The sequence below is a fragment of the Mesoplodon mirus genome (genome assembly GCF_964341445.2).
Source record: "Mesoplodon mirus genome assembly, chromosome: 19".
NCBI classification, from domain to species: domain Eukaryota; kingdom Metazoa; phylum Chordata; class Mammalia; order Artiodactyla; family Ziphiidae; genus Mesoplodon; species Mesoplodon mirus.
In genome coordinates, this window is record NC_138995.1 from 63,337,154 (window position 1) to 63,409,242 (window position 72,089).

Genomic DNA, 72,089 nt, shown 5'->3' on the forward strand with positions numbered 1-72,089 from the left:
TTAAGAAGACTCCCAACACAGTCATAGAAAGATCTGACTTCAACGCCTTTCTTAAGGTCAGCATTTCAAGTGGCTGGGCCTCCCTGGTGGCGCAGTGGTTGAGAGTCCGCCTGCCGATGCAGGGGATATGGGTTCGTGCCCCGGTCTGGGAGGATCCCATATGCCGCGGAGCGGCTGGGCCCATGAGCCATGGCCGCTGGGCCTGCGCATCCGGGGCCTGTGCTCCGCAACGGGAGAGGCCACAACAGTGAGAGGCCCGCATACCGCAAAAAAAAAAAAAAAAAAAAAAAAAAAAAGAATTTCAAGTGGCTTTCACTTTTAATTATCTAATTTCATCGTAAACAAGCACCACACTTACTTTTGGAGCTAGCATTGCTCACCACCTTTAGTTTTTGGTAAGAGCTATCCAGCCCCTTGTGTGCAATGGGCTTATGATCCTGCTACATCATGACTATCCTTTCCTAACACAACACAGGATTACAAGCTTCTCTTTTAACCTATCTCTTTCAATCAGCCCTTAATATTCTGCTTCTCTGTAGTCTGAGAATCATCCTCTAGTACCAATTTCTATATGAGAATAAAAGATGACTCCAGCTTAGAAGTTAAATATTGAAAGGATACCAGATACCTTGAAGATTTAAAGAACCGAACAAAACTAGGATGTGAGGATGCAGGAATCATTTTAATGGATCAGACAGGTAGAGATGCAGAAATCTTTAGGCTGCTGCCAAAGGATAACTCAATTCCACCTATTTGCAGTCCAGGAGTGATGTTCCATATCTTTATAATAGCTGTTACAACAAGTGGCCCAACCAATCAAAAGGAATACTGACTAAAAGAAAACATCCCTTATGGCCCATACATAAAGCCTAATATTTGCCCCGTGTCTCTGGTCAAAATACAAAGAATTAAAAACCTGACTGGCTTAATTAGAGCCATGTGTGACTGGCAGTCCAACAGAACAATACAGAATGAAGGCAAAGTGCCAACAAAGAGTTAGGAAAAGCATGTGTTAAAGACAAAAACAGATTTCAACATATATACTGAAAAAATATATATATATAGACACACACACACACATATACACGCACATATATTCAATATTAATTTTGATTCTATGACTACAAGATTATTTTACACATAAAGTTCTGCAAATCACATATTGCATTTAATATATTGTGGACAGACAATACTCCATAGGAGCACATGTAGAGCTTAATCTCTTTCTAACTGGACAATACTGTATTGAATAATCACAATTTAATCAATCTGCTTGGCAGGATACTGAAATCCTATTTGTTGTAATTAAAAAGATTTTGCAATCAACATTTGTATCTATATATTTATTCCACTGGGATGAAACTCCTAGATCTAGAATTACTGTTTCAAAAGGAATGCATATTTATAGTGTGGATAGGTCATGCCATATTGCCACCCCAAACAGGAGGAGACAAATCTACACTGGTAATGATGAACAGCCTCCTGTTTTCCCACAATAACTAGTATGGGAAATTAACTGCACTTTAGATTTTAATCCATCTGCGAGTCAAGAAGATTCGTTTTAAATCTGTAATTTTCTGAGCAACGAGGTTAAGAACCTAACAAATTTTCTTTATTCGAGTTTTTCCACTGTGACACGCCTGTTGGTAAGCACTGCCTAGTTCCCCGACTGCTTTGTGTCATAGCACTGTTCTTAAATGACATATTTTTTCATTTGCATTGTATTTTCTGCCAGTTGTCTCTTACATCTTTTTTGACACCTTTCACCATATCGAACTTTATTTAAATCTTTGTATAGGCCAGCTTACTCTCTTCATGTCTTCCAGGGCTCCATGTCCTACTCAGTAAAGCCTTCCTCCTTTCTGTGTTCGCCTCTAACATATTATTTCATAATTAGAGGCGATAAATACAACTGTATTATATTTCTCTGTAAGGTCTAGGTATGCTCCTCTTTTTGGAGAGTGGATAATCAATTTTTACAACATCATTTCCCCAATAACGAAACACTAATCTTATTATATACCAAAACATTTTTTCAATGATTCTTTTTTTTTTTTTTTCTGGCCGCACCACGTGGCATGCGGGATGTTAGCTCCCCCACCAGGGATCGAACCTGCACCCCCTGCGGTGGAAGCACAGAGTCCTAACCACTGGACCGCCAGGGAAGTCCCACCAAAACATTTTTTAAATGTCCTGCTATGTTTGACAAATCATCTTTCCTTGTGTGGATTTCAACTGTCAGAGCAAACATATCCTACTGGGACTCCGTTGGGAGTGACAATTTACAAACATTTTAACGGTATTACTTCATCTAGAAAAATATAGTATTTCTTTTTATTGACATTTCCTATTGTTCAACAGTTTAATAACATTCTCACCTCTATTCATAAGTTCCTTTATAGTTTTTCTTGCTTTTGATGGGAGAGTTGTATTATCCTCATAGAAATAATTAGAACCTTTTGTGTATTTTTCTCTGCACTGGAGCAGGAGTCGGCACGCTTTCTCTGCACAAGGACAGAGTAAATATTTGAAGTTTTGCAGGCAATACTGTCTCTGTTGCAGCTACTCAGGTCTGCTATTGTAGAGTGAAAGCAGCCCTAGGCAGTATGTAAACCAATGAGCATGGCTGTGAGCCAATAAGACTATTTACAGACACTGAAATTTAAATTTCATATAATTTTCATGTTGTCTTAAGCTATTATTCTTTTCACTTGTTCCTCCATTAAAATAATTTTAAAAAATCAGATCATGGGCCGTACAAAACAGTCAGTGAGGCTCTGGCCATGAGTCATAGTCAAGATTAGTCTGCCTCAAGGTTAGTGGTTCTTTGAAACTTTAATGGAATTCACGCATAAGCCCAGGTGACTTTTTTCTTTTTTTTTTTTCTGTATGCGGGCCTCTCACTGTTGTGGCCTCTCCCGTTGTGGAGCACAGGCTCCGGACGCGCAGGCTCAGCGGCCATGGCTCACGGGCCCAGCCACTCTGCGGCATGTGGGATCTTCCCGGACTAGGGCACAAACCCGTGTCCCCTGCATCAGCAGGTGGACTCTCAACCACTGCGCCACCAGGGAAGCCCTACCCAGGTGACTTTAAATGATCAAATCTTGCCAAATTTTCTAATACATGTCAGAAGGTTTAACTGTACGCAGGTGAGCCTTGTCTTCTCCTCTGATTGTTTCAGTTCTTTTCTTCCAGGTGGCCTCCTCACCCATGTTCTCTACACACTTTCTAAGACTGTTGTGAGATGTAATTTTCTCACCAACAAGGTCACAGCACCTTACACTTTATGCAGATAAATGAAAAGCTATAATACTAACTCAACATTATGGAATCAAGTTTTAAACCAGAACAGGCAAAGCCTCACTGACTGTCTTGAAACGCCTGTTCCTGATCTAATGTCTGGCTTCTCTTAGCTTCATTCTATGCATCATTTTCAGTCAGAGTTGCCTATGGTAACTTTTCAATGTCTGAAAACAATGTTTTTAAAAGAGCTACCATTACTGAACGCTTAGTATGGACCAGCCGTTGTGCTACACACATCTTATGCATTAATCAATATGAAGGATCTCAACATAGGTATTTACATGGGGAGTAAATGAATTCTATTTTCACTTAAAACAAAAATCTTCACGTTCTAACTGCAAAAACGTGAAGAACAAACTTGTACAGGACAAGAACAGAATAGACAGAAAGGAGAGAGAGAACAGGTTTTAAGCTGCTGGAGTGGTCTGAGTCACAATGTCTCGGGACTATAGTGATGGGAGTGAGGGTGGATTCCAGAGAAACTTGGGTAACAGATCCACAGGATTTGATGTAGCAGGTAAAGAGGGGCGTGCAGGTGGTTCTCCAGTGTGGATTCTCTGATGTGCAAAGTGTGTGCTCTGCCTGAAGACTTTTCTGCTTCTCTTATGGTTGTGGGGTCTCTCTCCCGTGTGCACTCTTTTGTGCTGATTGAGGTGTCCGATTTGGATGAAGGTTTTCCTGCATTCCTTGCATTCATACGGTTTCTTTCCAGAGTGAATCCTCTGATGGACGCTAAGGGACTGCCGATGGCTGAAGGCTTTGCCACACACGCTACATTCGTAAGGTTTCTCCCCAGTGTGACTTCTGCGATGACAGATGAGGGACGACTTTGTCTTGAAGGCCTTCCCACATTCAATACATTCGTAGGGCCTTTGGCCAGTGTGAAGCCTCTGGTGCTGAGTGCAGGAGGAGTTGTCGCCAAAGGCCTTCCCACATTCCATGCACTTATAGGGTTTCTCTCCCGTGTGAACTCGCTGGTGTTGAATAAGGTGTGTGGTCTGGCTGAAGGCCTTCCCGCACTCCTTACACTCATAGGGTTTCTCTCCTGTGTGAGTTTTCTGATGCTGCGCCAGGTGAGCCTTCTGGGTGAAAGCTTTGCTGCAGACCTTACAAGCGTAGGGCTTCTCTCCGGTATGAATTCTCTGATGGGTGGCCAGCTGGGAACTGATGCTAAAGGACTTACCACATTCCCCACATTCGAAGGGCTTCTCGCCAGTATGAATCCTCAGATGGCTAGCAAGGTGTATATTCTGCCTAAAGGCTTTCCCACATTCTTTACATGTAAAAGGCTTCTCTCCAGAATGCACCCTTTGGTGCTGAGTGAGTGAGGCATGATGGCTAAAGGCTTTTCTACACACCTCACATTCGTACGGTTTCTCTCCTGTGTGAATTCTCTGATGGACAGTCAGGGATGAGCCATACCTAAAGGCTTTGTCACACACATCACATTTGTAGGGCTTCTCTCCAGTATGAATTCTCCTGTGCTGATTGAGTCCAATGTGATCACTGAAGGCTTTCCCACAGTCGATGCAGTCAAAGGGTTTCTCCCCGGTGTGATAATACCTCCAGTGACGGATAAGGGATGTGTTCTGTATGAAGGCTTTCCCACATTCCATACATTCGTAGGGCTTCTTGCCGGTGTGACATCTCTGATGTCGGGCAAAGGATGAGCCGTCACTGAAGGCCTTTCCACATTCCTTACATTTATAGGGCTTCTCTCCAGTATGAATTCTCTGATGCACGGTGAGGGATGAGCTCTGGGTAAAGGTTTTCTTACATTCATTACATTTGAAAAGTTTTTTTCCTGCATAGATTCCTGTATGTTTTATTACCACTGAACTTGCGGGGAAAGTTTTCTTAACTGAATCACAGTGGTGAACTCTCTCTTCTGAAATGTCCAAGTGGAACCATCTTCCAGATTTGTTATACGGACACTCTCTTTCCTTAGAGAGGGTTTTGCTGTGAGTGACTGCCTCCTGCCTGAATTGTGTCTTCTGACCTGCCAGCTTCCTTTCACACAGACCCTCGGCATCCCAGCTTCCTCTGAGAGTGGAACTCTCCAGGTTAGGGTTTGAAGTTCTGTCCGTTACCACTTCAGCAAATGGATCCTGCTTCAGAAATAACTCCTGGGTCTCACGTACAGACTGCTGGCCTGAAAGATATCAAGAAAATAAACAAGAAACAAACATTTCTTTTATCATAGGCTGGGAGAAAAGGAATCTACTAAAAGGAAAACTGTGAAGAAACTCACTAATTGGTGAATTAAACCCTAATTAAACCACATAAATTGTGCACCTCTAAAACATGTGAACATGCAGTGTACAATGTATGTAAGATGACCCCAGACTGGATTCATACGGGAACCCAAGAGAGGTGAATAGAGAAAAAGTTAAATGTATGTGGAATCAGTCACACATCAGAAGCGTCAGGAGTCAGAAAAATGTTCTGCAATCACATCACCTAAAAATACAGTCTATGACAGTCGTTCTCTTCACCCTTTCTCACCCCTGGCTATGCAGCTTTGATGCCAGGGCAGTCATCATGTCACCAAAGTTGTTCCAAGAAGCACACCAAACACAAAAGGACAGTGTGTTCTATAACGTTCATTAAGAGGCCTGAAAGCCCAATAACCCCCCTACAACCAGAAATGGTGTTTCTGTTAACTGTATCTTATTCGACTGATTTCAACAGAACCTATGGTGCCAACTGATGGCTAAAGTTCAGTGGTCACATAGAGATCATTTTTACACTAAACTGCTTGCTTCTGCAAGCCTGAAAAAATCCTCACTTCTTCTCTGGCCATTTAGTAATGGAATTTCTCATTCTGGAGAGACTCTTTTTATAAAAATAGTGAGTGCTGATATTATATTTAATTACATCATACACACCACTGATCAGGTATATGGCTTACCTCAGACTACAAGCTTGCAGGGAGGAATGATTATGTCTGAAATCCCTTTGCTAAATCACTTAGCATGTACCAAAAACTTGTGCAAGTAGAGCCATATCACAATAAATGTACAGAGATCAAAGTGGTGTTGGGGAGAGAGATGATGCAGAGAGTCAGATGTTTGGGAAAAGATGATCTTTAAAAAAGGAAAATGAAGTATTTTTTTTTTAATGGCATCTAAACACTGAAAGCTTTCCTTCTTAGGTCAATAACAAGACAAAGATACCTGGGAAGTTCCAGCCAGAGCAATTAGAAATAGAAATAAAAGGCATCCAAATTAGAAAGGAAAAAAAAAAACTGTACTTGCTGATGATATCATCCCATATATAGAAAACCCTAAACAATCCACAAGAAAGGTATTAGAGCTAATACATCAAGTAATCAAAACTGCAGTATACAAGATCAACACACAAAAATCAGCTGTATTTCCATACGCTAGGAATGAACAATCTGAAAAGGAAATTATGAAAATAATTCCATGAAAAATAGCAGTGAAGGAATAAGTTATTGAGGAATAAAGTTACCTTAAAGGGTACAAGACTGTACACTGAAAACTACAAACATTGCTTAATAAAATTAAGAGCTAGATAAATGGAAGGACATCCTGTGTTCATGGATAGGAAGACTTAATAATGTATTCATGGAGAGAAACAAGGAAGAATTAAATAAGCAACAGAAACAAGACCAAACTAATTTGTTGTACAGTACAAATGGGAGTAACGTATCTATTAACAGAAACAAAAAACCATGAATGAAACAAAAATCAAAGCTAAAGCTTCTATAAATGAAGCTACCACACAATCTAAAATACTGGATAGCAAGAAACACCACATGCAACCTTTCAAGCCACAGGAAATTGGGGGAAAAAATATCACATTTATAAAACAGGATTTACATTCATGCTATATACAGGCAAGGAAATATGACCCAGCAGAAATGTGGGCAATGGGCATGAAGACATCACTAACAGAGTATAAAAACCCTGAATGGATTTAAACACATGTATTCACAACCTCACAAGTAGTCTGCAAAATAAAAATTAAACAAAAACTCAATTTTCACCCCACAGCTTGGAAAATATAAAAAAAAAAAAACCCGAAATACTATTAGTGAAGATGTATGGAAACAGGCATTCTCATATATTGTTTACCAATGGTATTATAGCCTGTTATTATGTTCATGAAACTTAAAAGACATGTATACTTTGATCATGCAAAGAGATATGAACAAACTGGACCACAGTTTATTACAGGTGAAAACCAGAAAAAACCTAAAGGTTCAAATATCCTCAACAGTAAATTAGTTAAGTAAATTATGGTATTTCCATATATTGTAATACTAGACAGCCTCTTAGACGAAGTTTCTGTCTACTTTCTAAGGATACAAACAGAAGGAGAAATCATAAAAGTAGTAATATATTGGACTATATAAAATTTTTTTTAATTTTATGTACAATTTAAAAAATTCTAGTGAAAAGAAAAATACTTATTACCATATGTGAAAGATAGTTTGAGACAATACATTAAAAAAATAATGTTTACATTAAAAAAAAACCACTGGGACTGGACTGGCGGTGCAGTGGTTAAGACTGCACTTCCACTGCAGGGGGCACGGGTTTGATCCCTGGTTGGGGAAATAAGATGCCACATGCTGTGCAGCACAGCCAAAAAAGAAAAAAAAAAACCCAAAAAACAAAAAAATAGGGACTTCCTTGGTGGTCCAGTAGTAAAGAATCTGCCTTCCAATGCAGGGCTTGTGGGTTTGAACCCTGGTCAGGGAACTAAATTCCACATGCTGCATGGTCATAACTACTGGGCCCGTGCACCTCAACTAGAAAGCCCATGTGCTGCAAACTGCAGAGCCCACATGCTCTGGAGCCCATGCGCCACAGTTAGAGAGAGAAAACCCACACGCCACAACTAGAGAGAAGCCCGCACGCCGCAATGAAAGATCCTGCATGCCACAACTAAGACTGGACACAGCCAAGTATTAAAAAAAAAAATCAAAAACAAAAAAAGCTTAAGACACAAATAGAGAAATGGATATAAATGAGGGACATTTTACAAAAGGATAAAGACAATAACAAAATTTGGGGAAAGTATTCAACTCATTTTCATAATAAAAAAATAACCTTAGGCTATAATCTTTCACCAAATAAGAAGCTAAACATTTTCACCAAACTACCCAATGCTACGAAGATGCAATTAAACCCATACATCTAGTCATCTGGTCATTGCTAGAGTCACTAGAACAGAAAACTCTCAGAGCCCAGCAGATTTTCACTTCCAGGGATACAGGCATCCCCCAAATGTACAGCCTTCACTAACATAAAGGTGCCTATTATAAGTATATTTTTAACACCAAGAAACGTGACGCAACCTAATTGAGCAGTGGCACACGGAACATGGAACTCACGTGAAAACATCGGTACGCAGGACGGAATGCAAACTCTATTTCTACCACGTAAAACAACATATGTGTTCATCAGGGCTTGAAGGGCATAAAGTTGTCTTGTTAACATATTGTGATTACGGGTTATGATTTTCTATTCCTTTCCCAGACAGGTGACAGGATTACACTTTCTGAAAACCATTATTTTCAAAAGTTTCTTTTCCTTCCTTGTGTATCGAAGAAATGGCCCTCCGCCCACGTCTTCTTGCAATCCATCTGCCCACCCTCTCCGACCCAGACAAGGATTCTCTGGGGGGAACCCTCTCCTTTGCCTCTGTAAGGCCATGTTGGGAACTTCGCAAGCTCTGGTTTATGCAAGTCATCCATGCACATGTCATCCCCTCCATGGGAGTAAATATTTGATGGCTGAGGACAGAAGTGTAAGTTCCCTCGTTCTCCAATCGCCTGCCAATGTCAAGCCGAGTGGCTCCCTCCTTCAATTTGTGGTTCTTACAGGAATGGATGCATCACGAAGTGAGTGGCCATCTGACCATGAACATCAGACCTTTGCAAGACAGCTCCAGAAACCCTCGGGGTCTGGAAGAGATCATTTAAGGAACCAAGTGGCTGATCCATGTCTGAGTGGCCAAGGACAGGAGCAGAGCTACAGGGAGGAGTTATCAACCAAGAGAAGGTGGGGTGGGGGGCAAGGAGGAGGGGAGGAAGGAGGAGGAGGAGGAGGAGGGGAGGGGAGGGGAGGGGGAGGGGAGGAGGAGGAGGAGGGGAGGGGAGGGGGAGGGGGAGGGGAGGGGAGAGGGGGAGGGGAGGGGGAGGGGAAGGAAGGGAAGGGGAGGGGGAGGGGAGGGGAGGGGAAGGGGAGGGGAAGGGGGAGGGGAGGGGAGGGGAAGGGGGAGGGGAGGGGGAGGGGGAGGGGGAGGAGAGAACAGTGTAATTTTCAAAGCTCGGATCTCAATCTTCTTTCCAGACCCGAGGACGTGGTGGGCTTTCTCTGTACGTTAGGGAGCACCTGGCCTCTCTGGTGAGAACTACACTCTGGCTTGCAGTGGCGTTTCCACCCCAGGCCTCCCGCGCTCACCTGGGGACGGGTCTCTTGCCAGCTCTCCTTTCACCACCCAGGGTTCCTTCCCAAGGTCCAGCAAAGAGACCAAGTCTAGCTCAGACACACAACATCCTGCACATGGGAAAAGACAGGGGTTTCGGTCATACCTTGGCATTCTTAAATGGACAACCAATTCCTTGGCTTTGAAGGAAGAGCGCTTTATTACAGGAAGGACCAGGAAGAAAAGTGAAGAGTATTTTAAGGATATTGAAGTTGATGCTTCAAGTATGACAAAGATACTAACTTTCAACTCTACAAACATCACACTCTTAAGAACTGCGAGTAAAAATTCAACCCAGTGCTTTGGAAGACAACCCCGTCACCCCACCCCACCCCCAAACACACATACAATTCAAAACTGAGGAACAAAAATGGGGGCTCCTGAAGATTCAGATTTGGGAGAGGAACATCCTTACCTACTGCCCTCAGATTGTGGTCCTCCCACATGACATTCTTACAGAAACTCTTCCGAGTTGGGTCTGGCCGCTGGGAGACATCTACGGCCATGTTCGTGATGGTCACCAAGCCCTGAAATAGTACAAACACGTTTCTCATCAAACCGTGCTCGTGAACCCATGATGGCTCTGTGGGGTGGGCTGCATCCACATGCTGTGAGAGGCACTCTGTACCAAGAATTTTCACTAGGTTCTGAGTGATACTGGTCACATGATGACTGAGCTAGTTATGTCGTATATGTTTAGGCGGAAAGAAAAGAAAAATAGGGGAAACTGTTTGTGCCATGGAGAATCTGTAATTTCTGGAGGAGAATGACAGTACAGAGGGTATGGATTTCCTGAAGTTCACTGGAGGCTTCCTGACAGTCAACACACGTTGTTCAGTGAAGTCTGCAGAGGGTTGTTCTCTCATATGAAATCCCTGATGAAAAGGAAGGGTTGAGAGCCTATTCAAAGTTTTCTCACATCCATTACAAGTCAAACATTTCTGATTTAAACAGACTTGTTTACGACTGGCTGTGACCCACTGTCCCCCCTCGTGTGTATCAAGACTGCAGGTACTCCCTCTTCTGGGGGGACACTCTGTCGGTAAGCAGCCCTGGATTCCAACGGAAGCTTCTCCCACACTTACTGCAGACAAGATCGCTGTCCTAAGGACGGGTTTCTTTGTGAGGGACACAAGGAAGCTCCTGGGAGTCATCAGCGTTGCCTCTCTAAGTGCCTTACTAGGAATCTCGCCGAGTCTACCTCATGCAACTTATCCGTAAGCGTGCCTCCCCCTCCATGTACACCCTGACTCACCAGATGCCTCTCCAACACAGCACTGTAACCCCAGTCTTCCCCTAGAACGGAGCACTCCAGACTGTAGGTCGTGGGCCTCTCCATGAGCACCGCCTGGGAGGACGTTTCTTCACAGAAGCTCTTCTTTGAAGATAACTCCTTAGTCTTTGGCAGAGCCCGTGAGTCTAAAAGATATTTTTAAGAAGGTAAATATCTCTTCGATGACATATTAGTATGAAGACATCTTCCAAAATGTAATCAGATGGGAAGAAATCCTCAGAAAAGTATACTGTTTTGAAAGCTGTTTTGTATGACCAACTGGCCTTCCATTCCCAAATCTGCGTAGCTTTAATCCTGAAGGACACAATGTGAGTTTTCACACCTAGATGTTGACCAAGTAGTGCATGGTACGGTTTTAGCAGGAGACTGGGGAAAGAGATCGAAGTGCAGGAGGTGAGAGAGTTCACAGAGATTTAAATCTAATATGAAATGTGGCCAAAACAGACAAAGAGGCGGTACAGCCTATTGAAGGAAACGCTAGATGATCCTTATCTCAGCGCTATTACGGAAGTCTCACTTTGACTCTTTCTCCATTTTATTTAGCAAAAATTTCTTCTTTCTTAAAAAAATAACATCTCTTTTTTTTTTTTATTACAATGCTAACTAACCAATGTTCAGATCCTGGCCTTAAAAGTACAAGTCTTCAAAATCAACTACAGTCTCAGCAAGAGAGGAAGGGTCAACAGAAGGGAAAAAAACAGTCCTGCCTCAGAAAACTAGCTCAGAGAATGCGATTTAGTACCATGATAAATGGAAAACTTTCCCCCAAAACACCACTCCAGTTCTCCTGGGCCATACGATGACCCACGTGAGTCGTCAGAGTTTGTAAACTGTCCTGTTGATACAAACTTTGCCGCCAAAGTACGGTTTGAACAAAGAGGTCTTACAAGATTCTCAATTCTCTAGAAACGGTAGTCATTTCCTATTACAGGAACCTCCAAAAGAAATCTGTAATTCTGATTCCTTGTCTTACTTGGTTAACTTGCTATTCCAGAAATAGTGTTGTGGTTGAAATCTCTGTACTCCCAAGTGGTATAAATATGATGATATCTGCATCACAACATCTGCAAGAACATTCCATCAAATCAGAATCAGTGTCCCTTCCTTCTGAGAGCCAGTCGCCCACCTGTGTGCAGCCTGTTTGCACGGGGGAAGTCCGCCTGGGCCCCAGACGGATCACGGCCCAACACAAATCCTCTCCTGAACTACCAAGCTCTTTCTTCTCGTTCTCACCTTTCTGCTCAAGGCTCTACCCTTGTGCCTCGTTTCCCTGGCTTGAAACCGGGAATAACTTTTTTCTTCCTCTTAGGTACCTATTTACACTAATCATATGTAGGACAGCACTTTCTACTGCACTTACGTGTACAGAAATGTCTTGTCGCCCCTAAGGGATGGTTAGTTTTCTAACGGCTTACGCTCATCTTCCCAGCCAGCACCTGGTGGGCTCACTCAAAGCTGACGCGCAGTAACAATCAGTTAAAAGAAGTCTGTAAATGAAAGTCATTTCATCAAAGAGAAATAAGATAGTAAAACCTACATCAGAATCAGCCGAAGATTTTTAAAGAAAGTGACGATTGTGTTAGTGTGAAAGGCAAAAGAGTAAGATGGGTGCTGGGAAAACATGAGATCCAGAGGAGAAGACAAGAGTTACCAGAGTTGTAACACGACTTCCCTGGTGGTCCAAGGGTTAGGACCCTGCCTTCCACTGCAGGGGGGTGCGGGTTCAATCCCTGGTTGTGGAACTAAGATCCCAGAGGCTGCGTGGCGTGGCCACAAAAACAAACAAACAAAAAAGTTACACTTAGTTGGGGGGGGGGGAAGCAGAGGTGGAGAGAAGAGATGGGGAGAAGGAGAATTTGCAAAGCCCAGGCCTTGATTTTCCCTCCAGGCCAGGGGCTCAAGTCTGCTGATGATCCCAGGTGCCTGAGGGCTCAGAGCTGCGACCGCCACGGCCTCACCCCACCTGGGTCTCCCACGCTCACCTGGACATCCGCCTCCTATCAACGTTCTCTTCGCCGCCCAGGGCTCCTTCCTCTGTTCCAATGAGGAGATCATTTTGGGCTTAGAAACACAAAGTCCTAAATATGTAAGAAGAAACGGGACGTGGTCATGCTGTGGGTCTGTCCTTGGCTTGAAGGAAGAGGATGGTGCAGGGTGTGGTGATGAGGAGGGAGGGAGGGGCCTTTACCCAGCGAGACCAGGCTCCTGTAGTTTTCCAGCATCACACTCCTGTACAGACTCCTCTGAGCAGAGTCCAGCCACTCCCACTCTTCTGGGGAGAACTCTACAGCCACATCCCCAAATGTCACCAAGCTCTGAAACGGCAAAACCACATTCTTGCTGGACCAGTGCTCAGGCCCTGCCCCCCAAATGCACATGTCGAAGTCCCAACGCCCCGTACCCAGAAGGTGACTGTATTTGGAGACGGGGCCTTCAAAGAGGTGACTAAAAGTTAAATGAAGTCACATGGTTGGGCCCTGATCCAATCTGACTGGTATTCTTGTAAGAGGAGGAAGAAATCAGGGATGGGTGAGTGCAGAGGGAGGACCATGTGACAACAGAGCGAGACGGCGACTGCCTGCAAGTCAACGAGAGAGGCCTCAGGGGAAACTAACTCCGCTCACCCCTTGGTCTTAAACTTCTGTCCTCCAGAACGGTATACGGTTTGCTGTTTTAGCTGCCCAGCCTGTGGTGTTCTCCTTATGGCAGTCCTTGCAAGTTAATATAGGGGCCTAAGGGTTACCTCCTCTTCATTTTAGGTAGGAGATTATACAGGTGAGGGAAAATACCCAGTGATGTGGAAATCTAGCTAATTACTGGACAGCGGGCCTCATTACATCGTAAACTTCAGAGAAAAGGGAAAAATAGACAGCCTCTACCCTTGGAGAACTGGCAATTTTGTGCTAGTGACAGGAGGTACACACAAGAGAAATATGTGACATTAATTAGAAACAATAAATAACGGAGGCTAAATTGTTCCACGCACAACAGGTACCAGAGCGTTTTTTACCATGAGGACAGTCAAGTGCCCTGGATCAGCACAAGAATGGGGAACTAGGAGACATTGCTTTGGGAAAGATCCCCAGTGTTCTGAGCACTTCCTGCAAGTAATGATAAATCCTTCTTTCTCCCGGGGGAAAAAAAAAAAAGAATGGGGAAATAAACCTGGAGGTGAACATCACATGACTAAACCCCAAACTGTGTTCTAAGGATTTCTATTTGCTTTTAGTGCTCACCCCATGTTGAATGTTCATTTAAAACAAACAAACTAACTGAATTCTTTTTTTCTGAAATAAAGATGAGTGTATAATTAGAATGAAAAATACGATAAAGCTTTTCATTAATAAGATGCCTTTGAGAATCAAGGTGTATTGTACACCACAGGGAATACAGCCAACATTTTATAATAGTTATAAGTGGAGTATAACCTTTAAAAATTGTGAATCACTATGTTGTCAACTACACCACAATTACAAAAAAAGAATCAAGGTGCCATCTCAGAGAAGCAGTAAGTATCGAGGAGGCATTGCAAGCCCGTTTATGACTGGGTCTGCTACTCACGTACTGCTGGTGGAATTTTATGTAGCATAATTTTATGATTTCAGGGTACAATGCTGATACATCCTAATGTATTTCAAACATTTATTCAATTCAAACTGACCTCCAGAATCTGAGGCTAACAGAAGGTATATTTAAATATCTGGCAGCCTTGGGATTTTCAAAGCATAGACTCAAGTCAGGAAGCAAAAAAGTCCAACTACCCCGAAGGCTGTCCGTTCACCGGCTCTGAAACCTCGGCTAGTTACTTAACCCCTCTACGTCTCAGTTGCCCATGTTTAAGAGGGAAACATCAACAAAACCAACCTCACAGACCGTGACGTGGGTTAAAAAGGATGGCACAAGCACGGCGCTCAGAATGTGAGGTGCCTTGTAAACGCCAAATGAACATTCACTGTGCTGACTTTGACCCACGGCTCAACCTTTCCATTTAAATTCTACCAGCAACGAAAGCCCCTTGGAGATTTGTTATCTGTTGAATAATATATAATACTATCACACATTCTTTAACTTGCACCAACTTTGAAGATTTTTAACTGAACTGTGTAAAGGGTTCTGTGAGTGGTATCTTGCTTTGTGTGGAGATGGTGAATTCCCGATGCAGGGCTCTCCTAAGCGGGAGATGCCAAGGCCCCATAAAACACGGAAAACACCTGGTAACACCTGCGGGAAACAGCCGGGAACTGCTTAGTCAGCCCTGAGCAAAGCCCTGCTCAAATGCAGGCCAGCTCACAGCAGCAAGTCCTCAAGTCAGTGCACCCAGCCTCAAAGGCAGAGGAACGGATTTGCTGGCCGGCCGAGTGGCTGGCAGGAGCGCTTACCTCGCTAGGCAGGCTTGGCTCTCATTCCCTGGGTTGTTCACCCTGATCTGTTACTGATCTGCATTTTGCACCAGCGGTTCCTTAAATTCTTTCAAGTTTTGAAAATTGCACAAGCCTCAGCAGTGGAAAATCTTTAGGTATATGAAAACCCAAACATTTCGAAGCATATGCTAAGTGACATAAGCCAGAGAGAAGGACAAAAACTGCATGATTGATCTCACCTATATGTGGAATCTAAAATAGTCCCAACTCTTAGAAACAGAGAGTAGTATGGTGGCTTCCAGGGGCCAGTGGAGGGGGAAATGGAGAGGTGATGATCAAAGAGTACAAAGTTTCAGTAATGCAGGATGAGTAAGTTCTGGAGTTCTAATGTACAGCACAGTGCCTATAGCTAAAAATACTGCACTGTATTCTTTTCTTTTTTGGCCACACCCCACAGCTTGTGGGATCTTAGTTCCCCAACCAGGGATTGAATCTGGGCCCTCAGCAGTGAAAGCACGGAGTCCTAACCACTGGACCGGCAGGGAATTCCCTGCACTGCATTCTTAAAGTCGGCCAAGAAGGTAGGTCTTATGCTAAGTGCTTGCACTGCCAAAAAAGTAAGAATACTAAAGAGGGAAGGGAGGAAACTTCGGGAGCTGATAGATAAGTCTATGGCCTTGATGGGGTTGCTGGTTTCATGAGTATATATTTATCCTCAAACTCAGCGAGTTGTACATATTAAAAATGTGCAGCTTTCTATGTGTCAATCTTGCCTCAACAAAGTGGTTTAAAAGCAAACAAAACATTTCAATGCAGATTTTTTTTTTGGCAAACATTTTCAATTGCGTTCAAAGACATAGGTGCTGAGACAGAGGCTACTTTTCTGCTTCTTTTCTGACCTAATTCTAAAAGATGGGTTTTTGGGACTTCCCTGGTGGTCCAGTGGGTAAGACTCCGTGCTCCCAATGCAGGGGCCCGGGTTCAATTCCACATGCATGCCACAACTAAGAGTTCGCATGCCGCAACAAAGATCCCACGTGCGGCAACTGAGACCTGGCACAGCATGAATAAATGAATGAATGAATGATGCGTTTTTGCAGGTTCCAATCTTACAATTCTAACTGCCTGCTCCTTGGCTGGGAAGTCTTGCACTTATTTTTTTCAGATATTCAAATAGCTTTCAGATATTCCTTACTAAATGAAACAAGATATACACATTATATGTAGTATATAAATTGTATACAAATTACAGTATCTTTTAAAATATCTTCACAGGATCTTTACAGTAACTTTATAAGTCTGTTGGAGCCAGAGAATATGTTGCCTATTTTTCTAGCATTTGTTCCTACTTTGTTATTGGTAAAACTGGAATTTGGGGGCCCTTAAAGAGAAGAATACAAGTTCAAATATTTTCTTATACTGGCAACTGGGTTTTTTGGTTTTGATTTTTCTTCTTAATAAGAAACATCCCCTTCCCCATCTCTCCAATCCCATGTTCCAGAGGGACCCCAAAGTAACAGTACGTGCATAACCTTTTAAGACATTTTCCCAGTTTATACAGATTGCTCCTTACATACAGAATCAATGACTTTTGTTAGCTCTTTGTCTGAAAGTTTGTGTCCCCCTAAACTTCCTATGTTGACATCCTAATGCCCTGTGCAATGGTATTTGGAGGTGGGGGCCTCTGGGAGGCCCACCCTCATGAATGGGATTGGTGTCCTTACAGATGAGGCCCCAGAGACCTCCCCAGCCCCTTCCACCATGTGAGGACACAGCGAGAATGTGCAGGTCCTGGTCTTATTCCTGTTGCCATCATACAGATGTGTAGACTTTCAAGTGGGTTTCACAGGGTCATACTACACCACAGAGGAAACACACAGGTACAGAATCTGTACTGATAATATGAAATTGATCTGGTGCTTTAACTCTCAATCATATAAAGACGAGATAAACTTTAAAAACAAATAAAAACCAAAAAGCAACTTTATCCTTACAGAAAAATACTTTGTGTTAACTTTTTACAGGAAAAAACGAGTAAAAAGTATTTTACAGGAGGGACTTCTCTGGTGGTCCAGCAGTTAGTACTCCATGCTCCCAATGCAGGGGGCCCGGGTTCGATCCCTGGTCGGGGAATTAGATCCTACGTGACGCAACTAAAGATCACACACACCGCAACTAAGACCTGGTGCAGCCAAACAAATGAATAAAAATTAAAGCAAACAAACTAGTTTAAAAAAAAAAAAGTATTTTACAGGCAAAAAAAATGCATCAAAGGGTTTTTTTTTGGTTCAATTCAATTCAGTTAATTTTTAAAATACACAAATGAAAAGTCTGTAATAATTTTTTTGAGGGGGGTAAAGTTTACTTTTTTTTAAAGTAAAAAAGTAAAATCTAGAATTCTAGCTTTTGAGACCCTACTGCTGTTCCATCCACATATAATTTTTAAAGTATTTTGCTTTCATGTAACTTTGGTAAACTTTAATCCACAAGGAATGAAAAACTTCTGGGAATATACTCATAGAAAGTAATCAGAGATAATGCACATTTTCAGGTATAAAAAGTATCATTGTAATGCTATATTAAATAGTGAAACATTGGCTCCAGGAGAACTTTAAGACTACATTCACACATTCATCCACCACATATTTTCCATATCAGGCGCTGGGGCAACAGAATCCAAAAGCCCTGCCTGTGTCAAATGTACTTTGTGGTACAAGAGAATCAGACAAGAGAAAACCAGATAAACTAAGTACATAGTATGTTAAAAAGTGCTAAGAGTCTTAAAAAGTAAAGCAAGGAAGAGGGATGTGAGGAATTTGGGTGGGAGGCTCTGAAATTTTAGACACAGTGACTAGGAAAACGAGAAGGCAACTTTTGAGAAAGCAAAGTGAGTGATGGGGGAGTGTGGTAGCACACGTCAGAGTTCAGGGGCCTGGGTCACTCGGGGCCCTGTCAGTCACATTAAGGATCTGGCCTTCATTTGGTAAAGCCACTGGGGCGTTTGAGCAGAGAGTGACAGAACAGACTCCTCTGGCTGCTGCACTGGGAAGCGACCACGGGGAGCATGAGCAGAAAGGGCCAACGGTAAGATAATGAGGACCGAGGCGGTGGTGGCAGTGGTGATAACTGTCAGATTCTGGGTACAACATGAAAACAGTGCTGACAGGATTTGCAAATGGACCAAACGTGGGAGGTGAGGGCAAGAGAGGAGACAAGAATGAGAGCAGAGCTTGTGGCCTGAGTAACGCAGAGCATGAAACTGCCAGAGAGACAGAGGCGATGGTCGGGGGAACCCCAGGAACCTGGGTCTGGACGTGCTAGGCTTGTGTCACCTATTTGACATTCACGTGGAGGAGTCCAGTTGGACACAGAGGCCTGGAGCTCAGAGGAGAGCTTTGGGCTGGAAAGGCGGATTGGGAGAAGCCAGTGCTTGGCTGGTCTGTGCAGACAAGAACGGGCTGACCTCTCCAAGGAAAGTGCTGCAGACAGACAAGAGGAGAGAGCCAAGTACAGAGCCCAGAGGCACAGGGACAGCTGTAGGTCAGGAGGATGAGGAGGAACCAGCAGTGAAAGCTGAGAAGTCAGGAAGGTGGGAGGGCCAGGTTGAGCTCTTTTAGGGGGTGGCAGTTACCTGTTTTTGTAAGTAAAATTTTATTGGAACGCAACCCCACCCAATCACTTACATATTGTCTGTGGCTGCTTTAGCTCTAGAAGGCAGAGAGAAGTAGCTGCAGCAGAGACCTCACAGCCTGCAAAGCCTAAAATACTTACTACCTGGCCCTATACAGTGAAAGCCTGCCAACCCCTGAATTATTTCAAACGCCAACGGTCGTCAAGCGCCAAAGGTAATCAAGAAAGACGAAGAACTGAGTACTGCCTTTGGTAATGTGGATGGAGATCACTGGTAATCTATGCAGTCTAGGCAACTGGAACCCAGCTCATACGTTTATGAGCTGGCGATCACATATTTAGGAGACACAGCTGACAGAAACAAAGAATTTATTAGCATTCTAAAAAGCAACGCAATCAAGTGAGGAAAAGACAGCCATCCATGTTGCACCAGGGCTGCCCTTTCCTCTTCTGTCTGCCAAACTTCTCCTCTCCCCTCCCTTCAAAACATGGGGCTCAGAAATCACCTCCTTACTCTTCCCCGACAGGCAGCTAGGAGCCAAGAGTTCCTCCCGCCTACTCTCACAGTACCCGGTCCTAAAACTCACACTCAGAACCTTGTATGCTTCCATGACTTTCCACCCACAGGCTGTGAGCTCCTTGGGAGCAGGGGCTGGGGCTTAGCCATCTGTCTCTCCAGGGGCTGGCACAAAGAGAATACCAAACACACCAGGTACAATACAAGGGGCTGTCCTGTTTGCGCTAAAGAGTACCTTTCTGCTCCGTCAGAGGCCCTCTGAGAAAAGCTGCAAAGGGAGGGGCTGAATCGTTTCTTCGATGAAGAACGAACTCTGAGTGGGATGAAGAGGAAGCAGGGAGGGAGGCCCTGGGCTGTCCCTGTAGCCCATCGCTCACCAGAACGTGAGGAAATGGGAACCAGCTCCCCTGACAGGTCTCTTAGATTGAAAACTTTTAAAAGAAAATAAATATTATTAAGTCCTGAAAAGCAAGCTTGCATTTCAGAGAGGAGAGAGGAAATGCCAACTCACCTGGGAGGTGGCTTGCCGTTCAATTCCTGTCCCTGCCGCCTCCTGCTTGTGTCTCCTCACCTGGACAAAGGCCGTGTCGCTGGAAGGCAGAGCTGGGGGAAGAGAGAGAAGTAGCTACAGGCCAGATCTACACCACGCTCCCCTCCTGCTGAGTCTTAAACGACAGCTGTAAATCTGAAACGGATTCAACAAGTGGAGCGTCAAATGCTCGAGCATGAGTAGGATGGGACCAGTTTTGAAGGGTCACCTGGGATGTGGTCGCTACTCTACTAGGGGCTGTCACGGGTAGGGAGGGGGGGTGTCTTCTCTCTAGGAGCCCTGAAGTAGGGAGGAGGCCGGTTAGAGTGATCCTGTACCGCGGACTGATGCTCTCGGGTTGAATTTCCAGGACTTTGGATGCCCCCATCCAACAGCCCCGGGGCCCAGGGACGCCATTCACCAGCACTTGGGCCCCGAGAAGCCTCCTGTCCCAGACCCCACCCTCCCCTCACCCTGAGGGGATGAATTCGTCCCCGTCCACCCGCCGGGCCACCTGTCACACTCACCTCTGTTCTCAGGCCCCGTGGTCGCCGCTCCCCGCTGGCCCCTGAATGTGAGACCACTCCTTGCGCGCGGCCTTCCCCGGGCAGGGCAAGGGAAAGCAACCGGGGTCCCCGCGCTCCGGCCGCGGCCCGCTCCGGGCTTTGTGCGCGGGACGCCTCGTTGCGGCGGGGATCCCAGGCCGCGGGCCCGCGCGCTCGCCGCCCCCCGCATGTCACCACCGTGCGTGCACACGCCCCCGGGGTCGCGCAAACACACCCTGCCCGCCCGGGCACGCCGGGCACCCAGCGGGCCCTGCCCGGCCGGCCGCCCAGCCAGCCACCCTGGCTGGCCAGCTGGAACCCAGGTGGCGGGCCGCCGCCGGAAGTGGGCGTGTCCGTCAGCCGCGGCGCCCTCTGGGAAACAGAGTCCCGGCCTGCGTCCCGGCGGCGCCAAGAAGAGCGCGGGCGGGGAGGAGAGGGCCCGTCTGGGCCTACACAGCGTCCGTCGACTCGGCCCCAAGTCAGCGGCTCCTGGCCGTTCCGGACCGCGGCTGCCCAGGTGGTTGTCCACACAGGAACCGAGTCTGGCCGGAACTACAGGCCGCGCCGCTAAACAGGACAGCGCCCCAAGGGCTTATGGGAGTCGCTCCCGGCTAGGAGCGCGCGGGAGCTGTTGCAAGCCGGGGCGGGGCTTATGGAGAGGGGCGGGGCCGCGGGGGACATTGACGATGTCTCTGGGCGGGGCAGGTGGTGTGGTCCTTGGAGTTCGTTTCTCCCAGGTGTCAGCCAACAGAACTGGGGGATGTGCGGTGGGGGAAGGGCAGGGTCCAGAATGTGATTGTGATGGGGGGTGTGTGAGCACAGTGTGTCTTCCTTGTGTCCGGTCTGCAGCCCACCTTTCACCTCAGGTGGGTCCCCTCTGCTGATGCAGGGACCTCCCCCACCTATCCTCCAAATGCCAGGCTTCAGGGACCACCAGGAATGAGCAGTCTTCCCCCAAACTTTCCCCTGGGCTGGCTCCTTTTTGCTATTAGCCTCTCATCTCCTGGGAGAGAGCTGCGCAGCCCCGCAAATGCCACCAACCCCTTGTCAATGAAAATAATCAATAAATATATAATAAAAATAGAAAAGAGTTTTATTTGAGCCAAACTGAGGACTATAGTCCAGAAGACAGCCTCCCAGATTATTCTGAGAAATTTCTGCAGAGAAGCATGGTTTTCAGCACAGTGTTATATACTGTCAGAACAAAGAACATTAAATAAGTCAGAGGTACATTTCTTCAAGGTCTGAGTTAGCTGAGGCTTGTATTCATTTACATGTTTAGGGCTGGTCTTATCAGAGTCGTTCAGAACTTTTTTTAAAAATTTATTTTATTGAAGTATACTTGATTTACAATGTTGTGTTAGATTCCAGATTTTATTAGGAAGGCTTTCAGCTTTTCATCAGAGTATTATCTTGCCTGTGGGTTTGTCATAAATAGCTTTTATTATGTTGAGATATGTTCCCTCTATACCCACTTTCATAAGTTTTTATCATGACTGGATGTTGAATTTTATCAAATACCTTTTCTGTATCTATTGAGATGATCATGTGGTTTTTTTCTTTTGTTGATGTGGTGTATCACATTGATTGATTTGTGTATGTTGAACCATCCTTGTGACCCTGGGATGAATCCAACTTGGTTGTGGTGTACAATCTTTTTTATGTGTTGTTGGATTCAGTTTGCTAATATTTTGTTGAGAATTTTCCCATCTACTTTCATCAAAGATATTGGACTATAATTTTCTTTTTTTGGTGGTGTCTTTGTCTGGTTTTGGTATCCCAGTGATGGTGGCTTCATAGAATGTCTTTGGGAGTGTTCCCTCCTCTTCAATCTTTTGGAAGAGCTTGAGAAGGATTAGTATATAAGTTCTTCTTTGTATGTTTGATAGAATTCACCTGTGAAGACATCTGGTCCTGGACTTTTGTTTGTAGGAAGTCTTTTTTTTTTAAATTACATATTCTATTTTATTTCTAGTAATTGGTCTGTTCAAATTATCTATTTCTTTTTGATTCAGTTTTGGTGCATTGTATGTTTCTAAAAACTTGTCCATTTCTTCTAGGTTGTCCAATTTGTTGGCATATAATTGTTCATAGTATTCTCATTTTTTCATTGCATTTCTGTGGTATCAGTTGCTATTTCTCTTTCATTTCTTATTTTGTTTATTTGGGTCCTCTCTCTTTTCTTCTTGGTGAGCCTGGCCAAATGTTTGTCAATTTTGTTTACCCTTTCAAAGAACCAGCTCTTTGTTTTATTGATTTTTTTCTATTGCTTTTAAAAAATCTCTATTTATTTCCTCTCTGATCTTTATTATTTCATCCCTTCTGCTGACTGTAGGTTTTGTTTATTCTTCTTTTTCTAATTCTTTTAGGTGGTAGGTTAGTTTGTTTGAGATTTTTCCTATTTCTTGAAGAAGGCCTGTATCACTATGAACTTCCCTCTAAGAACTGCTTTTGCTGCTTCCCATAGATTTTGTATGATTGTGTTTTGTCATTTGTCTCAAGGTATTTTTTAATTTCCTCTTTGATTTCCTCCTTGACCCATTGGTTTTTTAGTAGCATGTTGTTTATTCTCCATGTAATTGTTGTTTTTCTCATTTTTTTTCCTGTGGTTGATTTCTAGTTTCATGCTCTTGTGGTCAGAAAAGATGCTTGAAATAATTTCCATACTCTTAAATTTGTTGAGGCTTGTTTTATGTCCTAGTATGTAATCAATCCTAGAGAATTTTCCATGTGCACTTGAAAAAATGTGTATTCTGGTTTTTTTTGGATGTAATGTCCTGAAAATATCAATTAAGTCTAACTGTTCTATTGTATCATTCAGGATCTCTGTTGCTTTATTGATTTGCTGTCTGGAAGATCTGTCCATTGATGTGAGTGGGGTGTTATAGTCCCATTGATTTCCTCCTTTATGTCTGTTAGTATTTATTTTATGCATTTGGGTGCTCCTATATTGGTGCATATATGTTGACGAGTGTAATATCCTCTTCTTTTATCATTATATAGTGTCCTTCTTTATCTTTCCTGTTTATAGCCTCTGTTTTGTTTGATATGAGTGTTGTGACCCCTGCTTTCTTGTCATTTCCATTTGCATGAAATATCTTTTTCCATCCCCTCACTTTCAATCTATGTGTGTCCTTTGCCCCAAAGTGGGTCTCTTGTAGACAGTATATTGTAGGCTTTTTTGTTTTTTTTTAATCTAACCTGCCACTCTATGTCTTTTTATTGGAGCATTTAGTCCATTGTCATTTAAGGTAATTATTGATAGATATGTCCTTATTGCCATTTTAAACCTTGTTTTCCCATTGATTTTGTATTTCTTCTTGTTCCTTTCTGTTTTTCCTTTTGTGGTTTGATGATTTTCTTTGTATTATGCTTGTGTTCTCTTCTTTTTTGGTTTTTGTGAATCTATTGTATGTTTTTTGATTTGTGGTTACCCTGTTTTTCAAGTATGTTAACCCCTTCCTATATCTACTTGCTTGGACTGGTAGTCATATAAGCTGAAACACATTCTGAAAAAAAAAAAAAACCCACTACATTTTCTTACTCTCCTCCCCACATTGTATGATCTTGACGTCCTCTTTTACATCTGCAGGTTTATCCTTCTGCCATTCATTGTGGCTATCAGCACTTTCACAGAAAATTTTGCAGAACTTTTTTTGATTTTTAAAAAATCTGTGCACTGGCTTATTTAAGTGATTTACTTTCCAGTTGTGATTTTCTCTTTCCTATAGAGTCTTGCTGCTTTTCTATTTAGAGAAGGCCTTTCAATATTTCCTTTGGGCTAGGTTTAGTATTGCTGTATTCTTTTACTTTTTGCTTGTCTGAGAATTTCTTTCTCTCTTCTTCTATTCTATTCTTCTAAATAATCTTGCTGGGTAGAGTATCCTAGGTTGCAGATTTTTCCCTTTCAGGACTTTGAATGTATCTTGCCCCTCCCTTCTAACCTGCAATGTTTCTGTAGAGAAGTTACCTGATAGCCTTATGGGGGTTCCCTTGTAATTAACTTTTTCTTTTGCTGCCTTTAGAATCCCCTCTTTAACTTTTGCCATTTTAATTATGATATGTCTTGGTGTAGGTCTGTTTGGGTTCATCTTGTTTGGGACCCTCTGTGCTTCCTGTACCTGGATATCTGTTTCCTTCTTTAGGTTTGGGAAATTTTCAGCCATATTTCTTCAAATGCATTTTCAATCCCCTTTTCTCTTTCTTCTCCTTCTGGTATCCCTATTTTGCATATATTGGCATGCTTTATATTATCCCATAGGTCTCTTATATTGCTTTCTTCTTTTTTTTCTTCATTTGGCTTTCTGTCTGCTGTTCTGATTGGGAGATTTCCATTATTCTATCTTCCAGATCACATATTCATTTTCCATATTCAATCTGCTATTTATTGTCTTTAGCTCAGCTTTCACCTCACCAAATGAATTTAAAATTTTTTCTTGGTTCCTTTTATAGCTTCTAGTTTCTTTTTACAGTAATCTGCATTTCTATCAACAGCTCTTAATTCCTTTAATATTTTCATTATCTCCTTTTTTAAATGCAGTGTCTATTAGACTGAGGAGGTCTGTTTCATTGTTTGTTCTTTCAGGGGAATTCTCTTGATCTTTTAATCTGGAGTGACGCCTCTGCTTCTTCATTTTACTTATATTTCTCTTACCCTATGGGTTTAGGAGGAACAGTTATCTACTGTGGTCTTAGGGGGCTTTTTTTTTTTTTATGTTGGCTAAACATGCTGCGTGTCTTGCGGGATCTCAGTTCTCTGACCAGGGACTGAACCTGGGCCATGGCAATGAAAGCACCAAATCCTAACCACTAGACCACCAGGGAACTCCCGAGGGCTATTTTTATATGGAATGTCCCTGTGTAGCCTGCGTGGTTTTAATACTTTTGGTGCAAGGGCTGCTTTTAGTATGGATGCCTGCTGCGTCTTTCCCCAGTGTGTGCTGGCCATTATCCACTTGATGGGCGTGTGACTGATGTTGCGGTGACCAGAGCCTGCCCTGGATAGTGAGTGGGGCTTCCTCTTTGCTCTGTGGTTTTCACTGCCCTGTTGGGGTAAGGGCATGCTCCCTAGTTGTTGGAGTAGAGGCCCCCAGACCCATTTCTAAGCTGTGGTGTGAGGTGGGTGGGATGGGAGAGGAGTCAGTGAGTATTCCTCAATTGGAGCTGCCCATCAGGCAGCACGCTGTGGTGTCATTTGTCACCTGTTGTGTGGGCTCACAAAGTACACTGTTGTTGGCACTGCCCTCGGCCCTGCCTCCACTGTGGGAAGGCAAGAAATCAGCCCAGATGTCCCTCAGGCGCTGTGTTCACAAAAGTACAAGCACAGATTTGTAGGCACTGATCCACTAAAGTCAGGTATCGGGACTGCAGCGGAAGCAGCCCAGACTCCAGGCCAGCCACACAGCTGCTAAGGCCAGACTATCCCAACTGTGGGAACACCTGCAGTCCACTTGGCTGTCCTGCAGGCACTGAGTTTACAAAGGCGGTGGCAGTAACATAAATCCAAGGTGTGGACAGCCGCTGAGGATCAGCTCTGATTTCAGTCCCGTCTCCATTCTCTGGCCAATCGCTGGTGCTTACGCACTCCCACACTCCCAGAGGTCCAAGAAAGAGGCTGGTATGGCGGGCCCTCCCCTTCTCAACATCAAATGAAACTGGTCCAGACCTCCAGAACCACCCTGCATGGGAAACACTAAATGGACATTCTGGGCGATTTGTTACTTGGCAAGAGCTAAGACACAACCATGAAAGTCAGGACTTTGAGTTTGGGGAAAACATCTGGAAAAGGGAGATGTTTCCTCATACTGAAAAAAAGACTGCGGTCCACTCTAAAAATCACCCTCCACAGGTCTGTCAGGGGAGAGGTGCTTCCTTTTAAAACAACTTTCCCTGCCCTGGAGTTCTCTGCTCATTTTTCGCTAAGTTTGGAAGCACTGTTTCAGTCTTAGGGATGCACATTTATTCTTTTATAAATTTATTTATTTATTTACTTATGGCTGCGTGGGGTCTTCATTGCTGCGTGCGGGCTTTCTCTAGTTGCGGCGAGCAGGGGCTACTCTTAGTTGTGGTGCGCGGGCTTCTCGTTGGGGTGGCTTGTTGCACAGCACGGGCTCTAGGTGCACAGGCTTCAGTAGTTGTGGCTCACAGGCTCTAGAGCACAGGCTCAGTAGCTGTGGTGCATGGGCTTAGTTGCTCTGCGGCACGTGGGGTCTTCCTGGACCAGGGCTCGAACCCATGTTCCCTACATTGGCAGGCAGATTCTTAACCACTGCACCACCAGGGAAGTCCCCACATTTATTCTTAAGACCCTGCTCCCTGTTACCATGCCAACTGCACCAAAGGAACTGAACCTTTTATTTATTTAAATGTATGGACCAAATGTCTACTCAGTCATAAAATGAACAATCAAAAGGCTGGCCAGAGACTCACAGATATATCTTCGGGTCTACTTTCATGGGTTACAATTAGAATATTGAACCAGGAAGGTGGTGGAGGTGAGTCTGGTAGATGCGAGGTCCAGTCCTGACCCTGTGACATCCTTCCTGTGTGATCTCAGGCACCACACGGAGCCTCCCAGAGCCTTGGTTTCCTCATCAGCAACATGGGGATGGTAGGGTATCTACCCGCTAGTGCTGAGAGCCCGAGCATAAAAGGCTCAGCGGGGTGCCTGCCTATAGGAGGCCCTGGCAGCCCTCAGCCCTCATTCTTGGGCTGGTCCACCATGGTTTCTGCAGGACCACCACCATCAACAGGCTCCTCCTCCCGGTCGGAGCTCAGGTGTTGAGTCAGGTGCGGCAGCTGGGCAAAGGTGTCCCCCACCTTCTTGTCAGCGTGTGTCCTCTGGTGTCGAGTGAGGGCGGAGGAGAAGCTGAAGGCCTTGCCGCAGCTGCTGCACTCGTACGGCTTCTCCCCAGTGTGCACGATGTGGTGCTGGATCAGGTAGGAGCGGTTGCTGAAGGCCTTGCCACACTCAGGGCACGCGTAGGGCCGCTCGCCGGTGTGTGTGCGCCGGTGCAGCGTCAGCGACGAGTCCTGGCTGAAGGCGCGGCCGCAGTCCTTGCACCGGTAGGGCTTCTCTCCGGTGTGGACCTTCTGGTGCTCAATTAGGGAGGACACGTGGCTGAAGGTGGCGCCGCACTCCAGGCACTTGTAGGGCTGCGCCCCTGTGTGCACGAGGTGGTGCTGCACCAGGTGCGAGCGGTTGCTGAAGGCGCGGCCGCAGTCCTGGCAGGCGTAGGGCCGCTCGCCAGTGTGCACACGCCGGTGCTGGCTCAGGTGCGACACCTGCGTGAAGGCCTTGCCGCACTGTGCGCACGTGTACGGCTTCTCGCCCATGTGGATGCGCCGGTGCTCAGCCAGCGAGGCGCTCTGGCTGAAGGGCACACTGCACTCGGGGCACGTGTAGGGCTTCTCGCCTGTGTGCACGCGACGGTGCTGCGCCAGGTGCGTGATCTGCGTGAAGGCCTTGGCGCACTGGCCACAGGCGTAGGGCCGCTCGGCAGTGTGCGTGCGCTGGTGGCGGATGAGCGCTGAGGAGAAGCGGAAGGCCTTGTCGCACCGTGCACACACAAACGGCTTCTCGCCCGTGTGGATGCGCTGGTGCTCCAGCAGGGAGGAGTGGTTGCGAAAGGCCTTGGCACACTGGCCACACGAGAAGGGCCGCTCGCCCGTGTGCACACGCCGGTGCTGCGCCAGGTGCGTGGGGCGCACGAAAGCCTTGCCGCAGTCTACACAGCTGTGTGGCCGCTGGCCCGTGTGCATGCGCCGGTGCGCTGCCAGGTAGGAGCCCTGGCTGAAGGCCTTGCCGCACTCGCCGCACGTGTAGGGCCGCTCGCCTGTGTGCGTCCGCTGGTGCAGCATCAGGTGCACGCTCTGGCTAAAGGCCTTGCTGCAGTCGGGGCAGGAGAATGGCTTCTCCCCTGTGTGGGTTCTTTGGTGCAGGGTGAAGGCCGAGCAGTAGCTGAAGGCCTTTCCGCAGTCCTGACACTTCCACGGCTTTCTGGTGCCACCACCTCGTTCCTCCTCCTCCTCTGCACTGGCGCCTGTGTTCTTCTGGTTCGGGCTCTTTCTTGGTGCACCGCGCCTCTGGGGCCTGCAGTCAGCCTGGGTAGTTGGGGCGCTCGATCTGGTCCTGGGGGTTCTGGTGCATTCATCATGCTCTGGGACGCAGTCCTCAGTGGGGTCTTCCTCATGGACCTCCTGCTTCAAACAACTTTCCTGGTTCTCCCGGCCATCCCTGAAATGACCTTCGTGTTTCCGAGTTTCTTCCAACTCAGAGTCTTGCTGGACGGCAACCGTCAAGAGTCCTTCCATCCCGGCTTTGCAAGCTGCTGCCTCGATTTCACATCTTCGTTACTGGATGAGGAAGAAAGAGAGGGAGGGAGGGAAAGAGGAAGGGAGGGAAGGGAGGGAAGGAAGAGGAGGAAAGAAGGAAAGAAAGAAAAAAAGAAAGACAACAAAAAACCAAACAGGTTTGTCACCTGTCCCAGGCTGGAAAAGGATCAGTGCAGGGTCTGTCTACTGACAGTCTGGGTCAGATCACGCTTTGTTGCAGGACTATCCTGTGCATTGTAGGATGTTGAGCAGCATCCCTGGCCTCTACTCACTGGATGCCCCCAGATGTGACAACCAAAAATGTATCTAAGCCCTGCTGTTATGGGTTCAATTGCATCCATGCAAAAGATGTTCTGAAGTCCTAATCCCTGGTGCCTGTGACTATGTGCACGTGTGGAGAGCAGTCAGTGACCTGCTTTGGGTTCAGCCCCCTGGGGTGGGTGGGCCAAGTGGGGGCCATCCTAGGGGTGATGAGTTTCTCCTGGTATCACCAGCAGCCCACCCCTCCCTGAAAGACCCTGCTCACATGGGTCCAGAAGGCCCTGTGTCTGTCTCCCACCAGCAGCAACCAGCTTCCAGCTTGCTCCCTGCTGTGTGCAAAGTCACACTCACAGGCTGAGCCTGAGCCTCCCTCAAAAGGCTCTGAGCTTCCCACATCCCCCTGATGCTCCCCACCCCAACCCCAGCAAAGACGAGCTACAGGTGGCAACGAGCAGATATGTGTGGCACACAGAACACGCACAGCAGGTACAGGAAGCCAGTGAAAGTTTTCATGGGCGGGCGGGCCACATGTCCGGACCAGGAGGAGACATTTCATCTTAACTAGCACACAGAGCGAGAGAGCCGTCAACACAGGGGTCCTGATTTCCACTCTGAGATCAACACCGCTCCACCCTCGCCCAAGGCCCAGCAGCATCAGCATTGCCCAGGACAAGTGTAGAGCTCGGCCCCTCCCCAGGCCTGGTAACTTGGAATCTGCCTTCTGATAAGAGCCCCGGGTGGTTTGTGGGCACAGGAACATCTAAGAGGCACTGGTCCCGGCCACTCTGAAGCCAACTCGGGTTTTATAGTATTATTATAGTAGCCAAAATAACCAGCACCTGTTGAACACAGACCTATGTGCCCAGCACCCTTTAAGCTATTTTATTCCTCAGTGAGGCTCCCAGAAGTGGCAATACTAGGACCCACACCTGGGCTGCCCAGCTCCAGAGCTTTTCCTCTTCCTCTCTCTCCCAATTAAAATCACTAATGGTGGGACTTCCCTGATGGTCCAGTGGTTAAGACACTGAGATCCTAATGCAGGGGGCCTGGGTTTGATCCCTGGTTGGGGAACTAAGATCCCACATGCCACAACTAAAGATCCCACACGTCACAACTAAGACCCTGTACAGCCAAATAAATAAATACTTTTTTAAAAATCACTAATGGCTCCATAAATGCCACACTCCTCTCCATGGTCTGCACAGCATCTCCCTGACCTCGGCCTCTACAACACCCTCACCTGCTCTGGGCTTGCCCTGCTCCAGCCAGAGGCCTCCTCCCTGTTCCACAGACACTCCAGGCATGCTCCTGCCACAGGGCCTTTGCACTGGCCGTTCCATCTACCTGGAATGCTTGTCCCTCAGTGCAGGGCTCAGTGAGCCGAGACTTGGAGGAAGTTATGGAGCGATCATTCCAGGCCATGAGCCCAGCTAGTGCAAAGGCAGGACCATGATGGAGGTGATGGAGGAACAGTTAAAGGGCTGGGCAGAGTTGGGGGGTGCTGGAGAAGAGTGACCTAGGCAGAGAGCAGGGGAGATTAGATATGGCAGGGTGAGGGCCAGATCATGCAGGGTCTTTGTGCAGAGGTGAGAACTCTGCTGGTGGGAGCCAAATGGGGCCAGTCCCAGTTCTGGTGCCACCCCCACAGGCAGCCCTCAGGCTTGAGTGGGGCCTGACTGGGTCCCCAGAGCAGGCAGTGGTACCCACCTCGTGGGTTTGGGAGCATCGGGTCCTCTCCATGTCACTCAGGCTGTAGCCCCTGCCGTGGCCACACATGCCTCAGTGGGTCCAGTCACCATCTGTGAGAGAAAGAAACAGGGACCCCTGAAGGAAGATGCTGGGGCAGGCGCAGGTGAGTGGGTGGAGCAAGAACGCAGGGTGTTTCCTCTGTGTGCACGTGGGGAAGGTAAGTGGATTCAGGGTGGGGTACACCTGGGCCAGTCAGGTGCACAAGCAAGCAACCAAAAGGGAGACAGACATGCTCAGAGGCAGACACACATGTCACATCACACAAGACACACACATGGAGTTGCATGCAACCACACAGCGGGGGCAGTTATACCACCCCCTGCCTTGGCCCTCAGATGCCCTTACACAGGCACCCATATGCTGTGGCACAGTCCTTCCCATACACAAGGAGGCAGGCAGTCTCGCACACCCACACAACTCCAAGCACGTCTGCGGTCACGCCTGCCCATGCACACATGGGTACACACACAACAAAGTCACACATGCCGCCCTGCTCAACGGGCAGGCCTGGCCTGGGACACCACCCACAGTGGCACCCCTAGTCACACGCAGAGTCATGCGGTGGGCAGAGCTCTGCACATGTCCAGAGCCGCAGGTTTTCAGGGTCTCACCCACGCACAGACAAACACACACACGCACACACACACACACACGCAGTACTCCCACCCTCGCAGTGTCTCTCATCAATATCCTGTGCACAGCCCTCCACTCAGGCACACCCTGACCATCCAGCTCCATGCTGGCAGGAACACCCATCCAGCCACCCTACGCAGTTGCACAGCCAGGAACTGTGGAATTATACACCTCACACCCGCCTAGGAGGACAAGTTCCACACATGCCCAAAGTCACAGATAGGCAGAAGTCCCCAAATGCTCAAATTCACAGGCACAGGCCGCTGGGGTCAGGCACGTGCAAACATGTGGTGACACTTGGGGACGGACTCACATGAAGTCTCATGCACAGATGGGACAGGCGGGCCTACACGCACAGTGATACACATAGCTACACGCCCGCACCGGCACAAAGTTCTGGAGTGGCACGCAGGGCAGGCCTCACACGCACAGGAACACGACGCTAGAGTCGGGATCATACCGGCACACACAGACACACGGGACAGGCGTACACGCAATCGCGCATGCGCACCGCGGTGCCCTCGCCTCCGGGACCAGCTCTGAAGGCCTTGGGCGACTCCCGCCGAGCCTGGCGGGTTTGGGTCAGTTTCTCCACGGTCTCTAGCCTATCCGGCCCACGCGGAGCCCCGGTGACCCCTCGTCCCGCGGTGGGCCACACAGGTCAAGGTAGCAGCTGCCACAAACTAGCCCAAGCGCCAGGACCGGCCCGGACTGCGCGTGCGCACTGGGAGAGTTGCGGCTCGCTCGGGTCCCTCAAGAACTACAACTCCCAGAAGGCGCCGCGCTGCGCCTGCACTGTGACGGCCCGCAGCGCCGGTGTCACGGAAACTACAAGTACCAGAAGGCCGTGCGACTGCACACAGTGGGATGACGAATCTCAGCGGCTCCGGAAGCCCGAGGAGGGCAGGGCGGCTGGGGGCGGGGCTTGGGTGTGTCTACCCGAGCTCCGCTCACCACTACCTGGGCGCCCTGGTGGGCGGGGCCAGTAATATGGGGGCGGGAATCTTCTTCCTCAAGGAGGGGGCGGAGTCCACAGGTGAGGGTAAAAAAGACCCTTAGGATCAGAGAGGCTAAGTGAGTCACCCCAGGCCACACAGCACAGAAAGGGCTTGAGCTGGAGTTTGCAACCCACAGTTCACCCTTAAGCCATGGAAATCATTTGTCTCAGAGATATGATGTAATTCTAGACCACAGCGAAAAAGGTGACAAATCCATCGACGTGAGCAAACGATTTTTTTAAAATAATTTTTCAATATTGATTTATTTTGTTTATGCATTTATATTTTAATCATTATTTTACTGTGATTCTTTTCTTTTTTTTTTATTTTCTCAATTTATTTATTTATTTATTTATTTTTTAATTTTTTGCCTTATAACAAATTTAATCAGTTATACATATACATATGTTTCCATATCCCCTCCCTTTTGCGTCTCCCTCCCAGCCTCCCTATCCCACCCCTCCAGGCGGTCACAAGGCTGATCTCCCTGTGCTATGCGGCTGCTTCCCACTAGCTATCTACCTTACGTTTGGTAGTGTATATATGTCCATGCCGCTCTTTCACTTTGTCACAGCTTACCCTTCCCCCTCCCCATATCCTCAAGTCCATTCTCTAGTAGGTCTGTGTCTTTATTCCTGTCTTACCCCTATGTTCTTCATGACATTTTTTTTTCTTAAATTCCATATATATGTGTTAGCATACAGTATTTGTCTTTCTCTTTCTGACTTACTTCACTCTGTATGACAGACTCTAGGTCTATCGTGAGCAAACGATTATAGTACAGAACTCGACATAAGAGTCACTATTGGCCTGATGTTTTTGTAAAGTGCTTCTCCATAGAGTTAGGCTTCCTAAATTATTCCCTTCATAGGATTAGCCTTCATAAATCATTCCTTCGGCCATTAGAGAAATGGGCACAAGCTCATTTTTAGACAGTTGGGAAAGCAGAGAAACATGTGAATATACAATGGAAAGATGTATGTATGTCACCAGAATCAACATGCTACAGATTGTGAGATACCGTATTATTTTACATACTCCCAAGGCTGCCCGTTAAACCATGACACCTGCTTTTCATTGTTTTTAATTGAGGTATAGTTGATGTACAATATTATATGAGTTTCAGGTGTACAGCATAGTGATTCAAATTTTTAAAGGTTATACATCATTTATAGTTATTATAAAATACTGGTTATATTCCCTATGTTGTACAATATGTCTTTGTAGCTTATTTATTTTATATATAGTGATTTGTATCTCAATCCTATACCCCTATTTTACCCCTCCCCCCTTCCCTCACTCCACTGGAAACATGCTTTACCTTTCAAGTTTTTGTTTTATGTGTAGATGTCCAGAGGCATTGTGGGTTTCCCCTCATCCTTCTGGAAGCTTCTGGCCTTGCATGGTAAGAACACGCCCACTGCCCCTCCAAGCCTGGGACTCATGGAGCAGAGCCTCCCAGCCAATCCACAGACCTGTAAGCATGAGAAGAAAGGATTTTTGTTTTAAGCCACCAAGGTTTTAAAATTCTTTTCTGGTTTAGTTTTACATTTGAATAGTTAAAAAACATGAGGGAACTTCCCTGGTGGCGCAGTGGTTAAGAATCTGCCTGCCACTGCAGGGGACACAGGTTCGAGCCCTGGTCTGGGAAGATCCCACATGCCATGGAGCAACTAAGCCCATGTGTCACAACTACTGAACCTGTGCTCTAGAGCCCGTGAGCCACAACTACTGAGCCCACGTGCCATAACTACTGAAGCCCACGCGCCTAGAGCCCGGGCTCCGCAACAAGAGAAGCCACCGCAATGAAGCCCACGCACCGCAATGAAGAGCGGTCCCCACTCACCACAACCAGAGAAAGCCCGCGCACAGCCACGAAGACCCAGCACAGCCAAAAATTAATTAATTAATTAATTAATTTTAAAAAATAAAAATAAAAAACGCCTCTTACACTTTCCTCATAAACCATGTAGGGAGCTCAGAAGGCTGAAGGTTTTTTGTTTTTTTTTTACTAAAAAGCTTTTCTCCCCCCCTTTAAAAAAAAGGCAGGGATTACTCAAATACAGGAAAGGACCTTTCTATTCAAGTATATGATGTGGAAATATTATGAAGAAAAACATTTTATCATGCTCATTTCATTATTCTGTGGTTATTAGGAAAAAACGTTCTATTAGTAGCAATTCAAGCAGGGCACAGAGGGAGGGCTCCATCTCTGCCCCACAGTGGGACTTTATCGGGGTGGCGTGACGAGCCAGGGATGGCTGGGATGGCTCAGTTCGTCCATACATCTGGGGCCTGGCTCTTCTCCATGCAGTGGGTGTTGGGACTGGCCAGACACCTCCGTGTGGCTCGCTTGGGCCTCCTCGCAGCACAGTGGACCCAGAGTAGTAGAACTTCTCATACAGTGGTTCCAGGCTTTAACAGGAGTAAGCCAGGAGCAAGCCACTGAGTGGAGGGTCGATTTGTTACATAGCAGTTTATTGGCAATAAAGTGACTGAGACAGAGGCAGGGCCCAGAGATGAGGCTGAAGTGTAGGCCGGGTAATTCAGGTTCTTGTGGGCCATGCTAAGAACACTTCCTGAATGCGCGAGGCAATCGCTGCTGTGCTTTATATCTTTTAAAGCTGGAAGAGGGAATTTCCTGGCGGTCCAGTGGTTAGGACTCAGCACTTTCACTGCTGGGGCCCTGGGGCTTGATCCTTTGTGGTGGGACTAAGATCCTGCATGCCATGCAGTGCGGCCAAAAAGAAAAAGAAAGCTGGAATAGTCTGCCTTTATGATACTACGTGTGCCTGCCTGGTGTGAGTACTGAACACTGTTTCCTTAACCCTTTTGGGAAGTTCTTTCCCTGGCCTTGGACCATGGTTCTGCTAAGCGCTCAAGGGGGACCCTCTGCAGATCTCCGGGTGGCCCTATTCGCTTCAGTACCCTTTCCTAGGACTCAGGCCATGTTGGTTTTCCTGGATTCTCAGCTCCATCTCTTCAACTCAGGGTGTCTACAGGGCTCTGCCTGGACTCCTCCCCCTGCACCATGACCTAGAAATGCTCTTAAGATAGTAAGCCAGGGAAATGGTAGGGCTCCCTTCATTCATTTCCCATGTCCCACTGTCCTTCGTAGTCTGATGTGCACTGTCTTAAAAAGCACTATGTTTTATGTTTTGCCCCTTTTATGGTTGTTTCATAAGGGAGGGAAAATCTGGTCCCTGTTACTCCAACTTGGCCAGAAGCAGAAGTCCATGGTGGTTTTTAACTAAAATTAGCCTCATTTTGGATAGACAACAACACCAAGTATGATTTTACCAAAGAAAAGCAGAAATAGTTCAATTTATACCAAGAAAAAATATTTTTTCTTGAATGAAAAACAGTGGTGATTTTACTACAGTGATATAAATTGGGTTGGCCAAAAAGTTTGTTCAGTTAATGAATATATTTTTCAGTAAAGTTCATGGGAAAAATGAAAAATGTGTCTTTTATTTTTACTTAAAACCGAACCAACTTTTTGACCAACTCAATATTATCTTCACTCTTAAGGGTTTATGGATACTTGTCCGCCCTTGCTGAAATCATGAAAGGGGACATTTTCCTCAAAGAATGGACAATGGAAACAGCTCAAAGTTCTTTTCCTTTAAATATTTTTGTTTTTATTTTTTATTGAAGTATAGTTGATTTACAAGTTTGTGTTAGTTTCTGGTATGATTCAGTTATATATACATATAGTTATATATAAATATATTTGCATATGTATATATAAAACTGAATATATATATTCTTTTTCAGATTCTTTTCCATTATAGTTTATTACAATGTATTGAATATAGTTCCCTGTGCCATACAGTAGGACCTTGTTGTTTGTCTATTTTATACATAGTAGTTTGTATCTGCTAATCCCAAATTCCTAATTTATCCCTTCCTCCCCTTTCCCCTTTGGTAACCATAAGTTTGTTTTCTATGTCTGTGAGTCTGTTCCTGTTTTGTAAATAAGTTCATTTGTGGGTTTTTTTGGCTGTGCCACCATGCGGCTTGTGGGATCTTAGTCCCCCGACCAGGGATTGAACCTGGGCCCCAGCAGTGAAAGTGCTGAATCCTAGCCACTGGACCGCTGGGAAATTCCCATTTGTGTCATTTTTTTTTAAAGAGTCCACATATAAGTGATAAATGTGATTTTTAAAATAGTTTTCTTTATAAAGTTATATTTACCTGTTATGAGCTGAATTGTGTCTGCCTCCCATCCCCTCCCACCAATGATATTTTGAAGTCCTAACCCTCAGTATCTCAGAATGTTATTTGGGGGTAGAGACTTTACAGAGGAAATCAAGTTAAAATTAGGTCATTAGGGTGGGTCCTAATCCCATAGGACTGGTGTCCTTATAAAAAGGGGAAATTTGGATACAGAGCCAGGCAGGCATAGAAGGAAGATGATGTAAAGCGACACAGGCCATCCACAAGGGAAGGAGAAAAGCCTGGAACTGATCTTCCCTCAAGACCCTCAGAAAGAACCAACCTTGCTGATATCTTGGTTTCAGAATTCCAGCCTCCAGAACTGTGAGGCAATACATTTCTCTTTCCTAAGCCCCCCACCCAGTCCATGGTACTTTGTTACAGCAGCCCTAGCAACTAATACAGAGGCTATAAACAACAGCTGTGGTTTAGTTCGTTAGCCGTGGGCTGGGTTCAGCTGAGCAGTTCTTCTGGTCTTTCTGGGCCCACTCATGCATCACTGGTCAGCCGTGGGCTGACTGGGGACTGGCTCATTTAAGGTGGCCTCACCTGCGATGGCTCATTTCTACTCCAACAGGCTAGCCCGAGCCTGTCCACATGGCAGCTGGGTGGGGTTCCAAGAGTGTGAGCAGAGTCTGCAACACCACTTGAGTCCCAGGCTCCACGTGGATGCATTTCCATGTTCACAGCATTCTATTGGCCAAAGCAAACTACAGGTACAGTCCAGATTCAAGGACTGGGAAAATGGAAATGTTGCAAGACAGGTCGATGCAAGAAAGGGTGGAAAATTAGCTTCATTTTTTGGGTAATCTATAACACACATACACATAAATATAAGGGATTGGATATAGTCTGGGGTCACACACACTAGTGGAATTGCACACACTCCTCCTGTATAAAAAATAGATGCAAAGATCTTTCAACTACTCCTTAAGTGACGTTGTTTCCAGACATCTTCTTTCAGGGTCAACCCCTTTCACGCATAATTATTATCATGCTAAAATGTATTCCCAAGTATGGCTTGAATCTCTCTATCCCTCATTGGTAAAAGAAGTCCAAAGTTGGCAAGTACCTAAATTACACCTTACATTTATTTAGCAAATCCTCAACTGAAGACCATTTCTGTGCTTTTCACATTCTCTCTGGGATGAAGGATGTTGCCGTCAACATCTGGTTTTTCTCAGTTTTAAAACTAGGTGATACTATGGGATGCAGCAAAAGCAGTTCTAAGAGGGAAGTTTATAGCAATGTAATCCTACCTCAAGAAACAAGAAACAACTCAAATAAACAACCTAACCTTACACCTAAAGCAATTAGAGAAAGAAGAACAAAAAAACCCCCAAAGTTAGCAGAAGGAAGGAAATCATAAATATCAGATCAGAAATAAATGAATAAGAAATGAAGAAAGCAATAGTAAAGATCAATAAAACTAAAAGCTGGTTCTTTGAGAAGATAAACAAAATTGATAAAACATTAGCCAGATTCATCAAGAAATAAAGGGAGAAGACTCAAATCAACAGAATTAGAAATGAAAAAGAAGTAACAACTGACACTGCAGAAATACAAAGGATCATGAGAGATTACTACAAGCAACTATATGCCAATAAAATGGACAACCTGGAAGAAATGGATAAATTCTTAGAAAAGCACAACCTTCCGATACTCAATCGGGAAGAAATAAAAAATATAAACAGATCAATCACAAGCACTGAAATTGAGACTGTCATTAAAAATCTTCCAGCAAACGAAAGCCCAGGACCAGATGGCTTCACAGGCGAATTCTATCAAACATTTAGAGAAGAGCTAACACCTATCCTTCTCAAACTCTTCCAAAATAAAGCAGAGGGAGGAACACTCCCAAACTCATTCTACAAGGCCACTATCACCCTGATACCAAAACCAGACAAAGATATCATAAAGAAAGAAAAGTACAGGCTAATATCACTGATGAACATAGATGCAAAAATCCTCAACAAAATACTAGCAAACAGAATCCAACAGCACATTAAAAGGATAATACACCATGATCAAGTGGGGTTTATCCCAGGAATGCAAGAATTCTTCAATATACACAAATCAATCAATGTGATACACCATATTAACAAATTAAGGAATAAAAACAATATGTTCATCTCAATAGATGCAGAAAAAGCTTTCAACAAAATTCAACACCCATTTATGATAAAACCCTCCAGAAAGTAGGCATAGAGGGAAGTTACCTCAGCATAATAAAGGCCATATATGACAAACCCACAGCCAACTTCATCCTCAATGGTGAAAAACTGAAACCATTTCCACTAAGATCAGTAAAAAGACAAGGTTGTCCACTCTCACCACTATTATCCAACATAGTTTTGGAAGTTTTAGTCACAGCAATCAGAGAAGAAAAAGAAATAAAAGGAATCCAAATTGGAAAAGAAGAAGTAAAGATGTCACTGTTTGCAGATGACATGATACCATAGACAGAGAATCCTAAAGATGCTACCAGAAAACTACTAGAGCTAATCAATGAATTTGGTAAAGTAGCATGATACAAAATTAATGCATAGAAATCTCTTGCATTCCTATACACTAATGATTAAAAATCTGAAAGAGAAATAAAGGAAACACTCACATCTACCAATGCAACAAAAAGAATAAAATACCTAGGAATAAACCTACCTAAGGAGACAAAAGACCTGTATGCAGAAAACTATAAGACACTGATGAAAGAAATTAAAGCTGATACAAACAGATGGAAAGATATACCATGTTCCTGGACTGGAAGAATCAACATTGTGAAAATGACTCTACTACCAAAAGCAATCTACAGATTCAATGCAATCCCTATCAAACTAGCAATGGCAGTTTTCACAGAACTAGAACAAAAAATTTCACAATTTGTATGGAAACACAAAACACCATGAATAGCCAAAGCAATCTTGAGAAAGAAAAATGGAGCTGGAGGAATAAGGCTCCCAGACTTCAGACTATACTACAAAGCTACAGTAATCAAGAAAGTATGGTACTGGCACAAAAACAGAAAGATAGATCAATGGAACAGGATAGAAAGCCCAGAGGTAAACCCACACACATATGGTCAACTTATTTATTTATTTCTTTTTTGTGTGTGTGTGTGTGGTACGCGGGCCTCTCACTGTTGTGGCCTCTCCCATTGCGGAGCACAGGCTCCGGACGCGCAGGCTCAGTGGCCATGGCTCACGGGCCCAGCCGCTCCGCGGCATGTGGGATCTTCCTGGACCGGGGCACGAACCTGTGTCCCCTGCATCGGCAGGCGGACTCTCAACCACTGCACCACCAGGGAAGCCCTGGTCAACTTATTTTTGATAAAGGAGGCAAGAATATACAATGGAGAAAAGACAGCCTCTTCAATAAGTGGTGCTGGGAAAACTGGACAGCTACATGTAAAAGAATGAAATTAAAACAATCCCTAACACCATACACAAAAGTAAACTCAAAATGGTTTAAAGGCCTAAATGTAAGGCCAGACACTATAAAACTCTTAGAGGAAAACATAGGCAGAACACTCTATGACATAAATCACAGCAAGATCCTTTTTGACCCGCCTCCTAGAGAAATGAAAATAAAAACAAAAATAAACAAATGGGACCTATTGAAACTTAAAAGCTTTTGCACAGCAAAGGAAACCATAAACAATACCAAAAGACAACCCTCAGAACGGGAGAAAATATTTGTAAACGAAGCAACTGACAAAGGATTAACTTCCAAAATATACAAGCAGCTCATGAAGCTCAATATCAAAAAAACAAACAACCCAATCCAAAAGTGGGCAGAAGACCTAAAGAGACATTTCTCCAAAGAAGATATACAGATTGACAACAAACACAGGAAAGGATGCTCAACATCACTAATCATTAGAGAAATGCAAATCAAAACTAAAATGAGGTGTCACCTCACACTGGTCAGAATGGCCATCATCAAAAAATCTACAAACAATAAATGCTGGAAAGGGTGTGGAGAAAAGGGAACCCTCTTGCACTGTTGGTGGGAATGTAAATTGATACATCCACTATGGAGAACAGTATGGAAGTTCCTTAAAAAACTAAAAATAGAACTACCATACGACCCAGCAATCCCACTACTAGGCATATACCCTGAGAAAAGCATAATTCAAAAAGAGTCATGTACCACAATGTTCATTGCAGCTCTATTTACAATAGCCAGGACATGGAAGCAACCCAAGTGTCCATCGACAGATGAACGGATAAAGAAGATGTGGCACATATATACAATGGAATATTACTAAGCCATAAAAAGAAATGAAATTGAGTTTTTTTGTAGTGAGGTGGATGGACCTAGAGTCTATCGTACAGAGTGAAGTAAGTCAGAAAGAGAAAAACAAATACCGTATGCTAACACATATATATGGAATCTAAAAAGTAAAAAAATGGTTATGAAGAACCTAGGGGCAAGACAGGAATAAAGACGCAGGCGTAGAGAATGGACTTGAGGACACGGGGAGGGGGAAGGGTGAGCTGGGACGAAGTGAGAGAGTGGCATGGACATATATACACTACCAAATGTAAAATAGATAGCTAGAGGGAAGCAGCTGCATAGCACAGGGAGATCAGCTCGGTGCTTTGTGACCACCTAGAGGGGTGGGATAGGGAGGGTGGGAGGGAGACACAAGAGGGAGGATATATGGGGGTATATGTATATGTATAGCTGATTCACTTTGTTATATAGCAGAAACTAACACACCATTGTAAAGCAATTATACTCCAATAAAGATGTTAAAAAAAAAGAGAGATTATACAGTGTATAGCATTTGGTAATCTTGCTTTTTTTTCACTTAAATACACATTCCAAGAACTATTTTTTTTGTCATTAAGGCTTTTTCTGAAACATATTTTTTAATGGCTGCCAGTATTGAAACAACACTTTCTAAAAATGTTGACTTTATTTGCTGTATTGTTCTATGAGTATTAACATGCACAGATTCAATACCACCAGCACCACCACGATCAGGATGCAGAATGACTCCACCACCCCCAAATCGCCCCTCATTTCCCCCTTTTATAGTCACTTCCTGTCTCTTCCCCTAACCCCTGTCAACAACCAATATGGTTGCCATCTCTATAATTTCACATTCTTCAGAATATCATACACGTGTATTAAAGACATCTTTAAGGGATGGAATGTCCTGGTTGCCATGGTAACCCGCAGGAGGACGCTCGACTTAGAGAAAGGAATTCAGGAATTGAGAAAGAACATACACAGTGATTTGTTGGGGGGGGCAGTTAGGTCCATCCCCTCCCCTGCAGCTCATGTTAGGAATTCGTAACCCTTCCCCCGCAGCTGGGGTGAGAGGTTTGAGGAGAACTTCCCAGCAGACATCTCCCCAGGGACTCCAAATCCATGATTCCTGGGGTGGCTGCTGCTGCCCGAGGCCCCACAGACCAAGTTCTCTTTACACTATCTGTAATCTCCCTGCACAAACGTCTGAGGCAGGATTAGAGGCGTCCAATGTTCTTGATATTTTCCACCTTCCCCATTACCTCATCCAGGTGTCTCATTCAGGTGTCTCACCTGAATCCCCAAGACCCCCTTCCCTTGTCTCCTGTCCGCTCCACTCCCCTTCAGTCCCATTCAAGTCTCCACTCAGCAGACAGAAGAAATGTTCAGAGGAAATGAAATTAAGGTACAAGTCGGATTAAACCCCACAGGGGCTTCTTTCTTTGCTCAGAATAAAACTCAACTTCTCCTGTGGCTGGCCAGGCCCTGCTGACTTTATCTCCCCCTTGGTCACTGGGCTCCAGCCACACCGGCTTCTCTGCCTCTTCAAAGAACCAACCTCAGGACCTCTGCACCTGCTGTTCCTCCCGCCCCTCCTCCCCTGAGTCCTTATGTGGTTCTTTCCTGTCTCCATTCAGGGTTCTGGCCAGAGGTCACCTCCTCAGGGAAGTCCACCCTGACTGTCATCTCCAGAGGCCCTCCGTGCATACCTCTGCCTTGTTTCCATCACAAACCTGATGCTTCTCTTGTCTGCTTATTTCATTACTGCATGTTCCCCCATCGGAATGTAAACTCTTAGGACGATGGCACAAAGAATGGAGCTAAGTTTCTGGGTTTCTGCTGGTGTATATTTCTCACTGGGAATTGAAAAGATCCAAAGAGAAAAGATAACTGTTCCTGATTTCCTATGAAATTATTAAAATATTCTCTTCTTGTTGCTACTTTTATCAGGGAAACAGGAATCCAGTGACAATGAAGATGAGAGCGTCGATGTCTGAGGACAGAAAAAGCAGGTGTGTAGCAAGTATTATTGGAGGTGGCCCAGTTTACCTCTCCTTGGATGTTCGGGGGCAGGATGGGGGGCGGGTGCTGATGCGGGAAACAGGGACTCAGGACCAGACAGCCAGGAACCCTCCCGTCTCTGAGCCCAGCGTTCTCATCTGTCGGGGGCAGATGCTCCGAGGACCTCGTTGACAGTCAGGGCTGCTGGGCACGGTGTGCATATTTCACGCTGCCGGTAGGCACCGTCCGAGGAGATGCGAGGATGTGAAACCCAGCCTACACTCCATCCCCAAGCCACGTCCACGCCTGGGCTGCAGGAATCCCACAGGACATTGTGCTGTATATCCAAAGCCCTACAAACTTCCAAGGCCGTGTGCATGATTATCATAATTTTGGGGAAAAGTCATATTAAACAAAAAACCCGTAAAAATATGAAGTAACAAAAGTATCTCGGTTATTTTCTGTTTCAATTTTAGGGAATGCTTTTGAGTTCATGAAGTGCCTGTGAGGTCGCTAGATGGCGCCCTTGAATCGTAGGAAAGTAAACAGGCTTTTTTTTTTTTTTTTTTTAATTAAAAAAATGTGTGAAAAATAACGCATGTAGAAAAAGTACACAGGACAAGATTTTACAATGCAACGAATAATATTTAACATATAACCGTACCCTTGTCTAGTAAAATCATACATTTTCTTATGTTCAAAGAGTTTTTCTTGATTCCTTTCCTCACTACCCTCTTGCTTCCCCCCCAGACATGAGTACAATACTGGTGTCTAACAGTATAATTTTGTTTTAGCTGCTGTTGGACTTTATATACGTGGCTTCGTACACTATATGTTTCTGGATATCTCGTTCAACACATTTGTGAGATTTAACTATGTTGTTTCATGTAGGTGTCATTTGGTCATTTTCATTGCTTTTTCCCCCCCAATCATTTAGGTCCATCTTTTTACAATGAAATTTTATCTCAAGAAGGTGACATTATTTATTTATTTTTTCTTTTCTTTTTTTCTCATTGCGTTTGTTTTTGGTTAAATTTTTCTCATATTTTGGTGTTAATGGACATTTGTGTGGTTTCTGGTTTGACGCTGCTATAAATATTCTTGTACGTGTCTGGGTGCTCAAGCCCATGCATTACCCCTAAATACACATGTAGGAGTGGAACTGCTTTGTCATAAATTTGTGTGCATTAACCTTTAGTAGATACTACCAATTTTATTGCCACAGTCGACCGATTTACACCCCCAGCAGTAGTGAATGAGTATTTCCATCTATTTCCCATTCCAAAACTTGGCAGTAAGCACGGTTTGGTGTTGGCTGTATATGAGGTTTGTAGCTGTATCTCATTATGTTTTTCTTTTGCATTTTCCTGATTGCTAACGAGTTTGTGTATTTTTTCATTTATTGAATGGCAGTTCAATATTCTTCTTTCTGATGGGCTAGTTTAAGTTTCTTCCCCACTGTTTTCTTCTGAAGTATTTCCCCCTCTTTTTCTTTTTCTTTTTTTTTTTTTGCTTTGCCCCGCAGCTTGTGGGATCTTAGTTCCCCAAACAGGGATCGAACCTGGGATCCCAGCAGTGGAAGCACAGACTCCTAACCACTGGACAATCAGGGAATTCCCTCTTTTTGCTTTATAGACGTTATTTCTGTGTTCAAGATATGAGCTCTTTTTCAAATATATGTGTTGCAAAGAATTTCCCACACTATAGCTTGACTTTTCAGTCCCTTCACTGTGTGTGTGTGATAGAGTGCTTAGTTATCATATAACTAAACCAGTTGCGTTTCTTTCCAAGTCTAAATAGACCCCAAAGCAATGTGTCTCCTACCATCTTTTAAGAGTTTTATTGATTTTGAATTTACTTTTCCTTCTTCCTTTAGAACATAATTTTTTTTTGGTCTTTTATCTTTTTAAAAAAATTTTATTGGAGTATAGTTGATTTACAACGTTGTGTTAGTTTCGATATATGTATATTATAGAGGGCACATAGTTTTAAGAAGAGTTTGAGCTTGAGAAAATTTCACATTCTCTTTTTTTTAAATTTAAATTTATTTATTTGTTTGTTTGTTTTTGGCTACCTTCGGTCTTTGTTGCTGCGCGCAGGCTTTTCTCTGGTTGTGGAGAGCGGGGGCTACACTTCGTTGCGGTGCGTGGGCTTCTCATTGCCGTGGCTTCTCGTTGCAGAGCACAGGCTCTAGGCACGAGGGCTTCAGTAGTTGTGGCATGTGGGCTCAGTAGTTGTGGCACACGGGCTTAGTTGCTCCGAGGCATGTGGGATCTTCCCAGACCAGGGCTTGAACCCGTGTCCCTTGCACTGGCAGGCGGATTCTTAACCATTGCGTCACCAGGGAAGTCCTCTCACGTTCTCTTAGTAGTGGTGAATTGGGCTAAGGCCGTTTCTTGAAATGCCTTTACTTTCTTCACTTCTCTGCAATGCCATTTTTTCTTATCAATTAAATAAACATTTGTGTGTTGGCTCAGTTCTTTGCTCTCTTTGCTAGCTCACTGGTCAGATTTCCTTATTGCTAATTTCTGTAGCTTTGAGACAAGCATTGTTTTCCACTAGAGTTGGTCCTTTATCTTCGCATATACGTTTTAGGATTCAGTTTGCTTAGTTTCACACAGACACACACTTACACATGCACACACATACCCTTGTGGGATTTTGACTGGGATGACACAAAATGTACAGACTAATATAGGTAAAAATTCAAAGTGAAAATTACTGACTACTCAAGTTTATAACATGCGCCCATTTATGTAGGTCCTCTTCAATTCTTCTTTTTAATGTCATTTAATTTTTAAGTGAAAATTGTATATATTTAAGGTATAAAGCATGATAATTTTTAAAAGTTTTAAAAATTGAAGTATAGTTGATTTACATTATTGTGTTAATTTTGGGGTAGAGCAAAGTAATTCAGTTATACACATATGTTTTCTGATTATTTTCCATTATAGGTTATTGCAAGATATTGAATGTAGTTTCCTGTGCTATCCAGTAAATCCTTGTTGCTTATCTATTTTATATATAGTTGTGTGTACCTTTTTTCTTTCCTTTTTTTTTAGTATAGATGTGTTTTTATTTGAAACTTAGACTAATTATAAGTCTTCCATTTGTATCAGGTAGAATACTCCAGGAGAAATCATTTTTTTAACATCTTTATTGGAGTATAATTGCTTTACAATGGTGTGTTAGTTTCTGCTTTATAACAAAGTGAATCAGTTATACATATACATATGTTCCCATATCTCTTCCCTTTTGCATCTCCCTCCTTCCCACCCTCCCTATCCCACCCCTCTAGGTGGTCACAAAGCACCCAGCTGTTCTCCCAGTGCTATGCAGCTGTTTCCCACTAACTATCTATTTTACGTTTGGTAGTGTATATATGTCCATGACACTCTCTCACTTTGTCACAGCTTACCCTTCCCCCTCCCCATATCCTCAAGTCCATTCTCTAGTAGGTTTGTGTCTTTATTCCTGTCTTACTCTTAGGTTCTTCATGACATTTTTTTTTCTTGGATTCCATATATATGTGTTAGCATATGGTATTTGTCTTTCTCTTTCTGACTTACTTCACTCTGTATGACAGACTCTAGGTCCATCCACCTCACTACAAATAACTCAATTTCGTTTCTTTTTATGGCTGAGTAATAGTCCATGGTATATATGTGCCACATCTTCTTTATCCATTCATCCGATGATGGACACTTAGGTTGCTTCCATCTCATGGCTATTGTAAATAGAGCTGCAATGAACATTTTGGTACATGGCTCTTTTTGAATTATGGTTTTCTCAGTGTATATGCCCAGTAGTGGGATTGCTGGGTCATATGGTAGTTCCATTTGTAGTTTTTTAAGGAACCTCCATACTGTTCTCTATAGTGGCTGTGCCAATTCACATTCCCACCAGCAATGCAAGAGTGTTCCCTTTTCTCTACACCCACTCCAGCATTTATTGTTTCTAAATTTTTTGATGATGGCCATTCTGACCGGTGTGAGATGATATCTCATTGTAGTTTTGATTTGCATTTCTCTAATGATTAATGATGTTGAGCATTCTTTCATGTGTTTGTTGGCAATCTGTATATCTTCTGTGGAGAAATGTCTATTTAGGTCTTCTGCCCATTTTTGGATTGGGTTGTTTGTTTTTTTGTTATTGAGCTGTATGAGCTGCTTGTAAATTTTGGAGATTAATCCTTTGTCAGTTGCTTCATTTGCAAATATTTTCTCCCATTCTGAGGGTTGTCTTTTCGTCTTGTTTATGGTTTCCTTTGTTGTGCAAAAGCTTTTAAGTTTCATTAGGTCCCATTTGTTTATTTTTGTTTTTATTTCCATTTCTCTAGGAGGTGGGTCAAAAAGGATCTTGCTGTGATTTATGTCATAGAGTGTTCTGCCTATGTTTTCCTCTAAGAGTTTGATAGTTTCTGGCCTTACATTTAGGTCTTTAATCCATTTTGAGCTTATTTTTGTGTATGGTGTTAGGGAGTGTTCTAATCTCATACTTTTACATGTAGCTGTCCAGTTTTCTCAGCACCACTTAATGAAGAGGCTGTCTTTTCTCCACTGTATATTCTTGCCTCCTTTATCAAAGATAAGGTGACCATAGGTGCGTGGGTTTATCTCTGGGCTTTCTATCGAAATTGAGTTATTTGTAGTGAGGTGGATGGACCTCGAGTCTCTCATACAGAGTGAAGTAAGTCAGAAAGAGAAAGACAAATACCGTATGCTAACACATATATATGGAATCTAAGAAAAAAAAATGTCATGAAGAACCTAGGGGTAAGACGGGAATAAAGACACAGACCTACTAGAGAATGGACTTGAGGATATGGGGAGGGGGAAGGGTAAGCTGTGACAAAGTGAGAGAGTGACATGGACATATATACACTACCAAACGTAAAATAGATAGCTAGTGGGAAGCAGCCGGAACATATGTATATGTATAACTGATTCACTTTGTTATAAAGCAGAAACTAACACACCATTGTAAAGCAATTATACTCCAATAAAGACGTTAAAAAAAAAGAACTGTCAAACTGTTTTCAAAGTGTTCAGTACCCTACTTCACAAATATATGTATGTCAGGGTAAGGAGGGCAATTATAAATGGCAATTTATAGATGAGATGATGCAAATGAGCAATGAATCTAATAAGTCGCCTTGATATTCAGGAAAAATGCTAGTTACAATGTTTTACCATCACTGTACCAGATCAGGAAAAATTCAAATGACTGTTAACACCTAGAACTGAAGTGGTTTTAAAAAAGTGGGTACTCTCTCTCATACATTGCTGGTGGTGGCATAAATTGTTAAAACCTTCTTGGAGAACAGCCTGGTATCACCTATTAAAAATTTGAATTGTGGGGATTTCCCTGGTGGCGCAATGGGTAAGAATCCGCCTGCCAATGCAGGGGACACTGGTTCGATCCCTGGTCCGGGAATATCCCACATGCTGCAGAGCAACTAAGCTAAACAACTACTGAGCCCGTGTGCCACAACCACTGAAGGCTGCGTGCTCTAGGTCCTGTGTGCTCCAACTGCTGAGCCTGCATGCTGCAGCTACTGACGCCCGCGTGCCTAGAGCCCGTGCTCCGAAACAAGAGAAGCCACCATGATGAGAAGCCCACGCACCACAATGAAGAGTAGCCCCCACTTGCCGCAACTAGAGAAAGCCTGCACGCAGCAACAAAGACCCAGCACAGCCAAAATAAACAAACAAACAAATAAACAAACAAACAAATAAAAATTGAATTGTTCTGGCTACAATCTGACCCAGAATCGCCACATTTGCAGATATCTCACAGGAATATTAAAGCACTGATCTGTAAAAATACATGTACAAGGATATTTATTGTAGCATTGTTTTAAGTGGTCCAAACTGGAAAGAATGTGAATATTCACCAATAACATAATGACTGAATAGGTTATGTTGCCCCCATATTGTGAAACCTTATGAAGCAAGTTTTAAAAATTAGTTGTATCTCTGTATATTGACATGGAGGCCTGATATAGTTATAAATAAAAATGTAAAAATTTAGAGTAAAATTCTAAATAAAATTCTAAATTAAAAAATGTAAAGACAAAAATTCTAGACCTAGCTACAGGTGTTTGCATATGAGGATGCACACCCCAAAATTCAAGGAATTGAATTTTTTTCCCAAACTTCAGCAATCATGAAAGTTATTAACTGAAATTGGTATAATGTTTCTGGAGTGCAATTTGTCAATATGCATTAAAATCTGAATGTTCATGGCCTTTGACAATGTATCATTTTAAGGATTTTTTGCCAAGAAAATAACTTAGGAATGCTTGCAACAATGTAATCGTGAGAATATTCACAGCATTTTGTGCTTCTTTTTCTTTTTCTCTCTTTTTTTTAAAAAAAAATTTTTGGCCATGCCACACGGCACGTGGGATCTTAGTTCCCTGATGGAACCCGTGCCCCCTGCAGTGGAAGTGCAGAGTCTTAACCACTGGACCGCCAGGGAAGTCCCAGCATTTTGTGCCTCGAATGGAGAGCTGTTGGGAGAAGCCTCTATTCAACAATAGAGGGGTCGTTAAACTGAGGCACAGCTACACATGGAATCCTACAATGCCATGAAAAACAAATTTTGTAAGTATATTTACTTCCATGAAAGATGTCAATTATATATCGTGATGTGGAAAATTCAGGTTAGAAAACAGCATGGACAGTGTAATTACGTTTTGATTTTGTAATGCAATGAGTGTATGTATGTATATTGGAAAGAATTTGAAAATCAACACTGAAATGCTAATGGCGATTGCCAGTGTGTGGCAGACCTTGGGAAGGCTTTGCTTTCATTTTCACTTCATTGTATTTTGTCAAAAAATTTGTGTGTGTGTGGCAAGCATGTATTGCTTTTATAATAAGATTACTTTTCAATATTAAAAAATTACTGTAATCTCTGTCTTCTGCCCAAGAGATAGAGCCGAACCTGATCCCCATTCAGCTTCTTTCTGCCCCACAGATGACAGCGGTGCCCAGCAACATTGGGAATTGTTGGGTTTATGGTTTTCTTCATTCTGCTCCTTTCCCTGTTCTAGGATGCATCTCCCTCATGGAATTGTAGCTGCAGTAGAATCTGATATTTTCTTGACTCCATTATCACCTAAAGAGGTGTCCTTTTGGTCACATACCCCACTGGGGGAGAAACGCTACCCCACGCTCTGCCCTTATGACTTGAGTGAGCCGGCCACAGCGGCTCTTGGGTCTAGGGGAAGGCATGTAACACCTGCTGGCCAACTAGAGCATTGCAATCTCCCCCTGCCCCACCCCCCCACCCCCACCCCCAGGCCAACAACCACAATTATTGGTTCTGGGCTTGGGAAGGATGGCAGCCTGGGAATGAGAAGAACCATGGGCAAAGAGCACAGACTCAAAGTGCTCCCACACCTGGCCAGGTGGAGCTTTCAAAAGAGGAGTATTTCTGAGGAAAGAGGAAACATGAAAATTTTTGGTGGCACAAATTTTTCCAAACAATTGGAACCAAGCTCTTCCATTTCCCAGATCATATTTGGCATCCTGCTTTTGTCATTTAGCAATGTATCTGTGAGACTTGCACATAGAGAATTTTTATGATCATTTTAAAGGGCGTTCTGCTAACCATGGTCGGAATTCAGGTGGAAAAGGCCAGTCTTGAACTTTGCTTGCCACCATGCCAAAGAGAAAAGAGAGATCTGGAGGGTCTCACACCAGGAATTAAATGATTTGGTCTAGAAGTGACATAATTACTCACTGGCCAGTACCACTCACATGATCCCACCCATGCATAAAGAGCCTGGAAGGTAGAGAGCTGGAAACATCAGTGAAGATGAAGATAAAATGGTAATAGCTGTGTCAAAGTGAATGTGAATTTAAAATTTGATAAATATTGGCCAATTGTTTTCCGAAAACACTGCCTCAATCTGCATTTCCACAGTAGTCTTAGAGGGTACATTGCCCCACATCCAACCAACACTGGGTTCTCTCAAACGATTTTTCTTTTTAAATTTGCTCTGAGCAAATTAAAAGATGCTCCACTACCAGGGGGGAGCATCTTATTACTCTGAGTTTCATTTCTTAAGTTGTGGTGGAGATTGAATATTATTCCATAGTTTATTGGCCATTTCTATTGCCTTTTTTTGGATGAACTATTGGGTTATTTGTCTTTGTGCAAATAGTTTGGAATGGGTATCATTGTAGGTCAACTTTTGCCCATATCTTTTACTTTCTTCTCCAGGATAAATTCCCAAAGTTGAATGGATGAATGCAAGGCCATTCAGATTCTCAAGGCTTTTTGTATTTATTAGCAAACTGCCCTTCTAAAACGTACCAACATATACTCTCACAAACCACACTAGAACATGTTCATTTCCCTTGAGGCATTGTCAACACGATTTTTTTTTCTTCTTTTTGGCCGCACCACGCTGCATGTGGGATCTTAGTTCCCCGACAAGGGACGGAACCTGTGCCCCCTTCAGCGGAAGCACGGAGTCTTAACCACTGAACCGCCAGGGAAGTTCCCCAACACGAATTTTTATTACTTAAAATAAAAATGAAAAATATGCTAGTATGGTAGTAAGTCATTCTATAGAAGGTCTTTTTTTGAATTTCTGTTTTCTCTTATAAAATGCATATTTATTCTATTATAAAAGTACTACAGGTTTGTTGCAAAATATTCAAATGTATAAAATAGAAAATATGAGTCCCCTGTGGTCTCAGGCCTAAAAACATAGCTAATAACTCTTTGATATATATCTTTTCAGATTCCTTTCTAGGTTTTTAGTTATTAACAAATAACTACTGCAATTAGTCTATTATTATTGTTTTACAAATCTTTGACATACTCTTATACTGCTTCTTTCATTTTTAACTAAACAACATACAGTCTCCCCATGGCAGTATCTGCAAGTCTGGTTTAATCTCTTTAACGAATGCCTGTTATTTCACACTATGTATATAATGTAACATATTTAAATAATTTCACATTCGTGGACATTTGAGTTATTTACAAAAATTTCCAATAAAATAATGTTTATTCCAAATTTCACAGTGTTGAAATAAAAATTCTTGTCCTTAAATTTTGTATTATACTTTCTTTTACAGTGGGCAAGGAGTAAATTTCCATTTCTTGGATTACTAGAGGGCATGCACATCTTTTTTGTAGGTTGTCAGCCACTTACATGTTTCCTTCAATAGCCTTCATGTTCATGACCATTTTCCTTTTGGTTTTTCTCTCGGTGGAGGTCTTCATATTTTTCTCCTTTATTTAAAGAAGTCTTTATACGTTATGTTGCAAATATTTTCCTCCGGATTTCCATTTGCTTTTGAAAGCTGTGCACGTGTTTTGGCCAAGAAAGTGTTAAAATCAGGAGCAGGAAATGTCAGTTCTCGCTGAAGAGACTCAGCGCTGGGGGAGGGTTTTCCCGCAGCGCTGCGTGGACCTCCTTGTTCTGCAGGCAGTAGACTAGATCAGGCAGCACGTGGGCGTGGCCACCGTGTAGATGACGGACAGCAACTTGTTGAGGTCAGTGGGTTCGACACGGCTGGGGCGGGAATACGTGGAGAGAACCACTGAGCAGAAGATGTCCACCACAATCAGGTGGGAGGCGCAGGTGGAGGGGTTTGCTGCCCGCAGCAGCCGAAGGCATTTGGAGCACAGCCCTCCTGATGGCCGCATATGAGGCCAGAGCAACTAGCAGGGTCCTGCAGATGACGATGGCAGAGATGAAGTCGACCAGCTCCGTCAGGGTCACGTGGGTGCAGGACAGGTTGAGCAGAGGGGAGACATCACAGAAGAATTGGTTGAGGACATTGGGGCCATAGGAGGACAGGCTGGCGATGCATGATATCTTGACCACCGAGACCAACAGCCCACAAAGCCATGAAGACAAAGCTAAACCCAGGCAGATCTGGGGCCTCATGAGCAGCAGGTAGTGTAATGGGCGGCAGATGGCCACATAGTGGTCATAGGCCATGGAGGCCAGGAGGGTGCACTTGGTGCCAATGAGAGATATGAATAAAAAAAAGCTGAATTATGCAGGCTGTGAAGGGTACATGGCATGCACTGGATCTCGGCCCCACGAGCAAACTGGGCATGGTCACTGACATGTAGCACATCTCCAGGCAGCTCAGTTTGCCCAGAAAGAAGTACACGGGCTTTCAGAGCTCACCATGACTGCAGACAAGGAAAATGATGAGCGTGTTCTCCAGGAGGGTCAGCAGGTAGAGTCAGGAAGATGGCAAACAGCACAATCCTTATGCCTTGCCTGGCAGATAAACCCAGTAGGATAAACTTTTGCACTCTGGACATATTGCCCAAGTCCAGAGACCTCTCCATCTATGTAAGAAAGAAACAGGTTCGTAGAGACCATGATCCATGCAGAAATAAACTGATCAAAGGGGGAGAGCATATACACTTAGGGCCCCTAGAGCCAACGCTACTTTGCTGTAGGTTGACTCTTGTTCTGAGCGCCAGCAATGAGCAATTGGGAAATTGCAAAACCGGAAACGGAAAATTTAACACTACTTACTACATCTCTGATCACTGACAAGATACTCAACCTTTGTGAGCCTCCATTATCTTATCTGTAAAATGGAGGTGAAATCTATCCCCAGGAGGTCCTTAGTCCTTATGGATATTAAACATGGCAACAGATGAGAAAGTGCTTTGTAAAGAGAGTCATGATTATTCCTTTACTTTTTTAAAAAAAAATTATTTATTTTTGGCTGTGTTGGATCTTCATTGCAGTGCATGTGCTTCTCTTTGCGGTGGTTTCTCTTTGCGGTGGCTTCTCTTGTTGTGGAGCACCGGCTGTAGGCACGTGGGCTTCAGTAGTTGTGGCTCACAGGCTCTAGAGCACAGGCTCAGTAGTTGTGGCGCACTGGGTTCATTGCTCCGTAGCTTGTGGGATCTTCCTGGACCAGGGCTCAAACCCGTCCCCTGCATTGGCAGGCTGATTCTTAACCACTGCGCCACCAGGGAAGCCCCATGCACTGCTTTTTGAGCCTTCCCTGCCATTCGCGAGCTTTTCCGAAGACACAACATGACCAATCTCAAGGCAGTGCCTGTTTTCTTCCTCCGGGTTTCTCAGCGGTCCGTGAGATACAGCTGCTCAGCGCTGCTGCCTTCCTTCTGGTTTACCTGGCTGCGTTTCTGGGGAACATCTCCATCGTGGCCGCCGTGACGCTGGACGCCCGCCTGCACACGCCCATGTACTTCTTCCTCAAACACCTCTCCTTGGTGGATATCTGCTCCGTGTCCACCACCCTGCCCCGGGCCCTGGTGGCCACCCTGCTGGGCTCGGGGCAGATTTCCCTCCATGCGTGCACGTCCCAACTCTGCCTTTGTCTGCCTGAAGTCCGCAGTGTTTTCTCATCACCTCCATGGCTTATGACCATTGTCTGGCCACCTACAGGCCCCTGGTGTACGGGGCAGCCATGAGGCCCCGGACATGCGTCTCCGTGGTGGCGGCCTGGGGCAGCGGGCTCCTCTTCTCTGCCTTCCCCTAACCAACACCTTCTCCCTGCTCTTCTGCAGTCCCAACATGATTGACCACTTCTGTGACATCCCGCTACTCATGCGCCTAGCCTGTGCCAACACAGGTGTCCACAACACTGCAAGATTTGCAGCCAGCGGTTGCATCATCATCAGCTGCTTCAGCCTCACTGTCCTGTCCTATGTGCACATCTTGGCCACAGTGGTTCAGATCCGCTCAGCAGCCAGCCGCTGGAAGGCCTTCTCCACATGTTCCTCCCACCTGGCCACCGTCCTCCTGTTTTACGGCACTGGCAGCTCTGCCTACATGCAGCCCACTGCGCGATATTCCCCACAGCAAGGGCGTCTGGCTGCCGTCTTCTACTGCATCCTCATGCCCACCCTAAATCCGCTTATCTACAGCCTGAGGAACAAGGACATGAAGGGATCCCTGTGGAAGCTGTATCTTCAGGTGCCACCTTAGGACATGGAGTGACCCAGAAATCCAGCCTCACAAGATTTTCCTTGTGGTCATAGTGGAGGTGTTAATGTCTCCAGAGACCACCAGGAACACACTGGGTGGCCCAAAAAGTTGACAACGTTGATGATGATTCATGCAGGAAGCCACAATAGGCAGCTGGATAAAATGGAGACGTGTCCAAGGTGCATTTAATTTAGGCAAATGGTACTGTACATACACAGGCGAAGGTAGAAAGAGGAAAAGAATAATTTAAAATACAGTTGACTTTCGGTATTCACGGGCTCCACATTTGCGGATTCAACCAACTGTGGATCGTGTACTCTGTTTACAATCCCTGGTTGGTCGAACCCATGAATGCAGAACCTGTGGGTATGGAGGGCAGACTATGGGACTTGAGCGTCCATTCTGGTATCCTGGTGGGTCCTGGAACTAATCCCCTGTGGGTTCTGAACGACAACTGTGGTGAGGGGTCATTTCATCCCAAAGCCCACCAGTGACCCTGTATCCTGGAGTGTGAGTCCACTAGGGGACTTTCTGCCCAGCTCATCCATTTCCATGGACCTCCCACAAGTGATCACACCTTGGCCTGCTCAAAATGATTCTAATGTACACATTTTCCATCTAATATTTGTCTGAAATGCAAGTCAGTGAGTTCATCAGAAGTAACTATTCCGGAAGAAAAATAGTCCATATTGTACTTGCAGAGACATGGTCTTCATGTGGCTCCCTCCTAAGAGAACATCAGGGATACTTTTTTCTTTCTCTAATGTTTACCTGATAGCACTGTATTGGTTGGGTTTTGGGTTCAGCTGCTTTAACAGACCAAACAACAGTGGCTTAAATAATACAGAAGGGTTTTTTTTTTTTCTCTTTCCTGTAAACATGGGTGTCTCTACACCACAAAGTCATCCTGAGACCAGGTTCCTCCCGTCTCATTGCTGTACCATCCCATACAGTCTCCTTATCCACGTGGTAGAAGGCTCACTAGCAACTCATTCACAGTCCAGCTGCAGGAAGGAAGACAGAGGAAGTAGAGGGCAAAGAGAGTGCTTTTCAGATGTGACCTGGAAGTTGTACCCATCACTTCTGCTGACATCCCATTGGCCAGTGCTTAGTCACATGGCCATTCTGACCTGCAAGGGATGCTGGGAAATGTTGTCTCCAGCTGGGTTGCCATGTGCTCAGATAAAGCTCCAGAAAAAAATGGAGAGAACAATATTTACTATTTTTTAACCACTCCTCCACATCTGATCTCTTGATGAGCCACTATTTTTTAAAATAAATTTATTTATTTTATTTTTGGCTGCATTGGGTCTTCGTTGCAGCAAGTGGGGGCTGCTCTTCATTGCAGTGTGCAGGCTTCTCATTGCGGTGGCCTCTCGTTGTGGAGCATGGGCTCTAGGTGAACAGGCTTCAGTAGCTGTGGCACGTAGGCTCAGTAGTTGTGGCTCGCAGGCTCTAGAGTGCAGGCTCAGTCATTGTGGCACACGGGCTTAGTTGCTCCGCGGCATGTGGGATCTTCCCGGACCAGGGCTCGAACCCTGTCCCCTGCATTGGCAGGTGGATTCTTAACCACTGCACCACCAAGGAAGTCCCCAAGCCACTATTTTTTATTCTACCTATTGTCATGCTTCCAATTCTTCCTTTTTTTCCAGGCCACCTGTACTAGTCACTTTTATACATTATCTCTATCACTCTTTATAAAATTCTGTTCATTCTACATGTGGAAGATGAAATTCAGATAGGATAGGCAATCTACCCAAAGTTCAGAGGGTCGAGAAAGGATCCAATATTTTTGCTCCAGAACCATTTGGGGTTCTACTTTTGGGGGTGGGTTCTGCTTTTTAATGATAGAGATTGGATTGTATTTCTCTAGGACTTTAAAATGTCTTACCTTGTTGAGACATTTCTTTGGGAGTTTTTAGGATAGGGTTGCAGTGCTACCAACATATCCTTGAGGGTTGAAGAGCTCTCCTTTACTTGAGAACATCAACCTCTTGATCAAATGCATAATCCCTGGGAGAGACATAAATTGGCATGTGACCAGTCAGCCAGATCAGGCAAGTCTTTGGTGATTCCTGGGGTTGGCAGGCACATGCCAATGAGTCCCATCCTGGTATAACCCCTTCCCCTTGTGTGGGAGGAAACTGATTTAACTTTAGCAAATAGAATACAGCAAAGGTGACGGGTGTCATTCCCACGATTACCTGAGATATACTGAGGCAGAAAACATCAAGGTGCTTGGTGTAACCCCCAGACCCCTGAGTGGCCAACTCCCTATCAGCTCCAAGGTCACCTCATCCGAACGACCTTCTGTGGCCCTGCCATCCAAAGCAGATCCCCTCCAGGTGACTCACCATGCCTGCATCCTGTTTTGTTACCTCCATTGCATTTATCATCCTTCTGAAATTACCTAAGTTATTCAGTTTGTTTGTTCTGCCCCGAATCCCCATCCCCTTCCTTCAGATATAACCCCCATGAGGGCAGTGCTCTGGTCTCCTCAGTACTGTATCCCCTGGGTGTTGTAGTGTCTGGCACACACTAGGTATTCAATGTGTATTTTTCTGAACGAATATGAAGCAGAACAGCAAAAATCAGAGCTTCTCTGGTGTGAGCTGGGGTCCGGGGGCTGGGATTCCTGAGCCTTGGTGGTTTCCTATGTCCATGGTAATTTCTGCAACACCTGCCTGGAATCTTTGGGCTCCACAAACCCAGTTCAGGCACCCTTTCCTGAATCAGATTAATACCTGCTAGTGAATCTAAACCACCATTCATTGAAAGATGCTCCATTATTTTATGTTCCACTAAGGAAGAAAAAGATACTGCCAATCAAACCATGACACCTCATCAATAGAACACATCCTGATCTCCTATGTTAAAACGTGCTGTTCAGCCTTCAGATCACGGTTCAAGCATTACTTCCTTATCACCCCCTGCTGGCCAACTTAGGCCATTTTCCTATACTCTCATCACTCTCATTTCTTCAAAATATGCATTGCAATTTTAATTATTGTGTAATCATTTGTTTAAAATTTGTCCCCGACACTAGAATGAAAGCTGCATGAAGATAGACATTACTTTGGTTTACTGTGGTGCTGATAAATCAACTCTCTGGAAAAAAAAAATAGCATTTGCCAATTTCCATGGTGTAAACAATCTTACCACAGCTAATGCCAAGCTACTGATAGCTTAATGACTGATTGGCAACATTCTTGTTTAACAATTAGCTCTTGTGAGCTGGTACTAGCGTGCTCCAGCACACAGTTGACCCAGACCAGACTCTCTCTGTACATAATAGAAGCTCAGTAAACAATTGGTTAGTGAATGGGTAGACAGTCATTGAATCACATTGAATGGACATGTAGCAAGTACTTCAGACTTCACACATCTACACAGAGCTCTTCATTTATCCTCCACACCCGCATCTTCCCCAGTTTTCACCCCACTTAGTGGCATTGTCACCCATGAATCAGGACAGAATCCTAGAAGGCATACCGTATGGTCAGGCCACTCAAGGTGGCTGTTTTCTTGCTCTCTCTACATCCCTGCTGGACCAGTGCCTGCATCACCTACACTCACACACATGACTGACTTTCCTACACTTGCCCCAAGCCCCAGCTGATGATTGTTCTTATCAAAGGGGCCGTGAGGGGCGTGCTCCTCTGCTGGTTTCCCTGGTAACCAATGAGCCCACCTGATAATTCCCCCATAACTGGCAATCTCCCCTTCCTCGCCAGGGAGTGAAGGCGTCATATCCTGTCCGCCGTCTGCCACACACGGTGCAGTGTTGCTTCAGACGTGTAAGCGCCCCAACCCATTAAACCACTGATGTCGCTGTTGCTGACTCCGGGCTCTTTCTTCGGTCTTGAGGCCGGGCAAGTTCAGGCCTTGTAGGCCTGTGGGGTGCAGCCCAACAACTGGCAGAACCAGCCAGCAGACCGAGGAAACTCCTGTGAGCACCAAGATGTCGGGAAATACAGGATGGGAAATGGAAAGTTGTGGGGGCCGTCCACTCACATGTGGGGCCCAAAGGTTCCAGGGGTGATCCCGAATGTTGCAGGGGAAATCCCGGGGTGGCTGTCCACTAGTATGTGGGGCCCTGTGGTGGCTGTTGATAAAAGAAATGTTCACACATTGAGATACAGGGAAGTCATTCAGGCTTATACCTGAGTTAACTCGAATGTTACGCTACTTAAAATAGCCTGTTTGTGGCCTGTCATATATACGATGTACATATGCTTTAATTATTTAAAGGCACACTGACCAGAAGTAAAGAATGTCCATGTTAAAAATAAACATTAAGTGCCTCTCTTCCTTGTCCTCCTTTGATGATAAAGACTCCCTTCCCAGGTGCCAAGACCATACTGACTTGCTGTGTATGTGCTGATCTGTTTTGGTTTTTTTTTTTGAAACATTGAAGAAATATAACCCTGATTTAATGTTCTTTGTTCTGACAACATATAAAACTGTACTGAAAACTGGAGCAGCTTCTCAAGAGTAATCTGGGAAGATGGCTTTCAGGTTAGCCCTCAGTTTGGCTTATAAAAATAAAAACTCTTTTCTATAATAAATAAAATTTTTCTATTCTTTTATAGATTATTATTTTCATTAACATTGCTTTGGTATAGTCAGCAGGATATCAGAAGAACCCACCTGAGGTCACCTGGAATCTACTTTAGACCATGCTTGTAACAAGCATGGGCCCCTTGAGCCCCTCTGGCTTCACAGCACCCTTCAGGTGATTTGGTGAGTTTTTCCTGATACCTGGATCTCCTTATATTAAGTGATGGTCCACGACTTTTATTTGAGCTGTTATCTTAAGACTTGGAGTCTTAAGAGGGTGCCAGTACGTTTCCTAGGCAGAGGACCTGGGGGAAGTTCCAGGCAGGAAGGCCTGGAAGGAATTTTGCAGTGAACTGGGTTGGCTGACTTTTTAAATGTGGCTTAAAATTGGAAATTTAAATTTAGATTTGCACTTTATAGTAAACTGAAACTAAAAGAAAGCAGGAGATTGTGCTTCTAAAGCTCCCAGGTCCTGGACAGGCAGCCACCCACTGGAGCTCCGGCTGGCTTCTACAATTGGTACGGAGCCAATACTTACAGATATTTACCTAATCCTAAATTGGCCAAGATGAAAATTTTTTTGACATTCCAAAACTAATTTTGCATGCACAGTTAAACACAGCTGGCTTGATAAAACATCTTTTCAAAATTCTGACCCTCAGAAAGAAAAGTACTCCTAGAAGGCTTGAAGTTATAACTCTTATCATGTCCTTGAAATGCAAACACAGCCCACGCTGCCTGAGACTACAGCCTTGGCTCAATTCGTAGAAACTAAAACCTTAAAAAAATGGACTTTTAAAACTCAAGCAGGAAAACTATGAGATCTGTGTCTATCTGGATGTATGTATGTTTGTGTATGTTATAAATGTGATCTGTTTCTACCTACAGATGATATTATCAATATGAATTTGTAAAAGAGTTCTATTGACTTAAAAGTAAGCACTTACAAATTAGATATTTTTAAATGTAACAAAAAAGTAATCCAAATGTTTAAAGGATCATGTGATATAGAATTACTCTTTAATAAATGAAAACAAGCCTAAGCTGTTGCTTTGATTAATACAGACATGTCTTTAGGGTCATCAGCATTAAGTATTAATACTTTAATTGTTCCTAGGTTTACTAAAAGTCAATAAGTTCATGTTATCTTTGTTACAAAATTTGTCAGCAAGAAAATTAACTTGGTATGGTGATAGTTTCATAGGTAATGAAATAGAGATCAATGGGATTAAAATTTTTACATGAATTCTTTAAAAATGATTGTTTTATGGTATGTCTACCTAAAATCAATTTCTCCAGATGTTTGATAACTTGAAACTTTAGAGTTTTCCTAAATTAAATTAAATGATGGGAATTCACTGAACATCCAGATCATTTCCAGTTAGGATAAAAATACTGAAACATTCATTGCTAAACATGTCTAAATTTACCTACTTTGTCGTCTTTAGAGAAACACTAAAGATTTTGGGTTTATTAAACACATATCTTATACCATATTAAAAAGAGAAATTATGGGGGTGGGACTTCCCTGGCAGTCCAGTGGTTAGGACTCCGTGCTTCCACTTCAGGGGGAGTGGATTCGATCCCTAGTTGGGGAACTAAGATCCTGCAAGCTGCGTGGTGCAGCCAAAAAACAAACAACCAACCAAAAAAGCCCCACAAAAAAACAAAAAAAAAACCCAAACCAAAACAAAACACAAAAAACAAAACCCACACACCTATAGTCAATGAATCCAAATGGGTCTCTTCGCCTGAAAGGCTGAAGTGGGTTGGGTACCATGGCAATGTACCTGTACTTCACCCCTCCTTCAGGGTCCCACCTGGAGGAGACCTGACTATCAGATGGTCTGGGCACCAGCCCTAGACCCAGAGTGGTAGGAGATTCAAAGCTGGGGCCCAGGTGGGCGTATGGCTGACCCTTATGAGGTGGTGGTATTCATAAGTGTGTGTGTGTGTGTGTGTGTGTGTGTGTGTGTGCGTGTGCATGCACATACTTACTGCTATGCTTCTCTGCATTTTCCTTCAAGAGCATCTGCGGCCCCCAACTGCTGCAAGTGTAGGGTTTGGCTAGCTTGAATGCATGTAGTGGGGCAACAGTGAAGTAACCCCATTTCTGGGATGCTGGCTTTTTGAGAATTATAACAAAAAAGAAAAACTCTACACAAAGAAACCTACAACTGCAACAGTATGTAGGAATAACTAAGGGGAACTTACTTTGCTGGCTGATAAAAGTGCTTGAGTAGATAAAAGAACAATATCATATTCCTGGATGCTAAGTTTAAATGTAACAATGTTAATTCTTCCTAATTCATTTATAAATTCACTTCAGTAATCATCAAAAGGCTGTTTTTGTTAAACAACTTTTCATCTGGAAGAGCAACAAAATTCATTTTCTCATATAAATATAACACACATAAATAAACTTCTTGAAGGCAAAGTGATAGAAAACTCATATGAGGCTATAAAAGTTAAAAAGAATACAGATCTATGATATAATAGGGTGACAAAACAATGAAACAAAGTGGATGATCCAGATACAGAACTGTATTATAAAATATGACTATGTATCATTTACTAAAATTGATGTTGGGGCAATTAACAAAGGAGGATAATTTTTATCTTCACATAATACAAAGTAAATTCAATAATAGTTAAAGTATATTTTACAAATAATAAAAACTGCAGAAAAAAATACTAATGCTTAGAGAAGGTTAGATTTTTTAGGTTTAAAAAAGATATCAGAATTGAGCTATATAAAAATTGAAACCTTGTCAAAAAAATAATTCAAAGAAAAGGCCAAACAGGGGAAAACATTTATGGCCAAAATGAAGACAAATAATATCTTTATTACATAAAGAGACTTCAAATTGATAGGAAGATATTAAAGCCACATAGACAATGCAAAGAGAAGAAATATAATTGCTTAACAAGCTTAGAGGAAAATGTTCAACATCCTTTAAAAACTAAATAAATGCAATTAAAATTAGATGCCTTTTCCCTTATTAAATTAGCAAAGGTGAAAAGTGCTCTTAATACACAATGCTAGCGAGAATGTGTGGAACACACACCATCCAACATGTGTTAATTGCAGCAGTGCAAACTGGTGCTCTTTCAAAGGAAAACTTAAGACGTGTGTATCAGGAACCTTAAAACAATTATTTCCCTTCTGACACAGTAATCCCCCATTGGCGAAATCTTACAGAATCCTAAATTTAGAAAAATATTTTAAGTACCAGAATGTTCATTACATTATCATTTACAATTATGAAAAATCACAACTAAATTAAACATTCAACAACAGAGGGAGGGCCACACAGATAAAGCTCTGGGTATACTGTGCAGCTATTAACAAGGTGAAAACGACTGACAAGGGGGTAATAGAGCAGTCTGTAAGGTGTACAACAGGGTGGAAAAAATATGCTACTGCACACATGGAATGATCACAGCTATTTAAAAACTATGAACACCTTACAGCCACATGCGTAAATAGGTGAAAAAGAACAGAGGTACCGTGAGAACTAGATCTCTTCCCCACCACTCCCTAGAGGCAAGCACTTCCATAAATCTGGCAATTATTTTTAAATTATAAGAAGTCAAACCAAAACGTTAATGGTGTTCATGGTGTATTGGGGGCACGAGTGGCAGCAAGGCAGAGGGAGTAGGAGATCTACCTTTCTGTAAAATAGAAATTGTTTTTAATGCGCTAAGTATTGCTTTAAAATGAAAAACGTGAATCTTTCAGAAATGCATACTTTAAGAAAAGGAAAGTGAGTTCAGGCAAATCAGAAAGAACAAGCACAAAGACACAATAGCTAAAATGGGCAAAAGGCCTAGATTATACACAAAGAACTTTAAAAGCATATGGGGGGCGGGGCTTCCCTGGTGGCGCAGTGGTTAACAATCTGCTTGTCAAGGTAGGGGACACGGGTTAGAGCCCTGGTCCGGGAAGGTCCCACATGCTGCAGTGCAACTAAGCCTGTGCGCTACAACTACTGAGGCTGCGCTCTAGAGCCCATGACCCACATCTACTGAGCCCATGTGCCACAACTACTGAAGCCCGCGTGCCTAGAGCCCGTGCTCTGCAACAAGAGAAGCCACTGCAATGAGAAGCCCATGTACCGCAATGAAGAGCAGCCCCTGCTCGCCGCAACTAGAGAAAGCCTGCATGCAGCAATGAAGACCCAACGCAGCCAAAAATAAAATATAGATAAATTTATATTAAAAAAACATGGGGGAAGAATTCATTAGTAAGCAAGAAGCACTTTTTTGGTTTATCAAATAGGCAAACTTTTTTGTTGGTTTGTTTTAAGTAATAAATATCCAATGCTGGTAAAATTGTTCAAATGCTTATTTATACCAGGCGTAGCAAAGACATTTCTTTGCATGTACAAACTGCTTAGTTTGTTTTACCTGGGTGGTATGCTGAGAACGATTACAAGCCTGTCTTCAGGTTCAGTGGACCCAGAGAGAGCGTGATTGATTAGCAACACCTGTCACTGACTTAGGAGGGAGACGCTTGCTACACCCCTGGGCCCCCCTTAGTGGGGGATGCGAATGCCCCTCCAGAAACAAATTCAGCACCATCTTTCGAGAACCACAGAGATGTTTTTCACGTCTCATCTAGTGGTATCACGTTTTGGAAATCTATCTTAAGAAAGCAACTATAAATACAATGCTTTATGCTCTGTTAATCAAACCTTTGTATAATTGTCATTTAAAAATTGTCATTACAAAATAGGTGAGAGAAAAAGAACTTCAAATTTGCGGTTATATGAAAAACCTTACAGAAAAGCTTACAAGTACAGAGACTACTGAAACATGATAAAATGTGGCTGTGTCTGATGTGCAGCTGTGGTTTACAATCCTGTAGTTTACTAACTGCCACTAAGAAAACTCTTAGAACAGCCACTGGTTGCTGAGTGCCTCCTGTGTACCAGGCGGTGTTCAGCTCTGTTACACAGGTGAGCTCCAGGCCTTTCAACAGTTCCAGGGGGAGGCACTGTTACCTCAGTTCCTAAGAAAATGAGGTTTAATCAGCTTCTAAGGAAGGGGCTGGATTTGGCTTCAGGTCAGCCTGGCTCCAAAGCCCACACTCTCCCTTCCCAGCCAAGGGGCTCTTCTACCAGTGAACACAACTACAATCCTGGGCTTGTCGTGATTGAGAGCATCCTTGGGAAGTTTATTAGCCTTCTTTGCTTTCTGAAATTTTATTTAATATGCTTAATACTGCTTATTTAATGAGGAAAATAAACCTAACAACTGTTAAAATGAGGGTTTGAACGAACTATTTCATCTGTGGCTCTTTCCAGGCCTGATGTCAGTCCTGTTACTCCCTAAGATGGGTTCAGAGTGCAAATTCTCCACAGAGAAAGCGAGTGTAGGGGAGAGGTGAATAGTTTAGTTATTCCCAAGAGAAAAAAATCAGCACAACTTTTAGATCTTGAGGGGATGAGGCCAGGAGTGTTTCCAAAGCCTTCAAGATACACATACCTTTTGGCCCAGAAATTCTACTGCTGGGAATTTCCCCTTGGGAAATACAACCATATGCAAGCAAAGACATCAGAGCAAATTGCTAAGGGAAATATCAAGACCCAAGAGATAAAGGGGAAGTGTAACTACAGCAGCAGTGCACACATAAGAGATGAATTATAGGTGTACAACACAGTGATTCAATATTCTTATACATTATGAAGTGATCACAATACACCCAGTTACCATCTGCCACCATACAAAGTTGTCACAATATTACTGACTATATTCTCTATTTGTACATTACAATCCTCTGACTTACTTTAGTTTTTTAAAAACATCTTTATTGGAGTATAATTGCTTTACAATGTTGTTAGTTTCTGCTGTATAACAAAGTGAATCAGGCATATGTATACATATATCCTCATATCTCCTCCCTCTTGCATCTCTCTCCTACCCGCCCTATCCCACCCCTCTAGGTGGTCACAAAGCTGATCTCCCTGTGCTATGCGGCTGCTTCCCACTAGCTATCTATTTTACATTTGGTAGTGTATGTATGTCCATGCCACTCTCTCACTTCGTCCCAGCTTACCCTTCCCCCTCTCCGTGTCCTCAAATCCATTCTCTACATCTGTGTCTTTATTATATGAGGCGATGGGGGCACAGACCAAATAGATGAAAGAGATTAAGAGGTACAAATTTCCAGCTATAAAATAAGTAAGTCAGGACAGGAATAAAGATGCTGACTTACTTATTTTATAGCTGGAAGTTTAGTATCTCTTAATTCCCTTCACCTATTTGGTCTGTCCCCCCATCTCCTCATATAATATAGTATGTTAATTATAACTAAATAAAAATAAATAAATTTTAAAAGATTTTCAATGGAATAAAAAAAGAGATAAATTACCGTAACCCCAGTTTCCAACCCTAGAAGTCTAGTGAAATTAGGCCACATCTATGCAACCAAGTACCAGGCAGTCCTAAAAGATGAAACTGAGAGATATATTTATGAATATGGGCAGATGTTCATGATATATTAGTATGAAAATTGAAGCCTTTAAAACAATGTTAGGGAGGGAGACGCAAGAGGGAAGAGATATGGGGATATATGTATATGTATAACTGATTCACTTTGTTATAAAGCAGAAACTAACACACCATTGTAAAGCAATTATACTCCAATAAAGATGTTAAAAATAAAATCATTTGAATAAAATTACTTAAGTGAAAAAAACCAATGTTAATGGTATGATTCTATTTCATAAAAATATATTTTATTTAAAAATCTATATAAACCTATACATAGGAAAAAATGTCTGGACAATGTCTACCCCTTTTAGCAGCAAGTCTATTTGAGTTGAGACACGGAAATACAAATATTCCAAAAAAAAAACCAAACCCCAGAGATGTATTTTCTAATTTTCTTCAACAGATATGTACTACTTGCATAATCATCAAAGAAAGCTTAAAACGTTTTTTTGTTGTTGTTTTTGTTGTTTTTAGCGGTACATCGGCCTCTCACTGTTGTGGCCTCTCCTGTTGCGGAGCACAGGCTCCAGACGCGCAGGCTCAGTGGCCATGGCTCACGGGCCCAGCCACTCCGCGGCATGTGGGATCCTCCCAGACCGGGGCACGAACCCGTGTCCCCTGCATCGGCAGGCGGACTCTCAACCACTGCGCCACCAGGGAAGCCCCTCCACCACCTCTTAATTCAAGTACCTAAAGACCAGGGTGGAGTAATGGAGGGAGGCACATTGAGAAAAGTCTAGAAGAGGTAATGAAGAAGGAACTAAAGCAGCTGGACCATGAGTGATAGTGAAAATTTTGAAACCTCATTGCCTGTGAATGGTGCAGTGGCTTGGAGAACGACTTTAAAAAGGCTGGACCTTTGGGAGAGCTAAAGCCTGACGGGATATGATATAAAGTACACAAAACCACCTATGAGGTGTTCTTGCCAAAGAAGTTGAAGATGAATCTAATTAAGTCTCCAGAGTTTAGAGCTAACTTCCATTTACAGAAAATATATAGAGGAACAAGCTTAAGGATACCACAGGAAGCAAACAGACACATTTAGAAGGGGGGACATTCCACAGGACAACCGACCCAGTTTCTTCCAGTATTACTTGCATAATCACACAAAGCTTTAAAGAAAAAAAACCAAGAGTGCTAGAATCATGGTTGCCAGGGCTGTAAGGAGGGGGAAAGGGGGAGTTACTGTTTAATGGATACAGAGTTTGAGTTTTGCAAGATGAAAAAAGTCCTGGGGATCTATTGCACAACAATGTGACTCTACTTAACAGTACTGAACTGGACACTTTAAAATGTTTGACACGGTTAATTTTATGTTATGTGTTTCTCACCACAATTAAAAATTTAAGAATTTAAAAATGAGCGCTTCTAAATTTAAAAAAAATTAAACCTGAATATAAGGAGTACCAAGACTGTTACATATATTAGGAATTGGGTGGAGAGAGGAGGGAAATACATTTCTACATTATTCTTGGGGTCACACAAGGCATTAAAAAAGTGAGAGGAGATGGCTTGACTGAGAGAGAATCAAGAGGTCAGACAACCAAATGCATGTTTGGATCCAGATTCAAACAAGCCAACTGTTAAAGGACATCTTGAAAATGATTGGGAAAATCTGATTATGGTCTGGGTAAAATCCTTTGAGTTGACTTAAGATTTTCCTTTTTAGGTAGATGTATTGAAGTTTTTTTAAAAAATAGAGATGATACAATTGAAAGAAAGTGTTAAGCAAGTAACAAACCAGGTAGAATATAGATTTAGCAAAAATGATGAAGGAAGAAATGAAATGATAGATAAGGGTGTAAGTAAACCTATGACCCCGGGGAAAGCAGCAGATTTCACAAGACAGTGATGAGGTAGAAGCTATCATAAAGGCATGGGGTTTTCCTGGAGGTGAAGGGAGAGAAATTAAGCAGGGCGCAAAAGAAGTGTTCAGAAAAGGATGAGAGGAGCCAACTTGAAAGGACTCCCAGTGGCCAGAGCTGGAACAATCTGAACAAAATAAATAATGGTAGTGTTGGATTAGAGCCCACAGAATAAAATAAACATCCATGAATCCATACTGATATAAATAAATTACTGAATAAATAAATAGGGAGGACAATTCTTCCTCAGAGGAGAATTCTAATTACTAAATGTAGAAGGAATGAAGAAAATTGAAGATCACCATTACAATACTACACAGTAAAAATGGCTGTAGGTAACATCCACTTGCTAATTGCTAGAAGTTAGTAGGTAAAAGTGTGAGGAGAAACTAGATACTTGCATGGTCTCAAAGTTTCTCCTGCAAGATATTTATTAATTACAAAAAGAAACAAATAAAGGTTAATTAACATCATCAACAATAAGACATATTGACATTATGTCCCTTTGCAGTAGTGGTGGCAGAATCGGAAACCAATTTATAGTGGGTTGGAGGGTGGACTGTGGTGAGAGAATAGGACCAGCCAGTGAGGACTGTTTCATCAAGAACTTGGGAAATGAAGAAAAGGGGCTGTGTAGCTCACACTCATTTGGCTGGTGTAGGTTCACGTTTGTCTTTACTTTCATGATTTTGGAGCTACACATCATAGATCAACCTCAAAAATGGCAGGATGAGAAAAAGCAGGGCAGTAAATAACAATAGCAGCAACCCATCCTTCCAGGCAAGGAGTCAAGTTCTGAGACACCAGGTCCAACTGGTTCTCATGTGTCTTTGTATCTGACCACCATCCAAGTCAATGATGGAAAACTTTTACATTATAGCAATATGGTATAAAAGAAATTTTTAGTGCAATTCAGGGCTCATACTTTTAAAGAGTGAAGTATGCCCAGAAAAGAATTAGGATTTTAGGTGAAGCTGGTCGTGCTGATGATGCCAGTGCCCAAGAAAAGCAGAAATACTGTTTTCAAACAGGATTTTTTAAAAGGAAGGAGAGGGGAAAAAAAGAAAAATACAAAACCCCAAACCTTCAAACAACTACAGAAAACTACAAAAATTCTACTTAATTAGTAGCAGATTTACGATATCCAAGACCAATTATAAGAAAGTGGTTAGCAAAAATATCCTTCCTTGATCAGTGTCTCAAAAATTCATCTAACCCTCAATTGTAAGAGAAATGGCTATCAGAACTTCACCTTAAAAAAGCTTTCTGGGGGCTTCCCTGGTGGCACTGTGGTTGAGAGTCCACCTACTGATGCAGGGGACATGGGTTCGTGCCCTGGTCCGGGAAGATCCCACATGCCGCGGAGCGGCTAGGACCGTGAGCCATGGCCTGAGCCTGCGCGTTCGAAGCCTGTGCTCCGCAACGGGAGAGGCCACAACAGTGAGAGGCCCGTGTACTGCAAAAAAAAAAAAAAAAAAAAAAAAGCTTTCTGAACCCCTTATACTACAAGTGTCCCCATCTGATTTAATGTGAAATAATGTTGGGATTACTAAAAAGGAAGACAGCTGCAGTCAGTATAGTACTGTGCCTTTTCTTCAGAGGGGATATGGCAGGAATAAAACAAACCTGGGTTGAGCATCAAGATATAAAATAAATATCTCATGGAATCTCAAAAGCCAAACCTAACCAAACCACACTGGGGTTCAGTTCTTGCCCCATCACTTACAACCCAAGTCAAATCAAATGACAACTTGGAGTTTCAAGTTTGCTATACCTGTAAAAATGAAATAAATATCCTCATACTAGGTACAATGCAGCATTCCTTAAAAGATCAAATAATACATTTGGCAATGTTTTGTAAATCAACAAGTACTGTGTAAACATATTACCAATTACTTCAGCTTTGTGGATGAATCAACATAGGTACACCTCAAAAATCTTTTTACCATGCCCTCTGCTGACTCATCCCATGTGGTAAAGATACTGTATGTAAACACTTCTGTAGAAAATTAGGCAACAGAGTTCCTGCCTGGAGCCCAACTACCAGTCACAAGTTTTCTGTCAGAATGTCAAAATCAAGGTTCTCCATTTTATGGATAACACCAAAGAAGGGCAAAATCTATTAGCTTCTTTCCTATGCAACAAAAATATTCTTTATAAGGTTTTTTGCCTGGGTGACTGACACATGTGCTGACTCTCCCTTTGCAAAGATTGTTCTACCCTCTTGCAACCATTCTCTGTTTTCTGACCACACCAAGATGAATTTTCAAGTTGTTAACAAGGTGTGAGGGCTGGTTGAAGACCTTCTCATATTCAGAGCACTCAAAGGGTCTCTCTCCAGGGGAAAGTCAAAAGTGTTGAGAATGTTCTGAGTCAAGGTTTTTCAACAGTAACTGCGCTCAACCGCGTTTCTCTTGAGAATGGAGTTGATAATGTTGAGTGAGGTAGGAGGGTAAGCTGAAACACTTCCCACACAGCTGACACTGGTAAGGCCTCTCTTGAGCATGAATTCTGTAGTGCTGAATGAGATGTGAAGTCCGAATGAAGACTCTGCCACAGTCACAACACTGACAGGCTCTCTCTCCGACATGGTCATGTTTCCGCTGATACCGAATTAAATATGTTTTGTTTCGGGGCAACGCGGGTGGAAGGGCTTTTGTTGCCTCATGGGCTTTGAGATGTTGAAAAAGATGCACATCCTGGATAAAAGCTTTGCCACACTGGAAACATTCATAGTAGTCCTCCTGACTATGAATTCTTATGCAGCCGTTGATATGTGCATGCTGAGTGAAAGACTTTCCACCTTCATTGCATCCAGGGAACTTCTCACGTGAATGAGTCTTCTGATGTCTGGTGAGGTGTGGCATGAGGTAGAAGGTTTCTCCACACTGTTTACATTCAAAGGGTTTCTTCCTTGTATGGATCTGCTCGTGTCTCTCACGGGCCAACTGGGTACTAAAGCTTCTTTCACAAAATTCACATCTGTTGTGTTTGTTCTCTTGGACGAAAGGCCTGCTGTCTACCGGCTGGGGACTGGTGCAAATTCCATGAGGAGTGCGTTCCTGGGGATCCTTTCCGAGAAGACCCTCTGACTGTTTAGTAAGATCGAAGCGTCTCTCAAATCGATCACTGTCATGGCTTCTTTCCTGAGCAAGGGTCTTGGGGTCATTCATTTTTACTGGACTCAAAAGTTTCTCCTGGTTGACCTGGTGCAAACCCAATGGATCATCAGGAGAAGACTCTCCGACATAGACGCACCAGAAGTTACCTACCTCCAAATCCTGTCTTCCTGCCCCTGAGGATGATTTTTCTATAGGCAGGCTTTGCTCTGGAGTTAGATCTTTGGTTTCAGGTTTTTTCTCCCAATCTAAAAGCAATGTAAAAGTTCCTCTACTATTTTTACTCAAAGAGACACATCATTATAGTAGAAACAGAAGAAAGAGACCAAACAAAGCAGAACAGTTCTTAAAGAGGATTGAGAGTTTTCTGGGAACCTAAGGAGAGAATGGGAGGATGGAAAGGACAGTAAGCAAGGAAGGGTGAGGATGAGGCAGAAAAGAGACCATCCAGGAGGACTGAACGTTGACAAAGATGCCAGAGACACAGACAGGAGAACAAGGAGGAAACCAGAGAAAGAGCTGGGATTGGGGTTTGTCTGCATGCAGACCATGCTTGGCAAATTATTACTATTCCGAGCAACTAATAGTTGTGGCGATAAAGGGATTCCACTGTCAAGTCAATTTGGGAGATACCATAGGATGCAAGTCAAGCAGCTTTCAATCCTGTAGGACTCTTCAGAACCTTTAATCGGCATCTCAAATTCCAAAGAGGGGAAACATAGTATGCAGCATTTCTCTAACTGATCTCATCATGGAACACTTTTTTTTTTTTTTTTTTAAAGAACGCCTATTACCATGGTTCTACAGGACCATTAGGGAAACGCTGGAGTAAACAGGTCAACAACCTCTTGCTCAGAATAAAGCAAAAGGATTCTAACTCTTTTCTTGGCTCCCAATCTCTATTCTTACCCCATTCCCTTCAATTCACCATTTATTAAATGCCTATTTTGAGCAGAGCATTATCCAACCAGATGGTCATAATAAGTCTGTAAAATGGAC

General features: G+C 43.7%; 3 protein-coding genes and 2 pseudogenes across 8 annotated transcripts in view; 1 reads left to right on the top strand and 4 right to left on the bottom strand.

Annotated features, from left to right (window-relative positions):
• Positions 1-669: 669 nt before the first annotated feature.
• Positions 670-27,178, bottom strand: LOC309794837 (zinc finger protein 28 homolog; the record flags this gene model as incomplete). Its single annotated transcript, XM_082606711.1, has 9 exons — positions 670-5,455; positions 9,741-9,836; positions 10,181-10,292; positions 11,021-11,184; positions 13,042-13,137; positions 13,248-13,374; positions 20,079-20,170; positions 20,624-21,208; positions 27,169-27,178. 9 exons carry the CDS (start codon positions 27,176-27,178, stop codon positions 3,750-3,752), a joined length of 2,988 nt encoding a protein of 995 aa, XP_082462837.1. The 3' UTR covers positions 670-3,749.
• Positions 26,755-32,289, bottom strand: ZNF835 (zinc finger protein 835). Its single transcript, XM_082606939.1, has 3 exons — positions 32,130-32,289; positions 30,944-31,035; positions 26,755-28,996 (listed from the first exon to the last, which is right to left on the bottom strand). Exon 3 carries the CDS (start codon positions 28,952-28,954, stop codon positions 27,335-27,337), a length of 1,620 nt encoding a protein of 539 aa, XP_082463065.1. The 5' UTR covers positions 28,955-28,996; positions 30,944-31,035; positions 32,130-32,289; the 3' UTR covers positions 26,755-27,334.
• A 20,182-nt stretch (positions 32,290-52,471) lies between these two features.
• On the bottom strand, positions 52,472-53,427 carry LOC309794838 (olfactory receptor 6Z7-like; annotated as a pseudogene). Its single transcript has one exon. The product of its transcript is annotated as an olfactory receptor 6Z7-like (transcript).
• A 706-nt stretch (positions 53,428-54,133) lies between these two features.
• On the top strand, positions 54,134-55,048 carry LOC309794839 (olfactory receptor 9S13-like; annotated as a pseudogene). The gene has a single exon. The product of its transcript is annotated as an olfactory receptor 9S13-like (transcript).
• Positions 55,049-68,384: 13,336 nt separating this feature from the next.
• The window catches only part of ZIM2 (zinc finger imprinted 2), a 7,500-nt gene continuing 3,795 nt past the window's right edge, over positions 68,385-72,089 (bottom strand). For 2 of the 4 annotated variants that reach the window (XM_082606136.1, XM_082606135.1), the window contains one exon: positions 68,385-71,338. In XM_082606136.1, the coding sequence (XP_082462262.1) occupies positions 70,371-71,338 (968 nt within the window). In that variant the 3' untranslated portion in view covers positions 68,385-70,370. The remainder of the gene's footprint in view (positions 71,339-72,089) is intronic. The other 2 variants (XM_082606138.1, XM_082606137.1) reach the window with 2 other exon arrangements.

Excerpts from the sequence above, each read along its gene's own strand:
- ZNF835 (XM_082606939.1), bottom strand. The coding sequence starts at position 28,954 with ATGGAAGGACTCTTGACGGTTGCCGTCCAGCAAGACTCTGAGTTGGAA.